We start from the raw sequence: 72,089 nt of genomic DNA, 5'->3' as shown, positions 1-72,089 counted from the left end.
GAAGGGCAATCCCGTCTAGAAAGGAGTCGATGTCAAACTGTTACCACAGGAGTCAGCCGAATCTCGCGAGCGGAACCTCCTATCAATCATCTTAGGAGACTCCGGCCATACGAAGGCTAATGAGGAGGTACCAAGCCAGGATGGGCTTAATCCCATGGCTGTTGATCAAACTCCCTTACCAGTAGTTGTTTGTGAGTCTCACGATGAGGACCTAGGATGAGGACCTTCCAGATGCCAACCACCAGAAGAGGCTCCTTGATGAGAGACACAGCTCAGCCAGCCCTGTGGATCAGAAGGGTGAGAAGCCACAGGGCATCAGACTTGTAGTTTCTCCACGAGAATTAAGGATGTGGCCCATCACGTCGGGGGGAGCAAGGAGAACCGCTTCAATTTCATTAAGGATGCTTACAAAGCATTATCCCATTAGGACTCTAAGGGTCAGGAGGGAGGATGGGCCTGTGGTAGAGGTCTCGATTTTGTCATGGAATCTGAGGGGAATTTGTGATCTGGTGAAACAAAAGAGATGTCTTTCAATTATTCATAAATCTAAGCCCCATATAGTTCTGTTACAAAAATTCAATTGTGATGAGGGAGATTGGTTTTGGGAGTCTTGCACAAGTTTGAAATTTGTGACGTTTGTCAATTGCCCTGAACGCGGGAGAGGAGGTACCACAATCTTAGTTTCTGACAGGCTAGGAACGAGGGAGCTCTTTAGGGATCGTGAGGGTTGGGTTGTGGTAGTTGGTGTAATGCTTGAGGGGATAGAGATTAGTATTGCAAGTGTCTATGCCCGTCAGTGTCCGCAGGATAGGAAGGGATGTTGGGACTTTGTGTGTGATAACATGAATCATAGGTAAACTGCTTCTTCGAGGTGACTGGAACTTCACTAAAGAAGAAGTGGACAGATCCCACATATCCAATGTTGTAGCCAGTCCCAAACTAGAAGCGTGGAATGAGCTCTTCATTACCCACAGTCTCGCCATTACCCACGGTCTTACTAACTGTGCTACCTTGGATGAGGAAGGGCTGGGAGGATTCCTTGGAACAATCGCAAAAAAGGAGCAAAGTTGTTGGCCACTTGGATCGTTTCTACATCTCCGACAAAGGGTGCGCCATGTAGGGGGAATGCATGGCAATCTCCAGCCTCTCCGATCACCCTCCAATCAGATGGAGCTTCAATCTCCCCTAGGTTATAGACTGCTCAAGGGACATTCCCTTTAAGTTTAGTAAACGCTTGTTGTCCTCGGTCCAATTCTGCTCTAAAGTCAAGAAAGCGTGAATGGAGGCGAGAGACAACATCATCGATCTGGCCTCCAGATGGGACAAAGGTACTCACCAGATAGTCCAATTGGCCAAACACTGGGATAGTCAAGTACAAAAGATGGTGGAAGGAGGCGTCATCTGCGCTTGTAGTCGCCAAACAATCTCTCCAAAAGGCTATCGTGATATTCCCCCATGATGCAGTTATTATGATGCTTCTAGTCAAAGCTTAAGTGGCCATGCAAGCAATAGAAATGGAGGAATCAGAGGATGCAAGGATCTGGAGAGCATGCACAATTGTCTTTCCATGGGGGACTGCCCCTCTAAGGTCTTCTTTTGCCAAAGAAAAAAAAATCAGGTCTTGGAAACAATAGACGGGCTTCAGAATGTACAAGGGAAGCTGATCACTAGCTTTTGGCATGTAGCTAACATGTTCCTCAAGGAATTGGGGACCATCGTCAGACAGGCGACAGTATAGGAAGCCGTCTAGATCCAGAGCATGGAAGAAGCGCTGCCAGACATTAATGATAGAGTCTCAGACTACCATAGGAATCAACTGGCAAAAGCCCTTCTCCAAGAAGGAGTTGAAGGAGGAGTTAATGCTTCTGGCCAAAGATAAATCCCCCGGCCCGGATGGCCTGACAGTCAAATTTTATTGGGCTTTCTGGGACATCATATAAGGTGATCTCACTAGTATGGCCAACTATGCTGTTGAGGTGGGGTCCATTTCAGAGGATGTCAATGATGGTCTAATGAAGCTCTTCCCTAAGAGACCTAGCCGTATCAAAGTAGGGGACTGGAGGCCAATTACTATGCTCAACACTTCTTACAAGATAATCACAAAAGCTATGGCTCTCAGGATTAGAGACGTCTGCTCTTGCATAGTCGATTGTGAGAAGAACGGCTTTGTGAAAGGCAGGGACATCTTCAAAAATATTTTAAATGTCTCCACTGCCATCGACTACACACTAGTCTCTTCTTAGAAGGTAACCTTCTTTGGGTTTGACCTCGACAAAGCCTACGATAAGGTTCGCTGGGACTTCCTAACTAAGGTTCTAGAGAAACTCGGGATCGGGCTTCCTTCGTATGGTGACTTGTCTTTTTCGCAATGCATCATCAATTTTATGTCGCAATGGTGGCGCGGTTGGCAACTTCACCCTCAAGAGATCCATAAGGCAAGGATGCCCCCTGGCCCCTCTCCTGTTCGCCATCAACTTAGTCCCTCTTATCTACATGATCAAGTGGGCATCAATGGAGGGCCGCCTCCATGGCCTCCGTCTGCCTGATGATACCTAGTTTACTTCTCAATTGTTCACAGATGACATCCTGGCCTGCTGCTCAGTAGAGGATGAGTCTAGCATCGCCTCCCTCCTAAGTATCCTCAAGACCTTCTATGCCGCCTCAGGGTTAGTCACAAGCTGGAGCAAGACCTTCATGATCTAAGCCAACCACGAGCCTCCTCCTGACTGGTTATCTGATCTAAAGATGCAAATGGTGCCCCATGGCATGGTGATTCAGTATCTGGGAGCTCCGATTGGTATGTGTTATGCAGATATTATATTTGATTTGCAAACTTTTGCACAGTTTTTTCTTTGAGATGGAAGGTTTTATTGGCTCTTAAAGCACAAGCCTGCATTAACATTGAAACAATGCAAGAAAGTCAACCAAGCCATTTGAGAGCAAATTTTAGAGCAAATAAATAGCTTGCATGAGAGATAGATGGAAACCATAATAGAGAGCACCGACGACATTGAGTTATTTCTAGACCAAGGTTATACAAGACACAAAGAGGATGCTAGAACAAGATGCCCAAACCCATGAGCTTGCAAAGCATTGTAAACTAAAGTTATGATGCATTCCTTTATGTTGAATCCCAGATTGGTGACATCCATGCATGATTTAGGCAAACATGTGCTACAAGACTAGGATTTTCCAATGATGTCTGTGCATCACAGAAGGAGCTATGGGATGCATTATGGGCTCTGCATAAAAGTAAGGTCATGCAATCTATTAAGAAGAGCCTTAGAATTGATAGTTGGGAGAAGAAGTCAGTCCTAATATTTGGGATGGTAGAGGAGCGAGCTGAGCAAGAAGAGGAAGGGGGCATGGTAGTCCCGAAAGGAAGGGTGCTTGGAGGTGAAATGCAAAAGATGCAACAATGAGCTAGTCACATAAAGAATGTTACTTTCGTAAGATTTATCATAGAGCAAGAGATATTTCTAGGTGAAAGGTTTGGATTTCGAACATATGGAACTATCCACCGGGTCCTCTCCTAGTTCCTTAAACACATATGGTATGCTGGCAAGCAATACAAGGGTGATGCTGGTGCTTGTATGAAAAACATGAAGAGAAGTGACCATGAAAATGACACATCCTATTCTGATTTGAGTTATTTCTGCTACTCGAGAGAAGCCTCTCTGGACAATCACACTATACTTCAATGGTGGGAGCTTGTCTCAAATTTTCCTCTAATTACCATTTAAAGAAGGATCCTTTAGGTGTTACATTGATACACACTTAAAGGGAGGAGTAGAGAAGAGAGCATAAGCAGAAGGCAATATTGAGGATGCCATTAAAGGCTTTGGATATGTGGTGGAAAGAATTAACTTCTTTTGTACCAATGTGAACCATTTAATCCATGCTTTGCTAGCTGGAGTAGCACACCTACATGAGGCCCAATGTTTCCATACAAACTTTCATAAGACTGTAGGAGGGCCTTCACAAAAACGAAACAGATGCAGGACAAATTTGCCATCGTGATCAACACCATGTTCGAAAATACTGGCTTGCACAAAAGTTACAAGTTTTTGCAAAACAAGGGAGATATAGTCCACAATATGATGTGTTTTCCCTTGGTTGGATTATCAATGAAATGGTGAGGTTTTTCTTTGATGCCGGTAATAAATTTACTATAGGTATTGGCATTCTAATAGTGCACTTTTGCATGCCATCTTGACACATGTTGGTCATAAGATGATGGAAAAAAATTCATCTGAGAGGCTTACACCTCATGAGGCAATGTAAAAACTCAAAGTGTTTGGTGTAATAGAAGGAAAATCCTTGTAATCCATATTTTTTTGTAATGATTTAACAAAATGCAAATCATTTTAAGCCATCTTTTGTTGTAATGATGTAACGTAAGGCAAATTCTTTTAGGCCATCTTTTGTTGAATTGATAGAAGGTGAATCCTTTTAATCCATCTTTTGTCTTAATGTCGTTCAAAACCTATATATATTCCTAAAATCCGCATTCTTTATTCAAAATATATCGTATACCAATTAAATTTGATTTATAGAATCAAAAATTTATCCATTATGGACTTGTAAGATCACTTTTAATCAAAATTTAAAGCTATCATTTTTGTGTTGTTTAGAGCACTAGTTCTTCCTCAGACATTTCTATGTCTAAGGACGTATTAATATCCTATTCTAGTGTTAAGCCTCTTTCTGTAAGAAAACAATACAACGTCTGTGCTCAATAAATAATAGGATCTCATATGCAAGAGAGAAAAGCACATAGTATGGAGAATCAAAAATTTGATTACTATAAAACTGATACAATAGATGGCACTGCCTCCCAGCCGTGCGCTCCTATGAGAGAAGCTTCGATGGCGTGCTGGAAACAGTAGAGGACGGAGGCTGGATGCTAAGGAATCAGGGTTGCTGTAGCTAGTGATGATGATGGGCTTCACGAGCTTGCTCTTATATAGCCACCAGTCGTAGTCGGTTAGACCCAATTGGGTGACCGACCCAGTCCACCCAAAACGGTCGTCTCGAAATAGGCCACCGACCACATGAGAGAACCGTGGTGCAAAATAGAGCAACAGCCATCCGGGATCATCTGAGGCTCCAAACGGGCCCTGTAACCCAAGAGTGGGCTGCCCCAAGAAATGCTCCATCTACCCTCAGTGTGGTCAGTCATGGGATGCCTTATCGCACTTGCATGTAGCCTAGTTGGCAGTGTGCCAACTCTATCTGAAGCCGTCCAGCCATCAGGCCACACATGGCCCCCATCTGGTGTCCAAAGCAGGACCTACAGGATAACCGAGCTACTCAAATGCCTTCTCCTCATATGGGGGGCTTACAAGTAGAGTTAGATGGTTCCAGCGTATTTACATGAGAGTGGAGCATTGATATCTAACACCCCCCCTCAATGTTCACCCGCAAGTGAACTTACTTTTTCAGCCCAATGCCAAGTCGATGAAGATGCCTCTCCAGCAAGTCTCTTCCAAGAGCCTTTGTGAAGATGTCCGCAGCATTCTCTGTAGTCAGACAGTACACCAAGTCAACCTCTCCATCCATGATGAGTTCACGTACAAAGTGATGTTGAATCTCAGTGTGTTTTGTGCGAGCGTGGAACAGAGGGTTCTTTGCAATCGCCATGCAACTCTGATTGTCACATGATAACTGTGTAGGCTTGTTCTGCACTGCACCCATGTCCTTTAAAATCCTCCTCAACCACACTGCCTCACAAGAAAGCAAAACATGCTTATTTGTACTCAACCTTGGTAGAAGAAAGAGCAACTGTAGGTTGCTTCTTGTTGACCCATAACACAACTCCAGATGCAAGTGAGAAACAGTAACCTGTCACTGATCTCCTGCTGTCCACGTCTCCTGCCCAATCCGAGTCACAGAATCCGGTCAAGATGTTGCCCTTGGTATACATGATGCCATAATCAAGTGTGCCTTTGATGTATTTCAGCACTTGCATCCATGCCCTCCAATGGTTCTCCCGGGGCTTATTGGAAAACCTGCTTAGTACACCAGTCACAAAATTGATGTCCCGCTGCGTGTTGCACAAGTAAATCAAACCGCCCACAAGCCTTTTGTACTTCGCTTTGTCCACCAGTGGTGATGAATCATCGTTTGAGAGCTTCACGTCAACCTCCATAGGGGTGCCAACTGTCTTGCACTCAGCCATGCCAAATGCCTTCAGTATCTCTCCAGCATACTTCAGCTGTGAGATGATCTGTTTTGGCTCTTGCCAAACTTCAATCCCCAAACACAAACTCTCTTCCTAGCAAATGCTTTGTCTGCGATATCTTCTCTTCATGGTTCCCTGTTATGACAAGGTCATCCACATAAATGACCACAATCATACACTTGCCTCCTTCTCTGTAGTTATACAAATTTGCATCAGATGGGCTCCTCCTGAACCTGGTTTGCACAAAGTAGGCATCAATTCACTGGTACCACGCTCGTGGGGCCTGTTTCAGCTCATAAAGTGCCTTCTTCAGTTTACAGACTTTACCTTCTGAACCAGGGATCACAAAACCTGGTGGTTGTTCCACGTATACCTCCTCCTTGAGATCTTCATTCAGAAAGGCGGATTTTACATCCATCTGAAACACCGGCCAACTTTCTTGTGCTGCTATAGACAAAACACTGCAAATTGTGGTTAGTCTAGCTGTGGGAGCAAAAGTATCCTGATAATCAAAGCCATGTACTTGTGCGAATCCTTTTGCCACGAGCTGAGCCTTGTACTTATCCAACATGCCGTCGGACTCTTGTGCACCCACTTGGTTCCGATGACCTTGCGTTTTGGTGGTCAATCCACAAGGTCCCAAGTGTTGTTCTTCATTATGGAGCCATACTCCGACTGCATAGCCTCCATCCACCTATCATCACCCTGTGCCTCTTCAAGACACTTGGGTTCTTCAGCATGGATCACCTTTGTCATCAAAGCATAGTTGACCAAGTGTTCCTGCACCCTTCTTTGCTCCTCTAATCTCTTGGACCGGCGGTGTTCAGATGGTTCCTCCTCAATGGCTGGAGGTTCTCTGCCGTCCAAAAGCTGCTTTACCCACTTCAAGAATGGCTGTTGCCATTGTGGTTCTAGAGGCTCTTCTTCATCTTCTTTGTCTTGAATCCTCCCAAGCACCGTTGGGGGAGTTCAGTCTGCTGTTGGTGGCGGTACTGGATAGATATCCTGGTCCTGGTTGTCTGGGAAGGAAGCATCCTCCTCCAATTGATGCGGCTGTTCTGAGAAGACCACATCGTGACTTACTATTACCTTCTTGGTAACAGGATTATAGAGACGGTAACCCTTCACATCTTCACTGTAGCCCAAGAAAATACACTTCTGGCTCTTCGGTTCCCATTTGGTCTTGTTAGCATCAGGGACATGCACAAAACAGTCACATCCAAAAACTCTGAAATGTGCAGCTGAAGGTTTCTTACCAAAAAAGGCCTGCAGTGGAGTCATCCCATTCACAGCCTTCATGTAGCTATGATTCAGAATGTAAACTACCATGTTACATGCTTCAGCCCAGAAAGTCTTTGGCAAATCTTTCCCTTTCATCATACTCCTGCCCATTTCGCAGATGACGTGCATCTTGCATTCTGATACTTCATTTTGCTGTGATGTATGTGGCAGGGGTTTCTGCCTCTTGATCCCGTGACTTTTGTAGTAACTTTCGAATTCACTTGATGTGAACTCTCCACCTCTGTGATCTCAACTTCTTCACCTTCCTCCCCATTTCTTTCTCGACCATTACATGCCATTCTTTGAACTTACTAAAAGCCTCATCTTTAGTCTTCAGGAAGTGTATCCATATCCTTCTACTGTAGTCGTCGATCAGCGTCATAAAGTAGTAGGAACCGCCCAAAGCTTCCATCTCCATCTTTCCGCAAAGGTCCGTGTGAACGAGCTCTAGAGGAGCCTTTGCCCTGCTGGTCTCTTTAGGAAAGGGCTGCCGATGCTGCTTGCCCATCATGCAAGCTTCACATACATCGGGCAGATCTGTAATTTCTGGTAGGTCTGCAATCATTCCACTTTTATGCATCTCCTTTAAAGAACTAAGGTTTAGATGACCAAACCTCTCATGCCATAGCTTAGTGTTGCTCACATCGGCTCGAGCACTAAAAGCTGAGAGTTCATAGATATTGTTGCGTCGTATACCTTTACCAATGACCTTCCCCTGAAGATCCAAAATCTGTGTGCCATTCTTATCGAAGTGAACTTTGAGATCCCGATCCATGAACAGACAACAAGTTTCTCTTGATATCTGGCACATAAAGAACATCGAACAACTGTTTTACAACTCCATCTGACTTGAGAGCAATCATACCTTTTCCTTTTGCTTGATATTTTGCATCATTGCCGACTGCTACCAAGATGTCATTCCCTACCGGATGTAGAGAGGTATACCAATCCTTCTGACTGGTCATGTGGTGCGATGCACCACTGTCAATAATCCAAGGCTCATCTGCAGGTACATGAACTGCCTCCGTGCAAATCTCTCAATTGCTACGAACAGCTCTACTGGTACTGCCTGCGTGCTGTTGGTGGACTCTTTCTTTACTCCGTTCTTCTCATCTGCAATCTTCTTCTGGCACTCATTCTGCTTGTGCCCTGCCTTGTTGCAATAGAAGCACTTGATCTTCTTCTTTCTCTTTTTATCATCAGAAGAAGATGGGTTACCAGAATCCTTACCCTTGCCTTTCTTTGATCCAGCTGAGAAAGCCGAATCTTCTCCAGTCCTCATTTTTTGACGCATCTCCTCCTCCAGAAGCATCGTGCTGAAATCCTCAAAGTTGAGGGGTGGATTTCTGTTCTGCATATTCAACGCTATAACAAGACCATCGTACTTTGGTGGGAGAATTCGTATGCACCTTTGTGCTAAATTCTCACTGGTGATGGTGATGCCAATCGTAGTCATCTGATCACACAGATTCTTTACCCTGGTGATGAACTTCTCTGCCGCTTCAGACTTAGACAGTTTCTTGTTCACGAGTTGAGTCTCCAGATTCTGAATCCGTGTCTGATTCGTGGTCTCGTACTGATTTTTCAAGACCATCCATGCCTCCTCCGCTGTGGTGACATGCTGAATTAACGCCATGACAGAATCCATTACACTGCAGACAATAGAACACAGCACATCTACATTTCTTGTCCACACGAGAATCTCATCCGCAGTTGGTACTATTTGTTGTCCTGCATTGACTGGATCCGCCGGTCTCACAACCGGCTTCACGTCCACCCCAATAGTAGTATCCCAAAGCTCGTATGCACTTAGGATGGTCTTCATCTTGAACTTCTAGAGTGGATAGTTAGTGCGGTCCAACTTTTCGCTTTCGCCGAACGGTGGGATTCGCAGTCTTGCGGGCTAGGCCATCCCTCACAATATGCTTGCAAACAGAAACACACTACCAAATCTTCTTGCTAGAGCCCAAGCTCTGATACCATGTAAGAAAACAATACAACGTCTGTGCTCAACAGATAACAAGATCTTGTATGCAAGAGAGAAAAGCAGATAGTATGGAGAATCAAAAATTTGATTACTATAAAACCGATACAATAGATGGCACTGCCTCCTAGCCGTGCACTCTTGTCAGAGAAGCTTCGATGGTGTGCTGGAAACAGTAGAGGACGGAGGCTGGATGGTAAGGAATAAGGGTTGCTATAGCCAGTGATGATGATGGGCTTCACGGGCTTGCTCTTATATAGCCACCAGTCGTAGTCGGTTAGACCCAATTGGGTGACCGACCCAGTTCGCCCAAAACGGTCGACTGGGGGTTCCCAAAATAGACCACCAACCACACGATAGAACCGTGGTGCAAAATAGAGCAATAGCCATCTGGGATCATCTGGGGCTCCAAACAGGCCTCGCAACCCGAGAGTGGGCTGCCTCGGGAAATGCTCCATCTACCCTCAGTGCGGTCAGTCATGGGATGCCTTCTCGCACTTGAATGTAGCCTAGTTGGCAGTGTGCCAACTCTATCTGAAGCCGTCCAGCCATCAGGCCACACATGACCCCCATCTGGTATCCAAACTAGGACCTACCGGATAACTGAGCTACTCAAATGCCTTCGCCTCATATGGGGGGCTTACAAGTAGAGTTAGCTAGTTCCTGCATAGTTACACGACGAGAGTGGATCATTGATATCTAACACTTTCATCACAGTATCAGATCATAGATTAAGGATTCATGAAATTATGCCACTCGAAATGTTACCACTGTGCTCTTTATCACAATTAACTTTGTGTTCATCGATTGTGTTGGAATATTAGTATATATTGTATTTTGTCTATACTTGATTTTTTCATGCATGTCTTTGTCAGAAGTACTTTCTTGGAAATATGCAAGAATAAAAAAGGAAAAATTGGCTCAAAGTCATTAGACAACATCTTTGTATAGGGATAAGAGAGGTGAGCAAGGAGCAAATAATAACTGCAACTATCAATGCAGTCCGCATAGAGTCTTTCTAGAGCATCATCATAGCAAATACAATGGGAAGATGCCAATCTTGAATGAACTGGACAAATGCGGAGTGTGCCACATGATCAATAATTTCATAGGTAGTATGAAAAAATGTACACAAGACTTGCGAGATGAGCTACCTGCCAATTTGACATGGACAAATTAGATGTTTGGGATTTGAAGTGGACAGAGGAGAAGGCTAGAAGCAAGAGTGGTAAAGACATAGATTCAAATCTCACTATTTCAAAGCGAGTGCAATATGAGCAAGTAAAAACATGCGTGTGCTCCAATTTTTGAGGCATGATTAGCTATGGAGGGTAATCGCAGGGCGGGGATTCTTCTTGCAAAGCACATTCATTTAGAAATGATGATTGTTCAATTGACTTAGCTGTCCCCCACGAGGCAATAGCAGAGGGTGAGAATCTCGGAGTTGGCTCATTTGGAGTATGCTTCAAGGTCACTTTTAATGGTATCTCTTTTTTTCCTTGAAGTATCACTTATGGAGTGAAGCACTACAAATAGGATGTATCTCACATCCTAAAGTCATTTGATAAGGAATATGAAGATCTCATAACGATAAGCTTGTTGTAACGTAGGTGGTGTAGACTAGTATATGCTCCTTTTCTTTTCTTGCAGACATAAATGACTCAACAAAGTGGTGATGCAGATGACTTTTTGTAGCAATCGTTGCTCGGATTACCTTAAAGTAGCAGACAAATTTAAGACTTTTGGGGAAGCACAATTTATTCTTCGCAATGTTGGTTGCGAAAAGAACACACCACCCATAGTGTTGAATACGTTGGACATCACCATCATAACTCCAATAAAAGATTCTAATCTCACTATATCTCTGGCACAAGTCTTCAACACCCACAAAAGATAATCCTAGGCATCAGTTGGCTATTGGCAACGTTTGGATCACATTGAATCATGTCATTATTGTGTATGATTCTTTCTCCACTGCTGATAAGCATATGTTAAGGGAGGGAGATATTAGGGGAGATGACTGCCACCATTGGGATGGAGCTCAAAGGATATGTAGTAGAGACAAATGCAATGGTGTTTGGGAGAAATGGAAAATAATGAAATGCATAGAAGAGAGAGAATCATGTTGGTAACACAGGCTTATCGTGAAATTACGGAGACTAAATCAACATTTTCTTCTCTCCACACTTGAGCCTTGTTGATCGAGTCCATCTTGTGGGAAAGATTTCCTTTTTCTTTCAAATTTGGAGATCTTGGATTGTTCATCATACTCACTAAATATTGACTAGGAACTTCATAACTAACGAGGCTTTCTTAGATGTGCAACTCTCATGCCATTTTGTGGTCATATTAATAAAGTACTTTAGAGAATTTTGTCCAAGCCTTAGGTGCCCTTTATGTCTTATGGGTTCAAATGCAGTTGGAATCTTCTTTAGTATGATTGGAAGCATAATGTGACATTAACGTGCTTACTATTTGATGAATATGCTACATAGTGCTGGTAGTTTAATCAGGCTTGCACAATTTGAATGTAAAAAGGATAGTCCTTTATTTACAAGGGCACACAAGAAGTAAGAACATGTTGGAATTGAATCTCAAAGAAAACATGCAAGAAGCTAATCTAGGAGACTCTAATTGTGTGTCAAACTGATGATAAATCATTGAATATTTGAAGAAAGGGTTGAAAAGTGCTCAAGAAATGTGTGAATGTTTGCATATGAAGTGAAAGGGTGAGGACATGAAGTGGTGGCTAGAACCTTGGGCAAGTAGATTTGTAGATGCATATGCACAAGCATATAATTTTGAAGATGAAGACCAACAAGTAGATGATGTGTCAAAAGTAGAGGACAAAGACAATGATTCCTCCAGACATGTGGTGGATTCTCTCCTAGATGAACAAGAAGCAGTGAGCCCAAGAGTTACCACCGATGGTAATACTCTGTTCAACTCCACATTGGTAAGACACCTTAATGGAAATTCCACACTCTCTAAAGATAGACTTATGAGGGTTTGACAAGGAGTATACTACTCTAAGAAAGAGATACCTCTTTCTACATCAAATGAAAACCTTTTTGGAATAGGTTCTAATTGTTTGGTATACTTTCAAGAAGAGGAAAAAACTAGAATTGAAAAAGGAAGTGCAATCCAAGATCATTGCAAAGAAAGAAGACACAAGATATATGGTACCTTGGACGAATCCAAAAAATGAGGAGAAAGGTTGGTGGGATGTGGAATATAAGAGAGGATTCAATCTCTTAGATAGACCATCTAGAGTAGAAGTCCAACTTGGGTGGTATCAATAGGCAAAAGGCTCAAGATGCTTCACATATGACCTTACAAACCTTAACGTGATAGATATTGAGAGCATTATTGCATTGAAAAACCTCACCTATGTTGCAATACAAACAAGTATACTTTAGATGCGAATGAATGGAATGTATTCAATAAATTTGTAAAGGGGAATTAGTGACACTTGGCATGTGCTTCTTCTTTGTAGTCCTATCTAATAAGAGAAAAACTAAATTTATTACTGTGCGTTGAGTTGAATTTAATTTCTTGATGGATACCCATTTGTAAAATGATTTTGTAGGACTTTGAATCACACAAATGGATGAGTTAAAAATAATTTGGGTAAACTTATTGGTTTCCTCAGTTTTCATGGATATGGCAAAGTAACCGGTATGTTGTTACAACAATATTTTGCATGGATGTGGCATATGGAATCCCAATTTCCATATTCTGATTCTTGAGATCTAACAAGCTCGTGAAATTAACATGACCATATCTCTTGTGCCATTTTGCAGATAGTGGCATTTGTTTCGGTTGATCTAACATGGCATGCAAATTTGGTATTGTAGCTAGCATTCTGTACAAGCATCCTTCCTTGACACCTTTTCCTACTAGATGAAATCTTTTGGATTTGTCTCTGATAGTGCATTCATCTCCATCAAAAATGACTCGGTAGTTGTGTCCTATCATTTGACCTAGTGCCAAGAGGTTCTTGTAGAGCTTCGGAACGTAGAGTACATCTTTCACCAATCCTTTCATACTAGTGAAATTGTTCATAGGGATAATGCCTATCCCTTGAACTGGATTTGGTGTATTATATGCTGTGTAGATGGCATTCTTTTGACCTTCTAATGGTTTCAACTTTGTAAACCATTCTTGATGATTTGTCATGTGAGATGATGCACCGCTGTCGATGTACCAAGGATCTTGTTTTGCTTGGTTGAATTGATAGCTGAAACCCTATTTTGGATTGCAATCAGTGTCTAGGTACACTGTATCATTCTTTTGCATTTCCTCATTTGCAAGAAGTTCATGTGCAAAATGACTGTGACTAGAATGTCCACCATGATGATTTTCTCTATCGTGGAAATTCCCTCGATTACTGCTGGATTGATCGCCTTGGTCGTATTGCTTCTTGCGGCAATCTCTTTCATAGTGTCCAAACTTATGACAGTAGTTGCACTAGATGTTTGACACGTTGGTGGATGCATTCCCTCATCCTTGGAATCTTCATCAATTGGAATGATTTCCTCTTTGATGATTCTGATGTTGCTGAGGATGATGCTGATGTTGATGCTGATGATGACCACTTCTCTTAAATGATCTACCTCTACCTCTGCCTCTGCCTCTGCCTCTGCCTCTGCCTCTGCTTCTATCTGAAGCTGTGAATGCCTGATCATTAGAATATCAAGAACCATATGGAATCCATCTTTGCCACTGGAGCATAAGTCTCATCATAGTCTTGACCATATTGCTGTGCAACTCCTTTTGCAACTAGTCTGGCTTTGTATCTTTGAATACTTCCATCTTAATTGTACTTCACTTTGTATATCCATTTGTTTGCTATGGCATTCTTTCCTGGTGGAAGGTAGCATAATTCCCAAGTATTATTCTTGTACAAAGCATCCATTTCTTTCTTCGTAGCAGTTAGCCATTTTGGCTTGTTAATTGCATCTTCGAAGTACACTGGCTCTTCTGTAGCCATGATGGTAGTCATAAGAGCATAGTTGGTGATTTCAACCTAAATTGCTTTGCCTTTCTAAGCATATGTCAATCTGGCTGGAGGTCGCTTTCCCTAGTAGACCATTTGAGTTGTTGTGGTTCTTCTCGGGGTTCTTCTGGCAATTCTTGCTCTTCTTCATCAATCTTTTCTGTAGATGACTATGAAATCAGTGCGTCTATCTCCTATGTATTTGAGGTTTCCATTCTGATTATCATCGAAGATTACATCTTTGGAGATAATGATGTTGCAGTTGATGGGATCATACAACTTGTATGCTTTGCTTTCTTCACAGTAACCAACCATGATGCATTTGCATGACTTTGCATCCAATTTCCTACGATGATCATCAAGTATGTGGGCATATGCTATGCAACCAATATGCAAAAATGCCCAATGCATGGCTTGTGTCTAGTGCATGCTTCATAAGGTGTCATACCCTAAATTGGTTCAGTCGGAATCCGATTAAGCAAGTAGTTTACAGTGGCTATTGCTTTGGCCCAATACTGATTTGGAAGATGCTTCTCACTAAGCATTGCTCTATCACTGTCTACTAAAGTACCATTCTTCCTTTCAGCTGTTCAACTCCACTAAGGAGTATCTACACAAGTGAATTGTCTTCGAATGCCGTGACTTCTGCAAAAGTTCATGAATGCTGAAGACATGTATTCACATCCTCTATCTGATCTCATGATTTTGATCTTTCTGCCTGTCTGGTTTTCTACCATGGCTTTGAATTCTTGCAATCTAGAAAAGACTTCACATTTCTCTTTTAGAAAGTAGACCCAACAATATTAGCTATAGTCATCTATGAAAGTCAAGTGGTAAAGTGAACCATTGATAACGTGGGTCTAGGCATGACCCCATACATTTGTATGTATCAAATCAAGAATACCTCTTGCTCGAGAGGTGCTTCTGTCAAAGTTGGTTCACTTTTGTTTGCCGAAGCAGCATGCTTCATAAAGTTTTCCAAGAAATTATAGCTTAGGAATCCCAATTGCCATATTCTGATTCCTGAGATCTATCTTGAAATTGGCATGTCCATATCTCTTGTGCCATTTTGCAGAAAGTGGCATCTATTGGGGTTGAGCTGACATGGCATGCAAATTTGGTATTGTAGCTAGCATTCTTACAAGCGTCCTTCCTTGACTCCTTTTCCTACTATAGCTAAAATCCTCTGGATTTGTCTCTCATAGTGAATTCATCTCCATTAAAGATGACTCTGTAGTTGTGTTCCATCATTTGACCTACTGACAAGAGGTTCTTGCTAAGCTTCGAAACATAGAGTACATCTTTCACCAATCCTTTCATATGAGTGAAATTGTTCATAGGGATAATGCATGTCCCTTGAACTAGATTCGGTGTATTATTTGCCGTATAGATGACATTCTTCTGACCTTCTAATGGTTTCATCTCTGTGAACCATTCCTGATGATTTGTCATATGAGATGATGCACTGCTGTCAATGTATCAAGGATCCTGATCTGCTTGGTTGACTTGATAATTGAAATCTTCTTTTGAATTGCAATCAGTGTCTAGATACTGTATCAGTCTTTTGCAAGAAACATATTCCCATGCTCATTTGCATGACGACTCTGACTAGAATGTCCACCACAATGATTTCCTCTTCCATGGAAATTCCCTCGATTGCTGCTAGATTGATTTCCTTGGTCGTATTGCTTCCTGCGGCAATCTCTTTCATAGTGTCCAAACTTATGATAGTAGTTGCACTCGATGTTTGACATATTGGTGGATGCATTCCCTCATCCTTGGAATCTTCCTCGGTTGGAATGATTTCCTCTTTCCTGATTCTGATGTTGTTGAGGATGATGCTGACGCTGATTCTGACTTTGCTGATGACTTTGTTGCTGATGATGACCACTTCTCTAGAATGATCTATCTCTTCCTCTACCTCTGACTTTGCTTCTATCTGAAGTTGTGAATGCTTGATCATTGGAATGACCTTTGCATGTATAAATGGCCTGAGTCCTGAGTTCTTCACCAAGTTGAAATGATTGAAGTTCTTCTAGTGTTGGAATTTACCGTTGAATGGAAATTCTCTCAACTAGATTCTCGTATCCCTCTCCTAGTCCATTTAGGATGACTTGAACCATTTTTGCGGGATTCACGATCTCTCCTACTACTGCTGTGAGTTGATTATTATAATCTTTGATCTTGAGTACGTAAGCATGACCGAAAACTCTGGTTAATTTGGTTTCTCAGTGTGAGAATCCTTGAAGTGTTCTTAGACTCGTAGAGAGCTGTGAACATATTCCATGCTTCTTTTAATGTCTTCATGGTGTTGAGATGTCCTAGCATGAAATCTTGCACATTCTGCCTCATCAAGTGATATGCATACTTGTATTTATTGCCCATTTTGCCTTTGCTTGGGCAATGGTAGGATCTGCTACAGGTGCGAAAACTATTGGTGTAGGTGGAGATCTTGCTGTAGATCCCGCTGCTAGTGTTGTGACAACAGGTGGAATAGAGCTACTGCTGGCTAGATTGTCCAGTGGTCTAGGTGTAGATCCATCGACATACTCCCATTTGTGCTGAAGTATAAGAATGGTCTCCATTCGGTATTTCCATTTGCGGTAATTGGCGTTGTCTAGCTTAGCAAAGGCCTGCAGATTGAGGTTGCTAGTCGTAGACATGGTGTAAGAAATATACTCAAACTATCATGAAAATCGTTGTCTGAATCAATTGCAAAACACTAACTGTGGCAAGTGAAATCTGAACTGTCAGTGAAGGTAGAAAATCCAATCTGAATTACAAGGCTTGTGGCAAATGATGCCAGGAATAGCCAAGAGGCTTTACAAGGTTGGAATAAAGTGCACAATGATGTGCAATAGCCAAAAAGGCTTTACAATGATGGCATGTGTGTGCAAAATCAAATCATGTGCTATGTGCCCACTAATCAATCGGTCAATGCCTCTAAACACTCTAAAGTCTGCTCACTAAACTGATGAACATCAGGTTTTAGGTAATGTGATGATGTGAAACCATATGTGAGCCTAGGAACTGACTCGAGTAGGAACTACTCAGGAATTTTGGGTATGGCTTAGATTAGTAGGTTGGAGAAGTTCAAATCGTCTCCTCTATGGTGATGTAGTCTACTTTCATCTAGATCTATACCAACTATCGATCGATGAAAAGAACAGAAAATAATTTCTTTTTCTTTGGTTCTTTTTATGAGTTGGGTCAGATGCGTCGATGTAGAGGCTGATGAAGTGGATTTATCGCGGCGGCAAGGCTCAAAAGTAAGTGCAACTTGTGCCAAAATGTGCACAAGATGTGACGAGCACGTAGAGCACAAAAAGTCGAGCGATTTTCTTTTTTGGAGTGCTATCAAATTCTTCCTGGATCAAGAGATATGAGTTGATCTAGGTGGAGGGGCAAAAAGGAGTGCAAATGTGCTCAATGATGATGTGGCAGTCAGGGGGTCACATGCAGTGACTATGCCTGTGAAGAGGTGTGCCAGTGGAGCAGTGTGATGATGTGGTAGGCAAGTCCACATGCAGTATGTGCACAGTGTGCTTGGCAAGGGTCCAATGTGCCTGCAGGGGCAGTGCTGACTGGACAGGTGAGGTGGCAATTGATTGACCTAACCCAAAGTCAGATTGATTTAACCAGGGTCAAGTTGACTAACGCAGGGTCAAGTTGACTAATGCACGATCAAGTTGACTAACGCAGGATCAAGCTTACCTAAGCTAAGGTCAAATCGACCTAACCTAGGGTCAAGTTGACCTAATATGGGTTACAGGTCAACCTTGATGATGTGGCCCTATTTACTTGTTGGTAATGATGACATGGCATAGTGCCACGTGTTGATGCTGATGTGGCTCAGTCTACTGACGTGGCACGTGGGGTGTCAACTAACGTGGCAGGTGAGGCTGATGTGGCAGGTGGTTGCCACATGGATGATGACATGGTAGATAGGAATACCGAGGGGCTAACACGTGTTGCCTTGAGGATGGAGATAAGTTTGATCAAAATCTTTAGAGACTACAACCAAATATTTAGTAATGATATCATCGAAGAAAATATTTGTACTATTTGGGTCCAGTTGCTCTAGTTGTTGACGTCGCTTCAATAGCAACATACGTTTTTCCGGTGGACTTGTGTTGATGTATTAAAAGTGTTTAGATGATGTTGAAAGAGGCAGTGATAAAGACAGGTACACGGCTTGTTGGGATCTTCTATGTTGAGTATTTAAAATTGCATTGCCTATTCACTTGATACGTTCGTTGGGTTGAGCATTTGTCGCCATACTTTGTTTCATAGCTGCTTTTGTGATGACGGAGAGGATCTGTGTGAAGAGGACATGGTCTGCGGTTGGGATGGGTAAACACAAATAAAATTAGTATGATTAAACAAATTAATACCAATTACATGCACATGAATAAATGAAAAACATATCAAATTATGCATCCATGCAAGCAAGAGTACAATATGCATTCACATAATTAAGATACATTGTTCAACAAGGTTTAATTTGTACATATAATAACTGTCAAAAAAGAGTTTGCGGTGTATACGGTGTTAGGTGCAGGGTTTAAAAGGGGAACATGGCAAGGAGCATCATCAACGGGGATGTCTCGGTGCCACACACGGAGCTCGCTCCGATGGAAGACGATCATGCAAATCTCCCTACAATGAGGTGCGAGTGGTGCGTGGTGTCAATCGGGACCTCATCCATCTCCACATCGGCATTGCTTGTGCCGCTCCTAACAACCAACCATACCATATTTTTGCAAACGCATGACAGGACTACGTCTAGAAGGAGGAACCCTACCACAGCCACAAATAAGAACTCTTGGTACGTCATTTGTACATGAAAGGGAGGGGTGAAAGGGTTCTAAGATAAAGGGAAAGGCGACAATATGCAAATGCATATGGATACACATATATGAAGCACATGCATCATGAGTGTGATCGACAGGGGAATTAGAGGAAGAGGGCATAAGGGAAGGAAAGAGTGCAACGCATATGCATCTTGCAAATGCATCATGCATATGCAAGGGCATATGCATATGCTTATGCATAATAAGCATTTGCATATGCATATGCTTAGGCAAGGGAAAAGTTGTAAGTTATAGGATAGGGGAATTAGGGAAGATGGCATAAGGGAAGGAAAGAGTGCAAGGCATATGCATCTTGCAAATGCAAGGGCATATGCATATGCTTATGCATAATACTAGCATTTGCATATGCATATGGTTAGGCAAGGGCAAGCTGATAAGTGATTGGATAGGGGAATCAGGGAATAGGGAATAAGGGAAGGCAAGAGGGCAAATAGGGGAGAAGGCATATGCTTAGGAGCGATAGGATAGGGGAAGAGGGCTTATGTTTATATGCATATGCATGAGCATATGAACATATGCTCATGCATAAGCATAAGCATTTGCATACTAAAATGCATATGCTTATGAGTGTGAGAGGGTAGGGGAATTAGGGAAGAGGGCATAAGCAAGGCAAAGAGGGCATAAGAAAATTCTTAGGAGTGATAGGGAGTGATAGGATAGGGAAAGAGAGCTTATGAGTGAAATAAGGGAGAGGAAAGCATATGATTATGCTTATTCTTATATGCATATGCATGAGCATATGCTCATGCATAAGCATAAGCATTTACATACGCAAATGCATATGCTTATGAGTGTTGAGGGTAGGGGAATTAGGGAAGAGGGCATAAGCAAGGCAAAGAGGGCATAAGCAAATGCTTAGGAGTGATAGGATAGGGGAAGAGAGCTTATGAGTGAAATAGGGGAAAGGGAAAGAACATGATTATGCTTATGATTATATGAGCATAAGCATAAGCATTTGCATATGCTCATGCATAAGCATAAGCATAAGCATTTGCATATGCAAATGCATATGCATAATCATAATCATGCTTATATGCATATGCATATAAGCATATGCTCATACGCAAATGCATATGCTTATGAGTGTGAGAGGGTAGGGGAATTAGGGAAGAGGACATAGGCAAGGCAAAGAGGGCATAAACAATGCAAAGAGGGCAAATGCTTAGGAGTGATAGAATAGGGGAAGAGAGCAAGGCAAGCATATGCTTAGGCAATGGCAAGCTTATGAGTGATAGGATAGGGAAAGAGGGCAAGGCAAGGCAAAGGCATCATGTAGATGCATAATAAGCATTTGCATATGCATATGCTTATGAATGTGATAGGGTATGGGAATTAGAAGGAAATCTGAGTGAAATAGGGAAGAGGGCAAATGATTAAGAGTGACTGAATGCTACCTACAACCCCAAATGCCTCATGGAGAATCCCATGGAAAAACAAAATGAAAAAATACAAACGAAAGGGGTGAGATGACTTACTTGAAAGTTAGTCCTACAAAACCAAGGGAAGAGGACAATAAACCATTCTGTGAGAATAAAGGAGAGACAAGGAGAGAAAAGGAGATGCAAAACAACACACAAAGCAAGAAAAGCAAGGGAAAGTAAGAGAAATAGCAAAAAAAGAAGAGGTGAGCCTTCTTTCCTTCACCAATTTGATTGGAGGAAGGTGAGGTTGCCGAAGGTGAGGAAGGAGGAGAGGCTTTGGGTTTTTTCACAATGGATTTGTGAGTGGCGGCGATACGGGGGCTTTAGCATTTTAGTGCTACAACATCGATATATACCGACGTTGTATTGTTTCCAACAAACAGTCGGTATATACCGACTCTGTGTATCCCTGAAAGTCAGTATATAACAACGAACAGAGCATAAAAACTAATAATAAGCTATTTTTTGGAACTTGAGTGGATTGTAATTATTTTGTGTTGTGATTTTGGAGGTGTGCAGATGGAAGGGACGAGTGGAAGCTCGTCAGATGATGCGCCAATGCCTCGGAGCGCAGAGTGGCTTACCGATAGGTTGTATTGTCCTTGCACTCATTGCAAGCAAGAAGTACAACATCAATGCCATATTGTCATGTGCCACTTGCGAATGTATGGGGAGGAGCCCGCCGCACCAGTACTGACCATTTGGTGGTGGTGGATCATCGGTAAGTCAATGCTATTTGAGTTCGTGATTAATATTGCATGCGTACTTTACACGAAACCTTAAGACAGGATCTTGTATTTACACAAAACCTTGAGACAGGATGAGGAGGGTGCGTATACCTTAACACTTTGAGTAGGAGGGTAGTCTCTCGGATGTGCCAAATGATGACGAGGGTATGGTGGACATGATGGATTCTACTTTTAGGGGCACTACATCACATGTGCACATGATGTTCGACTCTAAGGATGTGGTGCGAGAGTTGCAATCAACACGGTTGTACGAGGGTGCTGGGATGTCAAAACTAGAGGCTTGTCTCTCAATCTTGAATCTGCAAGCAAAGTATGGATGGTATGATACAAGTGTCTTGGCCTTAATGAGGCTAGCGCATGATTTTTCTCAATTTGGATCTTGATTTTTTTGAGAATCATCATAGTTTCTCATTATTGGAAGCATATGTATGCTTGAATTGCAATAGGTTGCTCCAGAAGATGTTGCCTACACCAAATACCATGCCCGCATCAAGAGATGAATGTCCAAAGTGTGGGGAACAACAATATAGAGATGACTTGCAGGGTGAATAGATCCTAGTAAATGTCTTGAGACACTTTCCCATCATTGCTAGAATACAACACATGTTCCAATGCAAATCCATAGCGGAGTTGATGACTTGGCATGCTACACATCGGTCCACTAATGACACATTGAGTATTCCTAGAGATTGTGCTACTTGGAAGTACATAGACGATCAGTGGGGCCAGAGTTTGTGAGGGAGCCACACAACTTACATCTTGGGCTTGCCATGGATGGCGTGAACCCTTTTGGGTTATGCTCGACATCTTGGTCGACATGGCCTATAGCCTCGGTGAATTACAATATCCCACCATGGCTAACAATAAACAAGGGACACCTCATGCTTGCACTACTTGTGCCAGGGAAGTACAAGGCCAAAAATATGGACGTGTACATGGCACCTTTGATAGAGGAGTATTTGATATTTCCAGAGCTCCTAGACACACCAATGACATTTTGCTCAGGGGAATCTTGATGTGAACCATGCATGACTACCCAGGATATGGAGAGTGCGCAGGTACGTGGTTCTGTCTTTACATGTATAATGATACTTTTATGACTCTTTCTAGTGCATGTCTTATACTAAATGCAATTGACTGGATTCAGGCTTGGGGGGAGAATGGAGATGAGCCTCCTCCTGGTATGAAGGGCCTATCCATCTTTCACGAGCTTCCTTATTGGGGTTAGTTACAAATCAATCATCTCTTGGATCCCATGCATATGTTCAAGAATGTTGGGGCTACTATTTGGGCACACTTGGTTGGTGACAAAGACTCGAGAGTGTGAGAAGACTTGCAAGCTATGGATAGGATGCCTCATTTGTGCCCCAAGTGCGTGGTTGTAAATTTGTCCTCCCGAAAGTAGCATGGAACCTCTCCAAGAGAGAGGAGGCAGCGGTGGTCAAGGTGGACATTGCCTCTTTTCAAACACCGACAGGGTACATGCGTTGCTTGAAAGGAGCATTTTCAAAGGATAATAAGTCGGTGAATGTTTTTTTCGAATGGTTTATGAGAACTTTGAAGGGATTTGTAAGGCAGAGAGCAAGACAGGAAGCAAGCATGGTAGAGGGATGGCTTGTGCAAGAGTCATTAATATATATCACGAAGTTTCTTGCATCCATGGATCTCGACATGCCGCAGGCTTGGCATAACAAGGATGATGATCGCATCATTAGAGAAAGTTCCCCAAGAAAAATGAATTGAAAGAAAGATGAGCGAAGAGAAAATGGAGAAATTCAATAAGTTTTGTATCCTCAATAGCAAGAAGATGTAGAAGTGAATTGAGAGATATGAAGCGAGCAAAGCAAAAAGAATAAATGCAAGGATGAGATTCAGAGTCATGCATAGGCAAGGGCAACCATATCCATGGGATCTCCCCCTTCTCCCCAAACAGATGTCACTTGATTGGATACAAATGGCTCTACATAAATCCAACCACGATGAAGAGACAATAAACGAGTGCGAGCAAGAGTTTTCATTTGGATGCATGATGCATGTAAGTTTCTTACCTCTTGACATAATTAAGTTATTTGTGGCAATATATACCATAAAATATATGCATCCTCAATGCTCTTTTGCAGTACAAAAAGTATATTATTTTCAACATTTTGTTTAAGGTAGAATGCAAAAGATGAAACTCTTATAGGATTTTGTGACATGAACAGAGAATATCATGAGTGTGTATCTCACAACGTGGCATGCAAAAGCGCATTCCCATTTCCTACACTCTTCATCATCAAAAGCTCTCTATACTTCACTCACCTTCTAGCTTCCTCTTGCTCTTCCACTTCCTTCTTAGCTTCATACCGTGGAGTCCTCCAACTCCCACGCTACTGCTCTGCTTCATACCATGGAGTATTCTGACTCCTACCTGAGTGCCATGCCGATCAAAAAGCATCTATAACAAGCTCCACCTTGCATCCTTCCCCTTCACCCAAGCGATTGGGCCCCCAACAAGTCAAGAGCTACTCTCACAAGCAACATCTTGAGCGAATTTGCACACCTAATGGGATGTATGCAGCGGAACCTCTATTGAGCTATTATCATGACACTAGTATCTTCCTCATGGAAAGACGTTCCTGACAAGCAAGAATTTGATTGAGAAGGTTTTTGAGTTGCCTTCACCAATACGAGCACTCTTTACCCCTTAATCCGAATTCGGTGTGACACATTCGAAATCTTCTTGTCATTGCAAGGCTACCTCATTAGCTGCACTTAAGATGAGTGAGTGTGCCCTTTCTTCCACTTCCTTTTTGAATATATAAGATTGAAGAAAAGCACCGGAAACTTTCCAAGGGCTTTTGCGGCCAAGAAGATCTTAGCTCATGAAGGTGGAGAACGGTGGACTAGAACACCCTCTTCTTCAACAATTTCATCTCCTAGCTCTATTGCAAGCTTGGGAGCACACTTGTGCATTCTATAACAGAAGCTCTCGACAACAAGTGTAGCGCCCTGTCATGCCAAGTCCAGCAACAAGCACTCGTAAGATGCCAAGCCTCCTCTAGTATATTGAGGAGTAGGCCACACCAAGTTACTAAGCTGCTAAGGACCCCCACAAAGCCCCACTAGTCCAAGGGCCACCACAAGAGATCTCATGAGGGGATTGTAGATACTAACTAGATAGGTGAGGGACGGAGCGTGCCATGGGTACATAGGTAGTGACGAAGGGGGAAGTTAAGTTGTAACAATAGATTCTTTTTCTTTGCAAAAGAAACTATATAGTCTTTTGACCACATGCAAAAAGAGTTCTAGAAAGGAGTTTACGTAATGTAAAGTTATACATAAACTTGGCTAACTTGGAAAAGTCGCACTTCGTAGTACGCGCCTTTGAATTCGTCACGCTTCGGATTTCCCGTCACTGAAAACGTCAATGCTTCATCGTTAAAAACGAGCTTCTTAGCCGCCTTCTGTCATCGCTTGCGCTGTTTGTCAATTCGACAGCATCGTTTAGCAGCCGTAACTTCCAATCCCGGTCATATACCTCTCACCGCACACAGCTTCGTAAGGCATCGTCTGCGAGCTTGAAACCTCGTCTCTCTCTCTCTCCCCCCCTCTGACTCTCTCTCGTTGTACCAGAAACCGCCTAGCTTGGTAGCTCAGAGCTCAGTTTCTGTTCCCTATTCTTTCCTAGGACTAATTCCCATCCCAAGAGCCCATGAACACCCTCTCATTCCAGCCTCCCCCTGCTGATGATCTGCAGCCCAGCCCCAGCTACACGCCCACGCCTTTCCGGACCGCTCCTTCAAGCCCAGCCAGGGAGCCAGACCATGTTCCCACAGCGCTGTCTGTCTTTCACACTGAATGGAAGGGATTTGTGTTTGCCACGGAGAATCGAAAGCCGGAGGCGAGATCCGAAGCCCACGGAGCCTCTTTCACTGACTCGGACTTTGAATTTGATGCCGCCGCTTCGGATGTCGAAGGGTTGCCTATATCGCCCACGTTGATGATCTCCTCTGTACCTTGCAGCGATGGAGTACAATTTCCAAGACAAAAGGTACCTGTTCTGCAAAGCCCTCCGAGTCGATTCCCACCTGCACTCTCTGTCAGGCAACTTATGGCTGCAGAATTAAGTGATGAAGCCCGGTCTTGCTCTTCTTCTTCCCCACAAACGCCTCAGTCGACAAGGGGGGGCCAGGAAATCAGCACATGGGGAGAAGCTAGGCTCTTGGACGACGCAGCAGAAAGCAAGTCATCAGATGTGATAAGAAGAAAGCAAAAGAGCGATTCCTGGACGGGCACCACTATAGAGCAAACGAAGAGCACTTCGGACCGGCAAATTTTACAGCTTTCGCCAAGAGTCCACACAAACGACGACCAGGACAAGCACTCATCAGAGAGTTTCGACATATTGTCGAGGGAGTCGTTCTCGGTGGATGAGGAGCCAACAAGCTCGAACGGGAAGCACGGAAAGAAGTGGGTGTTCAAGGATTTGCTGAGGAAGGGCAATCGGTCGAGAGGAAGTGGGTCGTCGTCAAGGACGTCGGATGAAGTGGAAAGGCAGAATGAGAGGGCGATGGAAGGGGGAGGGAGGAGTCCAAGAAGGTCTGTGGAGGGATATGGGAAGCCATGGACGCCGGGGAGGTCTCCAGTGGTGAGATCTGCGAGGCCGATGACGCCTCATGAGGCTCACTACAAGATGCAAAGAGCACAGATGGAAGAGGTGAGGAAGAAGACAACATTGCCATACCGGACCAGTTTGCTAAGTTGCTTGGGAGGGGCTCTTTTCGCTCATCCAAGTCTTCACAACCAAGTTCTATGATCATAAGGGAGGCTCCCCCAACTGAGTTGGTTGTGAGTCCTCTGCCATTGCAGATGAAAGAGGATAGCTTCAGCCCCAACTATGTACATAATTTTAGAGCTCATACAATTTGGAGGTTTTTGAGCTATGCCTCCCCCAAACCTATTGTACCAGCTACTGTGGAGCTGAGTGAAAGCTCTTAAGTACAAGAAGGTGTCATACACCTTGATCCCACAGATGAAGCACCTAATGCTGAGGACCAGAAGCCACAGGAGCAATCACAGAGTGCTGAGGAGGAGCAGACACAGGAGCAAAGACCTGCTGCTGATGTTGAGGAGAAGGTGGAGAAGCAGCAAAGAGAGGCTTCTGGGGCAGTGGAGGAGACAGGATGGAGCACGGACAGGATGGAGCAGCAGAGAGAAGATCCTCCAGAAAATGTAGAGCAGCCTCTGGATGAAACTGTACATAAATAGAAAATGGATGTTAGAAATATGTTCTGCAGATTCAGCTAAACAGTTCTGTACAAAATCTTACTTGATTGAATACAAAACCTTTCTTTATGGAGTCTGTGTTATCTCAATTTTAAAATTTTCTATGTCTTTGCATTTAACTGCGCTCTCTCTTCTTCTGAGTAACTGCAAAAAAGCAATATGAATTAGAGTGGTAAATTAAACTAATAGCAATGCTTAATGAGACTAGGATAAATCAGATGGTGTACCTTTCTGTTGTTGTAGATAAATAAAAAGTCGTTTGAGATAGAACCTTCAGTCTCAAACAGAATGTCACTGCGCAATTGAGCTAGGGAGCAACATTATCTTAATGAGATATTGGCTACCACATCACCATTCTCAACAACATCAATATCAATAAGTTTATTTTCTGCACCAAAAGACTCTTCATCTTGATCCATTGGGACAAGCTTTGTGCCTAGCATTCGACTGCGCTTGTAATAAAAAGAGAAAATAAAATTTTGTGATGCAACCATGTACTTCAGTTGCATAGAAGGTTGGACCACCTCACAAAACACTGAACTACATGTCTTCTTATCCCAACCTTTATCCAAAAATTGTGGCATGCATGCCGAATTTGTTGCTTTAACTGTGAACACTGTTTTTAAAACCTTTACTGGAAAGGTATTAAACAAGTCTACAAAAACTGTGAGAGGCATGCACAAAGAAATTTTTACTATCCTAGTGGCAATATTGGGCCTCAGAGCTTTCTGTACTTCTGTAAAAAGCTTCGCCCTATATGCCTCTGTAACACTAGAATGTGGGTGAGGCCAATCCACCGAATTCCACGCCGGAAGGTCTTGTTTTATTAATACACCATGTGTGTTAGCTTTGTCCAGCAACTGATAAAAATGATCAGTAAAAAATATACCCAATTGAGCTAGCTCTGTTGCACATCGACCTTGGTATTGTTGTTCTCCTATTGATCCATGCAGAACATCTATAAATCCCAGAATACAATCGATGTTTTGCCATGTCTCATATGATGAAGGATATAAATCTGAAATAAAACAACACAAGAATGTCAATAAGCTAAGAGAGAAAGCTTCATCTTAAAAATCCATACACCTCATGAAGGAAAAAACCACAATAGAAAAATATACAATTAGGCCTGTGTTGCGGAAGATTTTTTGGATAGTCTCGCAAGACAAGTTCTTTATGCATGTACACGTGCTGAATCAAAACTTCTTTCACGGATATCTTCCCTTTGGTGATTTTAAAATCTCGTACTCTTCCCTTCCACGATGCCAAGAAAATGTTTTTTGTCTGGGGTCTTTTTCTTTTGCTAGGTTGCATGAGCACCCATGCTCCTTTCGAAACACTAAACCTTTCCCAAGTTCCTTCCGTTTTGACTGTACTTGAATTCTCTACCGATGAAATAGAAGAAGCAGGTCGACGGGGTAAAGATGTTTGGTATAATTCTGCCTTCGTAGCATTATCATCCATAGAGCGTCTTCCACAAGAACGGCCGTGGTTTTGGTTCACCATGGAGATTTTCTGAATCTGTAACAATAGCAAAGTAATGTAACTAAGATAACAATTTGAAGTTTCAAGAAAGAGAAAGTGGGCAAACAGACAGTTGACGAGAAACATCTTACTCTACGCCAAACAGGATCAAGGGAGCAGTTTTGGAAAAGAAAGGCTATTGCACAATGAGGCAATGGTGTAGAATGGTAGACCTTTCGCACGAAAGGCAGCACAACATTTGAAAATTCAAAGGAAGGTGGAAGCAGGAAGAATCTTGTCAGATAAAATGTCAGTTTAGATTCTATCTTCTTGTCCAAAGATCTTCTGAGAATAAAAAACCAATCTCCTCATTAATGTAGCACGCTTGTACTTACATAAAGTATTGTTTCTTTTTTCTATTTTCTCTTATTTTCGTGAATTTTCAACGTTACGTTGGCCTTCTATTGATTGGTTGAGAGCTTATTTTTCCAAACCGTTAAAGGCCCCAAAATGAGCTTCCTTTTTTCCTAATGCCCCTCCCCCCAAAAAAAAGCCTCTAGCCTTGTTATAATTCCTTTATTTTTTCAATTCAAGAACCACCATTATGCCCCCCCTCTCCTTATAAGAGGAGGGTTCAATATGGAAATCCTTCATTTTGAGAGCAAAGAACAAGGGGGCACATTATACCCTTGAAATCTACCCCTTTTCTACCATTCTTTTATTATGTACATTGACTTGAAGCCAAAAAATACTCCTTTCTAATGTCAAAATGTTTCATGTACAAACAAATGTGTTTTTAGAGTTAGACACAACCATTATAATGTTGAGTGTGCCTACATGATAAATGATAAGACGAAAATATGTGGAACAATCCTATATATGTATTGTGTGTGATTCCTAAGGGGTGCATGATATGACATGCCTTTAAGGAGTATTTAAAAACCCTTTATATGTGAAGTCTGTATGGATAAAATGAGCCTTTTCTTATACAAACTTATGATTTCTCCCAATATTCAATTTAAAAAACCCCACATGTAAATACATTTCTATAAATTTACCTTAAATTGTTAAAGTAAAAATCCCTCAGTTTGAGTCCACATGGTATACTTAATATTTTGTGTAAAACCCTACGGATGTGATTATTGATGAGAATGCATACATATGCTGCATACTTTGTCTTACTATATGTGTTCATTTATGAAAGAGTGCATGTATGTGGGCATGCATGGATACACATGTCTAGCTAGAAAGATGCATTAAGAGAACTATTGAGTGTGTAATAGTTCACACTCGATAGTTTTCTTAATTTTTGTAGTTCAACACCCTAAGGGCTCTCTCCTGATTTCTCCATTATTTTGCTCATCTATACTTCCCATCTATGTATCCTAAAGGCCCTTAAGTTATTACATGCACATAACTTAAGCTAAGGGGAAACTTTGGCATAGAGATAGATACCTTAATTCAAAACCTTGGGTTCAATCAAGTGGTCGCACACGTTGCAAGGCCTCCCAAAACTTCTTTTCAAAAGGATGCTTCTGAATCATGAAAGAAGCACCAATAACTTCTCCCACTCCTTGAAAGCACTAACATACTCTAGATTGATCATTCAGATATTTGGGGTAATCCACCAAGTGTCCAACTAATGCCTTGTATTTCAAAACCTTCATGGGATGATTAATCCAAGAACATATGGATTTACTTAAGCAAAAATCCGATGCACACCTACCTCTTTCCAAGAGTTCAAAGCCCTTGTGGGAAAACCAATCTAGAAAATTAACGCCGAACGAAGTAGGAAACTCAGCAAGGCAACAATAGGAAGAGCAAATGTCAGTCAATATTTGGCGATCCTATTGATGATTGACATGTTGAAAGGTTGAGTGGGGAATTGAGTAGATTGACTATAGGAGTTTGTAGAACCAAGTGAAGAGATTCTAAATAGTAGTACATGCTGACTCATGCAAAGCTACAACAATTTATTGATTTGGAGAATAAACTATAATCCTGACATTAGGAGTGAACTGGTTCTACATTTTCATCCAAGACAACCTAGTAACTTTTAGGTTCTAGCAAGAAGTTTCCAAGTAGTCATCTATGGCAAGTTTAGATTCTGAAGGAGCCAATGAGTATGCCCGAGGACTGAGCCATGTGTGTGGATCCCCAAGTAGACGATATGAATATGGTACAGAGATAGGATATGTCTTGAACCCGGAACAACAAAGAAGATCTTTCCATGAATCAGAGATGGAACAAGAAAGCATTCATGATCTTGACCAAGAATCTAGTCATGGACAAGCCGAGCTAGTAAGAGCTTGTACCATAGAGCAAGGTCGAGTCAGGGGACACTTAGCCCTACTAGATCATCAATTCATAGACAGATTAGAGCTAGCAGGACATTGCATGATAGGATAGCATCACGACAAAGGACACCTAGCCCTATTGTGCCATTGCTAAGCAATAGAACACCAAGTCACATACCACCATTAAGAAACAGAACACCCAATCCTCTTGCATAGCTGCCAAGCAACATAATCACGAGTCCTAGACCAATGCCTGAATGTGGTCACTTATGACATCAAAGTTCGAGTCCTGGTTCCAAAGGTTTGAGTGGTTGAAAAATGAGTGTGATGATGACCAACTATTGGGAGAGGTCATCACAAGCATGTCCATAAGGATGGATGCCGACATAAAGATGCATGTCATTTAAAAAAGCATCATGCTAACAAGGAGAGACCCAGGCTTTTTACAAGTTTATCACACCAAAGGAGAGTATTTGAATTATTCTTCCTACACATTGACTAAGGCAGCAAGACACTGGTTTAATAGGCTTCCAATTGGTTGCTTCAAATATTGGCAACCAATGTACAAGGCTATTCTCAAAAGAATTTAGTCAAGAAATTAATGAAGAAGACATTTGCACCAAGCTTAGTGATTTAAAATAGAAGGAGAATGATTCTATTCTCAAGATTTGGTCCCGAGAATGTCAGCATTAAATCTAGCGAATGTAAGCATTAAATCTAGCTCAAAACACTAACAATCATGAGGAGTCCGACTATTGGTGTGCAAAGAAGCAAACTCCAAATGTGAACCAAGTGAAAACTAAGTCCAAATAATGGATGTCTTCCTAAACCTGAGCAAAGCAAGGGTAAAGGTAAGAATGCTAAGAACAAGAACCAAGGTCCTTCCCAGAACCAATAGTATTTCTACAGAGGCAATCACATTGAGGCTGAGTGTGCATTGTGGCAGAGCATGTGAAATTGCTAAGAAGTGACATGGACAGATAGGAAATTGATCCTGGCTACTAAGTCCTATTGGCAAAACTTCCAAACTTGATGGATGCACATTTGTTTGTTGTTAATTTCATTGAAACCGAGTATCATGGCATGTTACACTACCTCTCTTCATGCCAAAAGACAAATGCAAGAGTTGGCCTTAAAGGTTTGGAAATATAGCTTGATTGGTGGTCAATTTTATCGTTAAAAATGTTATGGTATTCTAAGATGATGGGTTATGCCGCATGAACAAGCTGCAATACTTAAGAATGCTCATACAAGCCTTGCAGGAGGTCACTTTCGTGGTGACCTTACTACTCGAAAAGTTTTGCAAGCTAGGTTGTGCTGGACTACTCTTTTCAAGGATGCCCATGCTTATAGTGTTTACTGTGATGTCTTGGATCAAATGGTTCCTCCATATCATATGCCTTTGCAGCACCAAGTGAGCCATGGGAATCTTTTCAATGTTGGGGCCTCAATTTTATGGTTCCATTCAAGCATACAACTAATTAGAATAAGTATATTCTGGTAGCTAAAGGTTATGCTACAAAATGGATAGGAGGCAGAGATTCAAGGGAAAACTCGACTCAGTCTAAAGCCAAGTTCCTTTTTGAAATGTTATCTACAGATATGGATGCCCAATTGAGTTTGTCACTGATCAAGGAGCTCATTTGTGAATGAAAACATTGTATTCAAAAAAATTGGACTTGTATAAAGTCCAATTCCAAAACTGGACTAAATACAATGGTTTTTTTCCCATGTACTTCAAAACAAATATTGCAATATTGGTTGAAACTTTACACACCCACGTATATAGAGCAACCGTTGGCAGTTTTTCTAGTAAACTTTGAAAACCCAAATTTATTAAAATTACCAAATACTAGATAAACTTACAAAAATACCTTCTATGATTAACCAAATAATTACACTTTGGTCAACACCACATAGTTTTGAACCAAAGTCCTAAGTGTATCAAGATGACTTGTTCTCTTGGAGAGATGGTGTACATATACACACCTTCTTAGTGTAAAAATACACCATTTAAGTGTAGTTAATTTTCAATTACAATTGGATGCCTGCTTGTTTCAACCAACTTTATGATGAAGGGTAGCACTTGTCCCCCTATATTGTCACTGGGGAATCCAAGTGGAAGCAAAAAATGCATGTAGAGCAAAGAACTTTTTATTATATATATATACATATATATATACATATATACATACATACATACATACATATATATATATATATATATATGATTTGATATCTATTATAAAAATTTCCAAAAAACAACTCAAAAAATGCAAAATTTTCAAAGTTTCCAATTTTAAAAAATCCCCCAAATTTTTGATTTTTTAATAAAAAATTCTCATAAACATTTTCCTAAAAGTTTTTTTTTATAATGATTTTTAAAAATCAACATAAGTTTAATATATATTCAATTGACCTATATATCATATATAAAATTAACTCAATAGTATACCATATATAAATAATTTTAAATAGATTAAGTGATCAATTAATCTTAATTTAAGTAGATTAAATTAAAAAGGTTAATTTCAAAATAGTAAGTAATTATATAAATTAGAGTAACTTAAATTAAATAGATTAATTTAATTAATAAAAGTAGATTTACTTAGAATAATTATAGATTAATTTAATTAATTTTACTATTTTACTTAAATTGATTATAGATTAATTTAAATATATTTAATTAATTTAAATAAATTGATTTAAGTATATTAACTTAACTAGATTCATTTTATTGATTTACTATTTTTAATTAATTTTAATAATTTTAATAGATTAAATTAATTTCAATAGATTGATTTAAGTAGATTAACTTAAATAGATTGATTTCATTAATTTAAATAAATTAATTTAAAAATAGTAAGTAATTAATTTAAATAGATTAACTAAAATTTATTATAAATTAACCTAAATAATTTTAGATTAATTCAATTAGTTTAAATTAATTTAAAGATATTAAATTCAAAGAAAATAATTTAATTTTAAATAGATTAAAATGGTTTAAATGAAATATATTAAGTTAATTTCATTAGATAAAAATAGATTAAATTATTTAAAATAGGTTAAATTAACTCATCTTAATTTAATATGTAAGTAATCTTTTTTAATCTAATTAGATTTTAAATTTTAATTTAATAAATTATTAATTGCCTTTAATTAATTTAATGTAGATTAACTTAAATTAAATAGATTAATTTAATTAATGTAAATAGATTAACTCAAATTTTTTATAAATTAATTCAATTAGATTAAATTTAAATAAATTAATTTAAAAGATAATATTTAAATATATTAATTTTAAATAAATTAAATTGAATTAATTAGATTAAAATAGTTTAAATGATTCAATAGATTAAATTAATTAATATAGGTTAAATCTACTCATCTTAATTGAATATGTAAGTAATCTTTTTTAAATCTAATAATTTATTAATTGCCTTTAATCAATCAATTAAATTGATTATAGAATTAATTTGTTAATTAACTTTAATTAATTAATTTAACTTAAATGAATTTAACTAAACTAAAGTAAATCTAACTAAATTAGCTAGATTAGTTAATCTTGACTAAGCTAAATTAATGTACTTAATCTAACTAAACTCAATTAAACTAAATCTAACGTACTTAATCTAATTAACATAATTTAAACTAACCGAACGTAACTGGACCGTTAACCTAACGTAAGCACTAACTTAACCTAACCACTAAGCTAAGCGAAGCTAACCTAGCCTGTGACCTAACCCCTAACCTATCCGGGGGGCCAAGATGGGGAACCCCCAACATGTGGCGCGTGCCACATCTTGGGCCTTTCTACCTCCTCCTCCCCCTCCCTCGCCCCCGCTTCGTTTGCCTACCCCCCCTCCCCCTCATCGTCTCTCAGTAGCAATCATCCTCCCTCGATTCTCCCACCGACCTCACACCCTTCTCCGCTTCCTCCCTCTCTCATCATCCCTCCTCGCATCCTTTCGGCCCCATCTTTCCCTCTCAGTTCCACCAATTCGGTGTCTCCTTTTCTTCCTCCAATAACTTAGTACCGGAAATCCTCAAGTATGCCCCTTATAGACGGAGGAACTGGGGGATCAAATGGGCACATAGAGATAGCAAGCTCTATCATGGGGAGAAATTGAAGCAGCCATGGTATGCCAGTAAATCCCCTTCGGTGCGAGACAACCGAAGAGGTTGCCAAGGGAATGTGTGTTGTGTGTGACGGGATTCACAGCCGATTGTGCTACTGTCTGTTGTTGCCCCTTGGCTTTACTTCATTTGTTGGCGCTTACCTTCATCAAGCTTCCCTCCACCGTATCGAAGCGCGGCCAACCAACGATGAATAGATCAACGTGAGCGTGCAGGGACGAAAATTCACGAAATACGATTGCAGAGTTGTGGTCTGCAGCAGTAATGCAACCGACAGTGGACACGGATCTGTTGACGGCTCCATAGATCTACTTCCCACTTACAGCTAATTATTAATTAAGCAAAAAACTAGTTAGTAATAAAAGTAATTAAACAATTAACAAGAAGTAATAAAAATCAATAAGTTAATAATTAATCAAAAAATTTATTTAGTAATAGAATAGGATTAGTAATAAAAATTAATTAATAACTAAGAAATTAATAAAAAAGAATAAAACTTAATAATTAAAGAATTAATTATACATTTTAACAAATAATTAGAAATTAGCTAGTAATAGAAGGCTCAAGCATTAGGTGGGCATGTAAGGATCAAGCCCTATGTGGCCACATATTAAGGGGTGTGTCACATGTTTCCTGTCAGATTCTCTTTCCCACTCACTATACCTACACCTTTGCTTCTAGAGATCATAATTTACAAAGATAGATATATATAGTGTTGCAAAAACACACTTTTTTGAGTCTACTAGGTCAATATCAAGCGGAGTTGATTGGTTTGGGAAAAAGTCCAAAACAAGAGAAAAAGTCCAAAATTTCTGAATACAATGTTTGAAGTGTTTGAGTTATTGATGGAGTTTATGGTTGTACTCTAGGTTGCTATAACATACTACCCCAGGTGTAATGGATAGCCTAGTCGACCAAACAGACTCTAACATTAGTGCTCACAAAGTAGTAAATACATGCCGGAGCAATTGGGATGCAAAGCTTATTGCTATGTTATGAGCCAACTTACAAAGTCACAACCAATTTAACACCATTTCGAATGGCTTTTGGATTAAAGGATGTTGTTCCAATAGAGTTTCCAGTCTAGAGTTTGCATGTTGCTGCCACCCCGTTGATCATCACCTTGGTGAACTAGAAGCAATCAAGAGATGATTGCAGCAGCTAAATAGGATGAATGAGTTGCGCATTTGAGTTACGTGGTCATAGTATGTGATACAAAGGAGAAGAAAATCTGGCACTATCAACATATTGTTCAGGAAAAATAAAAAATGAGAACGTTAGTGATGCTATACAATGCAAAGATTGGACCGTCAATACCCAATCTCAAATTTGGCTAGAATGGGCCATACAAGTTGATTGATTTTCATAACAATGGCATAGTTCAATTGGATGATTTGCAAGGACAAGTGATTCTCAAATTGATTATAGAACTGCCACAGTGAGCTTGGTAATAGTGAGCAGCTCATACATGCCTGGATGAATGCGACATGGCAACAAGCATCTTAGACTCGTTGTAGCTGAGGCTAATCATGAGAATAACAATGAGTTTGTTCTAGCCGAGGTATCACATGGGACACTAAATTTGGCAATGCATCTTGTCCAATGAGAGGCTTGATTGCTTCACAATTTGAAGTCATATTTCCTAGGCTCCTTGCTTCTCCATGTTCATCTTTGCACCTCCAACAACCACTATACTCTTCTTCTTGCTATTACTCCCATCTTCACCTCTGATATGGCTTCTAGTGCTCTTTGACGTGGAGAGAGGCTAGTTAAAAGGCAAAAACTGTCCTTGCAACTATCTAGCCCTTATTTGATCGGGCAACTCCCTACCATAGTGAAGATGCTGAAGAGGTATGCCCTGCACAATATGGCAAATTTCCAATGGCACGGTGTGGATTGCAGAGGTAGCTGAGGAACTACTCCAATCTTATAAGGGAGATATCCATAGCATCAACATCCACAACAAGCGAGTCCATTTGGATAAATGGCTCTCTGTTGAAGTGTTTTGACTCACACCAATGCCGATCGGGTCGTAAAAGTAGAGGATTACCAAAAAGTGAGTAACAAAAAGCGACCAAGCCAAAAAAATTGAGCAATACAAAACAATAAAAGATTTATAAATTCCCTATTTGAGTAGCAAAAACATATACTTTATTCAAAATTACATATGTTTCCTCAATGCCAGAAGGTTAAATATGCATATAACTTTAAAGCCATTAACACTAATTTCGCATCCCCCATAAGAGACTTGGTATGTTTTATTGCCAGGTCATCATTAGTATCAAAGACAAACCCTATTGCAATCAAGTTCTCTCTTCCCACCATAGTAATTGAGATCATCAATGCAACCTTCCACACAAGTGGGGCTTTTCCAAAACAATAAAAGATTTATAAATTCCCTATTTGAGTAGCAAAAACATATACTTTATTCAAAATCGAGCAATACAAAACAATAAAAGATTTATAAATTCCCTATTTGAGTAGCAAAAATATATACTTTATTCAAAATTTCATATGTTTCCTCAATGCTAGAAGGTTAAATATGCATTTAACTTTAAAGCCATTAACACTAATTTCGCATCCCCCATAAGAGACTTGGTATGTTCCATTGCCAGGTCATCATTAGTCTCAAAGACAAACCCTATTGCGATTAAGTTCTCTTCCTACCATAGTAATTGAGATCATCAATGCAACCTTCCACACAAGTGGGGCTTTTCCAAAGACGCTTTGAATGGATAAGTCTACATTCTATGCATATGTAAATGCTAAGCTTTTTTAACTCTATTCACTTTTGGAACAAAACTCATTTTTCTTTGTTTATTGCAAAAATACCCCTCCCCAATGATTCACTTAAAATAGTCCTTAACGTTGGACTACTCAATTTCAAGAAATGTGACAAACCCCCCTTTTGAATACTTTTACTTCAAATAATTATTTGATGGGACACTTAGATTCTTCCTTTACTTGCTTGATTTTCCTACCACTTCAACAAATTCTCGCTCGTTTTTAGCACTTGCTCGCTTTTTCCCACTTGCTCTATCGACTACCTCGTCAAAGTATATACCCCTATATCGGGTGTGACACACTGCAACAATGATGTTTGCGATGGGTTTTTATCACTCACAGGGACTTGATCAGGAAGGACCTCAATGCCAAAATGCAACCCTTATTTTGATTCCGAATGGAATACACCGGCCTAAAGAAGAGCCTTGGCTACATTCCAAGGATGTATGTAGTGAAGTCCCTCTTGGCTTAGAAGACAAAGTAAAACTTGATTGACTTGAAGTCTTCACGAAGAACTTCACCAACACTACAAATATTCAACAACATAAAATCTTGCAATGAAGCTTTCATAAAGAGAAAATGCAAAGCCTGGTACTGAGCAATACAATTATTGTGATAAAGAAACTAACTACATAAATCCATAAAATAATCAAGCATAGTGTCGATATTGGTTGATGTAGCAGGCAATCATGTCACCCACCAAATACCATAAAATAAGAAACATATCAGAGTTGAGATCCAAAGTAATTGAGAAGATATCAAGAAGATTTGCTTTCCGCAATCTAAAATAAAGCCACCCAACTATGACTTTCCTCCAACAAAAGACCAAGTATACAATGAAATGATTGACAAACCTACACATACAAAGACACACTCGAGGTAAGCATGCCTAGATGCCAAGAACACAACAAGAAATAATCGACACATTCTTTAACAAAAAAATAGCCAATGGATCCACATAGCAAGGAGATTCCCATTAAACACAAAATTGATCAGCGACAAACCACATGCAAAAGCATAGTCAATTTGACTAACGAGCCCACCTAAATAGGCACAACAATTCAACTAACCTAGCCAAAAGCATTGCATTGGTAGCAGAGCCCTGGAAAATCATACAATCTCTACTCCTTCAAAAGCTAGCTCATTGGCTTTTAGTAAACCCTTTCAAGCCTCTTTCTTCCCCCTGGCTTTCTCGAAGTAAATCCTTACAAGCCTATTTCTTCCCCCTAGCTTTCAATAGACCTTTTCTCGAACTAGAGAGAAAGGTACATTTGACCAAGCACCCAATTATGCCTATTATATCGCCCTAGAATTGATTTCACACAATAACACTACTATTTTATCAAACCATAAAATAGACAATAGCACTACATGGATTGCCTATTCGACTAATACCTGTCGATGGACATACTAAATGCATCAGCAAATGTGAAACCCTCCTTTTCTTCAATCCATTGGAATCCACGAACGCAAGAGCAGAATGCCGAAGAGAAGGAACAGCACCTGAACATATTTCAAAGACAAACTCTTTTGTTGAGTCAAAGCCACCCATCGAAGACAACACAGCAAGGCAGAAGCACCAAGAAGTAAATAATTGAAGCCACTCCACAAATAATCCTTCCATCAATCCAAGCCAGCCAAATGGAAGAACAAGGCTTCCCTAAAGCATCTTGACCTTGCAACTCTCCAAGAAGATTCTTTTCCTGAATGTAACCATAAATGTCGATTGAGAATACATTACTCATCTTCAACCAAGTACAAATATCTAAGACAACGCAACAACCCAAGCAGCAACAAGCTATATCCACATCAAGCGCTTTAATGCATTGTAGCTTCACTGATGAAACGACCGCGACAAAAGCTCAATGCATCGCACAACTCCCTTGACGCAACCCAACATCAAAGCCACCTAATGAAACGACCATGACAAATGAAGCACAACCCAATACGAGAGCCACAAGTGGCTCCCCCTGCAAGAAGTGTGTTCATGCGGTTGATCTCCATTGCGTCCATGCTCTCTTACACTATTGTGATCTAACATGCCCTTACCCTTCCACTCTTTAATCCCTTGCACTCTCTGACCCCTTGAACTCCCTCCTCCTCCTTCCTCTCTCTTCCTCCCTCCTCCTCATCCTTCTCCTCCATCTTCTCCTCCTCCCTCCTTCTCCTCCTCTTCCTCCCTCCATCTCCTTCCCCTCCCTCCTCCCCCTCTTTTCTCCCTCTTCTCTCCTCCTCCTCCCTCATCCTTCTCCTCCATCTCCTCCTCTTCCCTCCTCATGAACACAATAGTGAGCTTGAACACTGAACCCCGAAGAGTGGGAGCTTCATTCCATTGAGAGAGATTTATACATGTTGGTCTCTCTGCTTTTAGGAGGGACCTTTTGGTTCTCTTCCACTCTTTAATCCCTTGCACTCTCTGACCCGTTGAACTCCCTCCTCCTCCTTCCTCTCTCTTCCTCCCTCCTCCTCATCCTTCTCCTCCATCTTCTCCTCCTCCCTCCTTCTCCTCCTCTTCCTCCCTCCATCTCCTTCCCCTCCCTCCTCCTCCTCTTTTCTCCCTCTTCTCTCCTCCTCCTCCCTCATCCTTCTCCTCCATCTCCTCCTCTTCCCTCCTCATGAACACAATAGTGAGCTTTAACACTGAACCCCGAAGAGTGGGAGCTTCATTCCATTGAGAGAGATTTATACATGTTGGTCTCTCTGCTTTTAGGGGGGACCTTTTGGTTCTCTACACAAAGTGAAGGGACCTCCGAAAGTGTAAGCTTTTCATCGTTCTCTCTCTAGATTTAATCTCTCTCTAAATCTTGATTTTGCAAGTATGATTGGATCTTTTCTAGAGAGGATTTTGGCTATCCTCATCCTTTAAGATTTATCAAACTATCTTTCAGGCCTAAGATATTACAAACGGAGCTTCGCCGCTACTCTATATATACAATGCTCTCATAGTAATTATCCTAGACTACACTTCTAGCCCTTGTTACAACAAGTTAACAATCCACTTGAAGGTGAAAACAAATCCATGAAATGCTTGTTTTCAATAATATTTGTGGAGTACCCTTTTCTGAGAAGATCCTCAAATAGATATCCCATCCTGCACAAGGTGACCTCCCAACCTGCCGAGAGCAAATTCTCCACCATGGTAAGCATGAGACTCGTACTTTTTGTGAGACTTTTGTAGTTGTTTTCTTGATAATGTATGGACTTAGGAATATCTTGCTCTTTTAGCATCAATCACAAAATTTTGAATTCCTTCTTCTGTTCTTTTGTAGAGAGTGATCCGGATTTAGAGCTCCATATATACTACAAGCATCATTAATTCCATATCAAACGCTTTAACCCACCCGCTATACCCACACACACTTGGTACAAACCTTATAGATCATAAAAAACTCCATAACTTCACTTGGTCCTTGACATGCGCAAGCCATTTAAGGCCTCAAAGGTTACTTAAGCTGTTCAACCTTTACAAGCTATTAACTGAAAGTGTCAATGGTAGAGAACCTTAATCCACTAAACACTTCCAATAGAAAGTATTAAATACAAAATGGGATTTCAGTCCACCTATTCAATCTAGCATCAAATGATCATCCAAGAATAAAAAGTTTCTTCATATAGTAGAGTTTCCTTATAACTAGGATGTGTCCTTTCAAGGTGAAGGAAACAATATGGACCACAATAAGCTTTCAAAATATTAAAGCAAACACTAATAGGATATAGCAAGAGAAAGTATCAAGTTTGATAATAATAAAGTGCAAATAAGAGCTCACCTAAGATATTAAGGTAAGGTATAATGGTTTGCCTATAATATTCCCAAGCCATTCTAAGGTAATGAAAACAAAAAAGGTTCATTCATAGTCTTCTAGGTATCTTAGACCCAATATATAAATATTAATTTCCATATCTCAAGCTTGGACATGACCTGATTGATATTTTTGATTACTTCTAAGGGTTTTAAACACTTATAAGACTATGAATGAACTTTGAAGAGTCTAAAACACCTATACACTATCAATTCGTTGCTCTATGAATGAACATTGCTATGAACATCATGATATAACATATATTCTCTCTCAATTCAATTGTTATATCTTTGATAGTGTTGACAAAAAATCAAATTATGTCATGAAAAGCAATTCAAATTGCACTGGTTAAAACCATATATTATTAGAGGAATTGTTTCTGCAGCCCGTTGTAACCCTTTGGATTTCCTACGATCCAATGAGATTACATTTTGCCATTTTTATATGAAAGGTATACTCATTAGAAATTGAAACACTTTATAACTCCTTACATATGATTTTAAAATCAAAGGTATTCAATAGATGACATGCACTTTAAAGACTTCAATTTCCATATTGCACATGACAAAAGGGGATTCCGAATTATATGTGTTGATGCAGCATCATGGTAGCTATTGACAGGTAAAATATGTTTTAGTAGCCAAAGAGGCCTTCAAAAGAGTAACAAAGACTGCAGCAATGAATATTATCTAGGCCAAACATAAATTATTTTGTTTACATGTGAAAAGAACAAAGCAGCAGCTCAAAGAACAAGGGCACCTAATCGGAACACATGAGCTTAGCTGAAAAATAATAAATGCAAGAGATGCATTCAAAAGTAGTGTGTGCTACAAGGATAAAGAAAATAACATAGGAAGGTTTATCAGCCCAAATAAACTTATTGGGCTCTGGGCTGCTGATCTCCCCAGCCCACTCAAAAAGGTTCAACGAGAGGAAAAAACTCAGCCCCAATTACCCTAAGGGCTCACAATTTATCCTAATAAATGAAGGGATAGTCTCCCAAATATTGAGGATCCCTCCTTACATCTGTGTGTGTTCCTGAGGATCCTTCCACCATCATTGAACGACTGAGCATAAGGAAGGCGTTAATATTACGGGAGATGCTGAGAGACAGTTAGGTGTCAGCCTCATAGAACGACACTAAGAGCGATCACTTGAGGTGAACAAAAATTTCCTTTGATCCTCTACAACAATCTCAAAAACCAAGTGCAAATGCGTTGAACCTTGGAGCGATGAAAACATCAAGATTGGAAGCCAAATGAAACCCTCTGATAACAGGACTGACCCATGAAATTTGCCCCAGTGTTGGAGTGTATTAGGAGAGCATCAGCACACATGACAATTTTTTGCAAGAGCCAAAAACACAGCTGAAACATCCTACAAGACCAAAATGCACAAGTTTGATGACAGCAACGGAGCAGAAAAATCATACGACACAATATGCGACCTGATGATGCATTTGGACATCACCAAAAGCTACATTAGGATGGATCTGGCAAGCTAGCTACTCTACATGACACAATTGTTAGTACTCGATGCATGCATAACATACCACCTCATGCCTAGATGCAAATCCCTCAGAGCACATGACCAACAAGCTTCAGTAGTTAACTTCACTCCTTATGATGACACTTTTGTTACAGAATTGAAGCCTAATAAAAGCATCCCACAATAGCTGTTTAGCTAATAAAACGCTTAACATACCACCTCATGCCTAGATGCAATCCCTCAGAGCACACGACCAACAAGCTTTCAGTAGTTAACTTCACTCCTTATGATGACACTTTTGTTACAGAATTGAAGCCTAATAAAAGCATCCCACAATAGCTGTTTAGCTAATAAAACGCATATAGACAACACACCAAAATTTTGCTTTTATTGATTGTTTGGATTCTGACCAACCATAAGCAAATCAGGATGTGTTGCAGACTTGAATGTTCATGCCTTGACACGTAAGTTATATATGAACAAATCATGATCCTTATACCGTCCATTGTGTTGGTTGCCTATGCTACATTTTTAGTCACAAAATCAATTTGCAGATCATCGAAAACTCGCCAATATCGAAGCCAACAATTAAATAAGAACCAAAAAACATACAAAGGATAATCAACTTGGATTAAGCCAAAAAGATAACAACCACTTCATCGTTCCAAAACCTGCAGCTTTCAGCATTTCTGCTTTTAGTACCTCAGACACATTATGCCGTCCCTTGCATCGAGCAAAAGCCTCAGTAGCTCAGACTGTACCTGTTATACAAACAAATTATGCACGTTTTGCTAGCATAACGACGACGTTGAGGACCAGCCCTACATATCTCGAAGTCCTCCAGACCACAAGAGTTAGATATACAAAGACTGCACTAGAATTTCTCAAACATGCAGCCTTCATCAAAGTATCACTCCAGAACACATGAAATCCCTGCAAAAAGGGGGCTTTGACACACCCAAAAAATCCATTTCCTGAGACATGCTAACAGACCCTACACAGTAAAGCTTACACCCACATGGAATGGCTTACAGAAAATACCCAGTTGCCATGGTCCAGGCATGAACACCAATATCCCAAGCAGCATCACAAACGAAAACCTGCTTCAACTTTCCACATCTCAGGCACATCAGCATCAGCAGCAGGTAGAAAAAGTACGGCCCCTTCCAACCTTCAGCACCAAGTGGCCACCACAGCAATCCATAGTTTTTCCACGGCAGCACTAGTCACAGCCCAGGGTATGATGAAGAGTCAGAAATTGAACTTGCTTAACAACATAATATCACCACAACTCTAGTAATGCTTCTCTACCCAAAAGGGTGAGATGCCTAAAAGACAAACTCCTTAGCTGAAAGACTGCTGAAGGCTTTCAGACTAATATAGGCAATACATTTGTTACACCGGTAACCTGTTCATTAAAATCTAAATAGTCATAACCTAAGCTAAAATAATCATGATTTGGTTGGACAAACTGACCGTCCACATACAAGAGAGCAGTGGCGGCTCAATTCAGCTATAAGTTTTCCACTGTTCAAGATCTTGCCAAGCCATCAGGACAAATCGCAATCATTTAAATTCTGCTTCTTACTCCAAGCTCATGAAAATAGGGCAATTGACAGCCATATCCTCGACCCTTCTTCACAGTTGATGACCCTGTGTAATCCAGACAATGATAAGTCATTATCACTGGGGCTTCAAATGCAAAAAAATATCAGTAACCAAAATAAGAACAAGTGCTGGCTCCCTACGAACAGATGAAGTGTTACCTCGGCATCCGAAACTGGGGATAAACTACGAGAGTGGGGCTCTGGTGTTGCACTACGGCTCCGTTCAATAATGCGGCCCCGACTCTGTACCTTAGGAGAAAAGCTACCCCTGACATTTTGAGGTGAATCATCAGCCTGAGGAGAACGGCTACCACGAACTGGGGATAGACTACGCTTTCGTAGAGAAGGAGACTCTCTACAGAACAAATAGCAAAAATCAGGAAATTGCACAACACACACTTGCATGGTAGACAAATGACTATAGCCCCGTGTCAGGTGCCATATATAGAAAAAAAAGGGGCCACGAGGAAAGAAAGAGCAAGAGGGGTATATCCCTGTTCATACCAAATACAGAGGATATGTGCTGATGACATAAAAACTCATGGAACACAGCAATTGCCACCCCTTAGCACGATGGTATCAAGAGAACGTTTTAAGCCCACCTTTGGATATCCAAATCTTATGAGAAGACTGCTGCCACATCTATAGAAACGCCCTCTTGACAAACAATAGGCCTTGCAAAGGGATGACCTGTTCTTAAGAGGTGACAGCCTTCTGTCAGGAGTGCTGCTCCGAGGATGTCTGCGATCATCCTCCCTCCCTCGACTAGGGCTCCGACTTCTGCTGCGGCTCCAGCTCCTACTACGGTTCCTCCGGCGGTATTCCCTGTCACGTTCAGAAAAACGATCCTGCTCATATCGATCACTACTGCGACTTCCGTGGTAGTGTTCCCTTTCCCGATAGCCATCCCTCTCCCGATAATCATCCCTGTATCGGTGACTGCAAGTGGCATAACAGCTGTCCATCAAACTTCTGGCAATCCATCAACCTACACAAATTTGATACTTGCTTTCACCCAGGCAATGTAGCAAAAACCCATTGGATAGAATGGATGACCTTGAAGACCTTGGGCTGCGGCTGCGTGATCTCTTCCACTTTATATTTTCTTCGGTGATCCTTCCCTTTTGACTGCAAAAGAAACAATATAATTTGGCATCTTGTGATGAACATTACAAAAGGCTACACAAAGACTCAACAAATCAAGCATACAAAAGAGTTGCACCGCAAAGTAACCACGCACATAGCAGACAAGTTTTTGTTTCAAAAAGTAACCACTCTGCATGAACACACTAAATCGCTGTAGCTTTGGAAAAAACACATACCAATTTGGAAAGCTCAACCAGAATACCGCAATTTTACATTATTACTGCACAGCAGCTATTTCAAAAAATTTAATGTTGTCATTTATCCGATGGAACGGGTTCCGTCCTTTCTTTAATTTATCTGTCAGCAAGACATTTGGTGTTGTCATTTATCCGATGGAACAGGTTCCGTCCTTTCTTTAATTCATCTGTCAGCTCTTTCCTGACCCTTCTTAGTGTTGCTATTGTGAGACTGCCGTTGGCTTTAAGTCTGAGTCAACCTCCAAGTGACAAGGCAATGGAGTCTACCACTCGGCATATGCTGCCACCACCTGTTCACCCTCCGACCATTCAATCTGCACAGTGTGTTGCTATAGACTTCGCGTATTGGAATTGCCCAAGCTGTCTCTACAGAATAGCCCACCCTTGGTACCCTTTCGCATCCCTCAAGAGTAGGGGAAATACATCAGCACAGCTTCCCTGGTATCGGTTTCTACCTAGCTTTGTATGATATCCCTTTCCTTCTGCTAACGCTGTACTAGTTTCAGCATATGCCGCCGTTCTCAGCTCTCCAATTTCCATCCTAAGCAATAGTACAGCATCTCCCATTCTTATGCATAAACAACCTTCGTGCAAGCATACAGGCTTTATCTTCCTCATATTCCAGACCAAGATATATCCAGCTCTTTTTCCAAACCAAGGATAATATTATCTCAGAATCCTTGAGCTTCCAGCAGCCAAGCCACTTGTTTCTTGATCCCATATTTATGGCACTCAATAAGCCACTTGCTCCACAAGAAATTGTGCAATTGCTTGTTGTACTTACGCTTCTTCAGAAGTAAGCTTTCTGGAGTTCTTTCCATTCCTAAAAGTTAACCCTGTTTTCCATGATTATTGCTTATTGTATTTAGAGGTTCAGGTTCGATGAGGAGAGCAACTAACATGGGGGGCTACCATCTCACATCATATGGGGCTGCCACCTCAAGCCTCATTGAGGAGCCATTCTTCGCTGCCCACGTAGCTGCATGCCTGATGAGGTTCAAATACACGAAACCACTGTTTCGTAGGTAATTTTGCTGGCAAGGTTCTCTTGTCCTCATGCAGGAAATGCTAGTACCCCTGAGCAGCGATGGTCTTAACACAAAGGCTGTTGTGAAGAGACTCAGCCAACAGGCCAACAGAAAAGAGTCACCCCAACAAGCTTCTCTTCAAATGGCTGGCGATCAGGGCTGCAACAGGGTTCCCCTAAAGAGCAGCGGCACACACCACACCTGCACAGCCCCATAGAGGAAAGGTGAAAGGCAACACCTGGGACAATAGCAAGTCCCCTGAGGAGGATGTCGCACCAAACATAGGTGAACGTGTGTGTCGCAAGAGAGAGAGGGGGAGAGAGAGGGAGAGAGAGAGAGAGAGAGGGAGAGCCAGAACACCACTTAAGGCTGCAGTTATGGGCCTGGACTTTTATATAGGCATATCCATGTGCGTGGCTTGAAGCAGGTCAGTTCGGGACAAAGTGCCAGGTCAGCTCATCTAAGCAGCCAGTCAGCCCTAAACAAAAGGCAGGGTGGCTTGGCAGAGGCAGAGGGGGTGCCATTCCCTTTGCACTCTTTCCTAAACCCAATCAAGCTTTTCGAGAGGCACATAGGAGCATAGCAACGGCACTGGCTTCACTTTCCTGCTGAGCTGAGATTTAGACCCAGACTTGACTAGGATTTTGTGTCAGTTCCGTATTTGCAGCCCCACGTTGTCAGCCCTCAAGTTCTTATTAGTTTGCGACCACATTCCTCTTTGTTAAGAATAATCATCTCATCTGTCAGTTAGGGAGAGAGGACTTCTATGTGGGTGTGCCGGCTAGAGCAGTGTGTACGTTTTCAGCCTTTCTCAGTGTATTTCTTTAGGTTAGGAGGGGGTCTAGCCAGGATTAGAGGTTGAGTCACAAGGCCTGTTTTAGACTGGTATAGACCTGGTTCGTGGCCGCAGCTTGGGGCCAGTTACAGGCCAGTTATGGGCTGGGTTGGGACCCTTGCCAGGAGCAGGTCATCCGACCTGACCAGGGTCGGATCAACCGACCCCGGACCAGGGCTGGTTAGCTGTGCAGACAAGGTCAGTTGGGTCGGACAGGTCAGCAGACCTGGTCAGCAACATTAGCAGCTACTTTTCCCTGGTTTTCGCACAGTTGTTGGGCAGTCTTGTGTGCAGTCTCCTGCAGTTCCTGGACAGTTGGGCGCACAGTTTCCAGCCCTGCAGTTGTGCCCAAACTAAGGCGCAGTTCCTTACCTTTGGTTTGGAATGTTCCCAGGTGCAGTTCCAGATTGAAGTTGTACCAGTTTGTTTGTAGGCACACTCCAGCCTACTCCACGTGAGTTCGGAGGTGCAGTCCTGGCTCATTTTGCAGTCCACCAGTGGCACAGTTCTGCCCTCGGGTCGTGATCCTTCTTTGGAGGTTTTCTCAGCAGTACATGCAGAGTTTTACATGTATACTTATGTGAGTCTATTGTTAGCGAGATAATGCTATGCTAACAGAACATATCGAGATGAGTGTTTGCGCACACAGAGTCCCGAAAAGGAAACGCAACAACGAGTCAAGACGAAACGTAACAATAGGTTGGGTCAGAATACTCATACGACCAGCGACAGAACTCCGAGACGAGAAGCAGAAAGAATGAACAAAACTGAACAGATATGAACGGAAATAATAGCCAAAACAAGAATGAGCTGCCAGAGTTTGATAAAGGAATACTACGCTCAATGTCGTATACTACTCAACCCCCGGATCCAAGTGAGCAAGAATACTTCTCATTCAAACTAACCGGTAACCTTTACAATGAAATTTGATGCCCTTTAAAACCTTCTTCGTTTAAGCAAGGAGACGTCCAAAACATCCGCCCTAGGCGTAACTGTATTTAGCTACCTAAATGGTTAGTTAGCGGAGCTATAAAGGCCCTGACACCTGGCTTTGACTAGGAGTCGAACGACTCCGAAGTCCCCAATGTTAACAAGTTGGGCCGGTCGGAGATAGAAGGGTAACCCTTTGGCACCCGCAAGGGAACGCATGACTCATTCGAGAACCTCACAAACCTGACAGAAGTCACAGTGGAGCAAGAACAACTTAGAAAGAAGATATTTATATCTATTTAGGCAAATTGCCCATGCAGTGAACGAACGATGCTAATAAAGAGTCAAAAATGACTCGAACAATGCTCAGCACCAGGTAGTGTGTTCACCAAGAAACCTTCTCAGGTGGGGGGAATCGCTTCTGGGAACCACCTCAAGCCCCTGTGCAACCAAACTGAACCACAAGGGAATATCCTATTGTATGCTGGACCTATGCTAGGAAAGTTACCTAACCATGGCGACACGGACCATCGTCTGTGGACCGATCTTTCTTTGGAGGCAAAGACAGATTGTATCAAACATTGGGGGGCCATCTGTAGTTCTCTCCAACGTCAGCGAAAATCTCATCCATCCACGACTTCTTCCCCATCCTCATCCTAGTTCGTGATGCGGCAACCTGGGCAATGGGGGAAATGATCGATTGGGGTGGAGGCATAAGCTGAGGCAAGGCAGCCAAGTTGCGGGCATGGGTTCATACCAATCTGGATAACTGAGGGTACTACGGAGGTTGTGGTATGTGGGCTTGCGTGACCAATTGCGCAAGGCATTGAATGTCGAGGCAAGCATCTTCAATGATCTCCCATCGCCTCGCGCTGCATCTCAGTGACTTCACACGGAAGGGTGTTACAGGCCCGTTGCAGCTCTTGAGCACCCATGCGTAGGTCTCCTACCTCATTGCATAGCTTGCATTTCTCCTTGGTGACCTGCAGGCACTTCTGCATGGAGGCATTGTTCTGGTCCCGGTACCAAGGATCTAAGGTGGGCAGAGGCGCAACCAGAGCTGATTTGGTCCAAGGCGGGGTGGTTGGCGGCTTCTGAGCGCAAGGCAAAGAAACTCTGAATCAACATCCTGCTGAGTGTTCTGGAGGGATGGCACCTTCCGCTATAGCTCAAGTATCCATTGCTATAGTTCGGCCTGTTTCTCCACGGAGTGCGGGCCGTATCATAAAGTCGGGACCTTATTATCCTGCCGGAGGACCTCCTCCTCAATGTGCTAGGGGTAGTGTTCCATGTACTAAACACACTGCTGAGCAACCTATAAATCTGGCTAGGCTGACATCTGCACTGGGAAGCTCAATGGGGTGCTGTCGACGGGCTGGTTCGGCATGAGAATTATTGCCAGCATGGACTGGGCCTCCGATTCGGAGCATTGGCACTTGGACGTGCCCGATTTCATGGGGTTATCAGCTGGTTGTGCTTCATCATGTCGATGAGGGAGGAGTCAAAGGAAGCTTCGCAGGTTAGCACAGGCAACGACGATCGGGTACCATGCGACGGGCGGGAGCAATATTGAAGTTGGAGAAAAGCTCGTACTCCATCATGGCGGGACTGTGGGAGTACTACGAAGAGCTGCTAGAAGAGAGGAGAGATGCTACAAGAGTGATCAAGATGCGAAAGCGAGAGAGATTGGCAAGGCACAAAGGAGGAGCAAAGGATGAAGATTGTTGTCGAAACAAATGGCTGCGAAGGAGTAGATGCCCTTAAAATAAGGGGGGCAGGCTCTAAAAGTGGCAACTACATGCATGGAGGATATTGATGGCTATTCTTGGAACCCCGCCCCGCACAATCTGCACTAAAGATCACATAATAATAAGAATAAGTGTCCAAGAATGATGACTCAACATCCTGCCAAGTAATTTCTACACGTGCCGAGATGACATCTGGTGTCTCGTCCGACTCATTGGGAAACGGGTACGTTGGAATCGAGCCAAAGTCCTAAGCCTATAGTCATTAACTAGATTTTCGAGCCGCTCGCCTTGCAGCATGCCCAATAAAAACGTACTCACATAATACGGCCCCGCCCATCAAAGTTCCAGTTTGTAGGGTGAAGGCCTTGCTTGGACCTAAAAAGGAGCACAGCATACCTTCTCCTTGAACACCCACATCTTTGTGTGTCGGTCCACCCATTTTCTTTTGCCGGCGCTGCACAACATAGGATCAATGCCACAAAGCTGTCTTCACCAAGCTCTTCAAGCTGGTCCATCCTATGTGTTAGAGACTCTTATGGGCTCAACCACTCTTTGACAGCGATACGTAGACTAGGTACGAGGTACTCCATGGGAGCTACTACTTCCACCCGGCCTTGTAGGCCCATAAGGCAGAATAGAGATTCTGGTCCCAACCAATGCGGTTCTCGTTCACGGTTTTCTTAAAGGCTGTAGTCATGGTCTTATTGATGGGCTCAGATTGCCCATTCACCTGTGCGCAATAGACAGTGGACATCTTATGAACGATCATGTGGCGCTTGGTCATTTTGGACATCACATAATTGATGAAATGGCTCCCCTGCTCACTCACAAGGAATATTACCATGATTGGCTCATAGATAAACTTAGCCATGGAGGCCGCCAAGTTGTCGCGCATGGCACAGGCCTCGACCCCCTTAGTGCAATAATCGATGGCCATGACCACATACCTATTACTGAGAGGGTGGGCTACTAGTTTAAACAGACCAAGAAAGTCTAGCCCCGTTTCTAAAACGATTTGAGGGAAGCACCGGGGTGTGCAGCATCTGATGCTTAAGGTTGGGTTGGCCCAACCACTGGAGTAGGTCACAGTCTAGCAAACTCCATGGCATTTCCTAGAACTGTGAGCCACCATAGGCCGCTCTGAAGCATTATCGATTGATAGTGTCAATGGCAAAATATCCTACAACTACTCCTTGATGAGTCTCACGTGGAATAGCAAATTACTCATGCGGGGCGACACAGCGATGTACTTTGTCAATGCCAAGCTCGTACAAGTTGTCCGCAATGTTTCGAAAAGATCGACTTCGGAGGACGAGATGCACGCCTATCTTGCGACAAGTGTCGACTGGGGATGCCGGTATCAACAAACTAGTACATGTCCTCATACCACGTGGGTACGAAGGCTGGAATGCTTTCTAGCGGTGGCTCGTCCTTTGGTTCTACTACTAATTCTCCAGACACTATTGTTGCGTCTGCGGCCTGCAATCCTACTGCGGCAGTTGGGAACAAGCCGACAACCAGGAAGTTGTCGATGAAGAGGTCCCGTGATTCTCCGATCCCCAGCAGTGATAAATAATCGACGACGACGTGAGGGGTACCCAAAGTGTGCACAATAGAAAAATCAAATCTTATAAGAGCAGCATCCAACGAGGAAGCTTACCTGCTAACACTGGCTTGTTGACGAAGCATAAGAGTGGTCCACATGAAAAGTAAACCGGTTGTTGAGTAGGTAGTGCCGAAACTTGCCACGGAGTAGATCATGCGTAGGGCCTCTTTTTCTATCGTGCAGTAGTTCTTCTCAGCTAGGGCCAACCATCGACTAGCATAGTAGATTGGGCAGTACCATCCCTTCTTCTATTGCTGCATAAGCACGACGCCGATGGCATCGACCAAAAGATGGAACAAAACACTCCAGTCCAGTGGCTAGACAACCAGAGCCTTTGCCAACATAAGCTTGAGAAAATGGAAAGCGTGGTCACAGTCAGTAGTCCATTTCAACGGTATAGTATTTGAGGACGGCATTCAACGGTGTGGCCATGTCCACAAGATACTGGAGCATTCGACTATGCCTTCAAACCTGGTCCAAGAAACGAGCCAACTGCTTGCTAGTCAGGAGACGCGGTACCCTACATACATGCTCTACCTTTGCAGGGTTGAGAGCAATGCCTTTTGAAATGATGTGCCTGAGCAGCATACCACTTGGCACAGCTCAGCACGAGCGAAAGTCGTGATTCTCGACACTTAGTGAAGCACATTTGCAGGCGGGTTAGGTGCTTCGCTTGGCTATTTAAACACTGAAGCCGTCAAGAAAGGTCCACATAAAGGTCGTCGAGGATTTCCTAGGTAAGGCGCCGAAACACCATGGGCGCATTCTTGCGATCGACCGTCATAAAACTAGACACGAAGACACTCCATTCAATAATGAATGCAGTTTTTCCCTCGTCGAGCAAAGAATACATCTTGTGTCTAGCCACGACATCCAGCATGGAATTCATAAACGGTAACGGGAACGGATACGTGACAGTCGTGGTGTGCCAACAATAATCGACGCACATCTACACTTTGTTGTTCTTCTTTGGGACGATGGCAATGGGGGAGATCTAGGTAGCTCAATCGATTGGGTAAATGAAGATGCAACAACTTGTCAATTTCCTCCTTGACCTTGTTGACACAGTTTAGATTTATCTGGTATCGCTATCCCCAAATTGGCTTCGCATCCTCTTTAAGGACTATGTGGTGCTAATAAAATGCAGGTCGATCCCCTTCATGTCGGTGTAGCTCCAGCCAAAAACATCAACAAAAGAGCTCAGAGGTCGCACTAAAATGACGGAGTGAGTCTCGAGCTGATCTTGGGATCGGAGTCAATACCAAGGTTCAAGTGGGCAAGGTCGTCCTCCTTGACAGGTTTGGAATGCTGGAGTTCGCGGTCAAAAGCCTCCTCTGCTTGAATAAGCTCAATAATAATGAGACGGTTGTCCATGTTGATGTCATAATGCACACTAGATTTGGCCTGGTCATCTACATAGTCACTCAGAGGCAGCATTTTCTGGGGGAACTAGTACTTGACTATTATGAACACCAGAAAGGTGATAAGAGTCAAGTTATTTCTGAGATACTTTTCCTCCTCGTCATCATCCATGCCATCGATCATGTTGACAACTTATGCCAGCTATAGATGGAGGTGCATGTTAACCAATCGCGTCGTCGCAACCCACAACTTGACCTTCTTCCCCTTCCGAATGGAGATCCAATCGGAGTGCCAATCCTTCTTTACACACGCCTGCCAAAGCCCCAAGAGCATGGGGGGGCTCCATTGATTCGAAGCTATGACGAATGTGAGGCCTCGCCGAGGAGAAGACCCATCGGTTGCACGTGACAACTAGGCTATGAATGGCAGCAACTGCCAATAACGGTGCCCAGTGCGCATTGTAAAGACATGCATCGGTTGTGTGAGTGGCAATCTAGCAGATAGCGCACCAAGGACGTTGGTTGTATGAGTAGCGATCTAGCAGATAGCAACAGGTAGGCTATGAATGGCGGCAGCCATGCCTAGGTCCCAATGCGCATTGTAGCGACATGCATCAGTTGTGTGAGTGGTGATTTAGCACAAGCGCACCAAGTATGATCGAGTCTGCACTCTTCCGAGCCATGTCCGTTGTTCTGGCATTTTGTGCACAACACAGTGGGTCGGAGACTCAGCAAAGCTGATGTGCCATCTTCGAAAAAATGTGCATTGACCACCATCCTTTCCAAAGCTATTGTGTCCAATTTCGTTACTGCCGGCTTCTTTCCACAACGCCGCTCGGTGTTGTCTCCCTAACTGCTAGACTCCCATTCGAAAGTGAAAGACTCGTCCGAAGACCTTTTGTTTGGATTTCTTACGCTAGAGCATGGCAACCAATGGACTACATTTGTCCGGTTGGGCGAAAGCTATCGACAATGTTTCCAAACATCAGCTACGTAATATCTACGAAAGCCAAATCTTGTCTTAGTTGCTTATTAAGACCATGAACGAAGTAAGAGTTTAGAACTTCAACTGGTGGGCGATTAGCCTAGAATAGTGGGTTCTAGAGCGAGCGGACGTTGGCCACCTATTCATCCAACGACATGTCCTTTTGGTCCATTCGAGAACGTGCACCATGGTCTTTTCGTCATGGCAACAGTTAAGAAACGTCTCTTAGAGGGCAGAAAAGGTTAAGTGGCCTAAGCCATACTGGGCGGCCCAGCTAGCTGCTTGGCTCTTGAGAGTCGGAAGGAACGCCGCAATCTTCGCACGCTGCTGCGATATTCACTTGCCAAGCATGATATGGGTCAAAATCGCGACCCAAAAATCTAGGATACTAAATCGTCTCACGATATTGCGGGACGTACAAAAACATGAGACACAAAACGATAAAAGACTATTGGGGGAGCATACGACAGCGAAATTGGGATCCTGTTCGTAACTCCTTTGGCAAAGCACGGGAAAGCATTAAGTTAGCCTTTGGAAGGCTCCTCGTTTGAGAGGTCGTTGTTACTGACCTCTGCGAAGTCGACGGAGTCAATCGAATCAACAAACCGGCACAACTCACGACAGCAGTACATTTTTCCTGCACTGACATAAACCTCACAGGGTTTTAGCAAATTGTGGTCGTTGATATGTTAGTAGGCTAATGTTACACTATACGCTAGAGTTCGATAAAGGAATACTAAGCTCAATGTCCCTGTGGAGTATACTACTCGACACCCGAATCCAAGTAAGCAAGAAGACTCATCATTCAAACTACTTTGGTAAGCGTGATGTCCTTTACGACGTCCTTCTTGCCAACGGTCATCCACAACATGGGATGCCACTAGGTGTTCAAGCAAAGAGGCATTCAATTCGTGTAACACACACCCACCTTGGACAGAACTGTATTTAATTGCCTAAATGAGTATCGGCGGGGCCATAAAGGCCCTAACAGACGTGCCTCCAACTAGGAGTCAAACAACTTCGGCTAAGATCAGAGTCCCCGGTGTTACCAAGCTAGCCCGATCGAAAATGGGAGGGCTGGATGGGTAACATCTATTCTCTCTCTAGTCGCAATTTGTGTCTAGCTTATCTACTCTCTATCTCTATTCATATATACCGCTGCACTTTCACAGTCTTAAGACCAAAGACTCATAATTTTCAATATTACGTTTCTCCATTCTAAGAAACAATGAGGAAAAGGACAATAAAAACTTACATGGTTTCCATATCTCGACCATACTTCGCAAATTGAACTACTATGTTCCGCCCATCAACATTCTTGCCTACAAAATCCAAGCAAGAATCATGCTTCAACAAGAAGGGAAAACCCAAGAGCTCTTTCCATTACAAAGGACAACCCCATGTCCACACTTATAATTGAACACATAAAGCTTTCGCAAAACCTTAGACCACAAATTTTCTTTATGTTATTATCTTTCTTTTTCAAGTCTCACACTAGACTCATGCTGTATGTATATACATGGCAATTTTGTTGTTCATTAATTTAAGCAAGGAAGTTTTACAATGCAATATTCCCATCTAACTTGTTGCCAGTTGAGGGCAACTAAATTTTCGGCGATGGAGGGAATGTAAGAATGACACTTTCTCACTGCCATATTTTTTTATCATTATTTTTACTTTCTTGAGATCTCATTTTAATGAAATAATACACCCAAAACTAGAACCAGATTAGTCGGACTTGTCTCCAAGATATTGGTATTCGAACCTCACCACGCGTGTGTACCCTTCTATGTGAGTTCTTGTGACAGGACTTCACATCTCGGCCGGTGATCTTTTGCTATCATGTGCACATCTTCATCAGCGGTTCATAGTACTCTCTTTTCATGGCTGATCAACATGCATTGATATCCCTAATATAGCACTTGTCACCTTCAGTGTGACCCTTTCCGCACATCAAAGCTCTTATCGCCTTCAGTGCAGTGCATCGCCTTCAATGCGATCTATCGCCTTCAACGCGACCAGTCACCTTCAATGTGATCTACCGTCTTTTCAGTACGGTCTTGTTTTGCCATCTCCACGACATGGCCTATGTTTACCATCTTCAGTATAGTCTTTTGTTACCGTCTTCAGCACGGTCTCTCTCTTTGCCATCTTCAGCATGGCCATCACAGTCACATCCAATGGCACGATGTCGGAAGCTAGTGCATGGGGTGGACTTCACACCAGTGAAGTTACGAGTCGAATGACTATATTACCAGATCACATCTCCACCTGGTATTAAATTACCAACGTGCCATACGAGACTGATGACGCTTCACACATCTACAAGGGTTCTCCAAACCTAATTGTTCTACTCTTAATACCTTCAATGGCGTTGGGGGTGAGCCTTGGTGTGATATGCTATGATGCTTAGTCAATGAGGACAGATCTAGATCACATAGTCTTGTGAGTTGGAAGTGTAGGAAATATGGGCCTATGTGGTCCTAAACCCCCTCGTGGTACCTTGGAAATAAGAATGTATTAGAGGGGTATTGGAGCCCCGTGATGCGCGGTTGACACGTGGAAGATTAAAAAGGGGGAGAAATCCCATATGCAAAATCGACTCCTGTGGTACTTGGTATATATTGAAGTTGATAGCCCATCTCTCACATCCTACCCGGCTCTTTTTGGTGGATGTGGGAGAGGCTCTACATGGCTATGGGGCAAGGTGTGGGACCCTCGTACCCGGTGCATCCCAGTGGTGACATGTGGCATCCTGCCACATTTTCCTACATGGTATCAAAGCAGGTGACGAGCCTGTGGACTTGATGTAGACACGTGGAAACTGCGGTATCTCTAATTGATAACTGATTGTCTGTTGCAGCGCGCACACTGTGTACTGTGTGCTCTGTGGCCTGGTGGACTGTCCAACTGCGCGTGTGCGGGAATTGGTGCTCCTGTGTGCGCTATGATTGCGATGGAGTGTCTCCTCTAATGGATAGCTGCTACTGCAGAATTTCATAGATGGCGGTTGGCATGGGAATTGATGGCCTACGTCAGCATCAATGAATGGTTCGTGAAAAATTGGGGGCATTTGATTGAGCAGCCGTTGCCATGTGTATCTGACCAGACCCTGTGTGTGGGTGGTCAGAGTTTGAGGCTGATCTGGCCCTGTGTGGGTGGTCAGCAATATTTGGCCAGCCAAGTTCTCTCTCGTGGTGTTAGGCCCATGGCGGGGTGTAGGAAATATGGGCCTATGTGGTCCTAAACCCCCTCGAGGTACCTTGGAAATAAGAATGTATTAGAGGGGTATTGGAGCCCCTTGATGCGCGGTTGACACGTGGAAAATTAAAAAGGGGGAGAAATCCCATATGCAAAATTGACTCCTATGGTACTTGGTATATATTGAAGTTGATAGCCCCTCTCACACATCCTAGCCGCCTCTTTTTGGTGGATGTGGGAGAGGCTCTACATGGCTATGGGGCGGGGTGTGGGACCCTCGTACCCGGTGCATCCCTACAAGAAGTGATCTCAAAACCCAATCCATGAGTATCTAGTTTCTAGGGCTTTTCAAGAGCAGTTTGAGTTGTTTAGAGGTGGATACAAGTAGTTTAAGTTCTAGGGTTAACTGAGTCCTAGGCCATAGATTAATTAATTGTGTGCATGGGTAGAGGGGTCATGGGGTAAATTTTTTAAAAGACCTAATTAAAGTATTCAAATAACTCCTAAAAACTTTTCTAGCATAGAATAACAAATCAAATACTATATTTAGAAACTAAAATATTAGAAACCGTTTTTGCAGCTTTTCACAGCTTTTTCAGCCTGCTTTTGGTGCTTTCTCAGCTTTTTGTAACTTTCTACTTTCACCCAAGGTCTATATAAAGTTTGGGCTCAGTTCAAGCAGTCATAATTGCTCTCTGCAAATTTGCACCCTCTCCCTGCTGCTCTCTTTGCAAATTCGCCCTCTTCCTAGCCACCGTCCTGCTGTCCAACCTGATTGCTAGTATTTCTGCTTCAACCTACTTTTCTTCCTTTCCAGTGCCCAAGATGATGTTGAAAATGGGGAGAGGGTGAGAGACACATGATTGGAGACAAGAGCTGAGGCACAATAGCTGATGTTGATAGTTGGTTGAATCATAGCAAGTACATGGCCTCATTTATAGGCTGGGCAAGCCTTATCTTCCCACACTGATACCTCATAGATGAGGTAACACACAAGAGAATCTAGGTCCTATAATCTAGGGGAGGAATCACACCTACCACATGAGGTGGCACAAGTTGCCTCAAGACTCTTCACACTCACACAACTGTAGGACATGGCCTAGGACTCTAGGACCACACACACTAGGACCACACACACTAGGACTCCGATTCCAACAAACCCCTTCGGAGCTAGGGTGAGAAACTATGACATCATCCAAACTGTGCATCCCAGGCAATCTCAGAGGCTAACAGCTGTGAGCATAATTCAGAGGTTGAACCAAGCACTCTCATGGCTTAGGTGTCAACGTGATCAGAGACTCAAATCTGAGCATGGATGCATGACCAACTCATAGGTCTAGGGAGTACACCAACATCCTGGAACTCGGCCAGGCCTAATAAAGGAAAGACATAACCACCCCCTGTCTCCTAACTGGGTACATGGAAATAAGTGGAGCCTTTTATAGGACAAGGCACACAAAAAATGACAAATTATTACATCATTTTAGGGGGACTACCCAAGGCAGAGTACCTAACACACATGACTCTAGAAAGCCAACTCTTCATCTATCACCTCATGGAGGGATAGACCAGAAATAGCAGCTGCCAGCAGTGCAGGCTTGTTCCTCAGGTCCAAAAGGTGTAGCTTCATCGTCTTCGTCCTCGCTTTGCTCCGCAACCAGATTGGCATGTTCTTTGGCTTGTACCTTTGCCATTTTCTTGAAGCAACCATCCTCTGGATGGCCAAGTTTCTGACATTAATTACATTTAAGAGGTTTTCCGTTCTTCTTGGGCTTATTCTTGAGAAAGAATGCTTTGCCAGATTCGAAGGAAGATTCTGCTTTCTCTGTAAGCCTACCGTCCTCATCAATGAGATGAGCTACCATATCCTTAAAGCTCATATTGCGGCTGACTCTTAGGACAACAAGGATCTCATTGTACTTGGAAATTGTTGGAGAATTGACCCAAGATTGCTCAAGTGTTCATTGAGGGTTTCAGTTTCCTTCATCTTGAGCTTGAAGAGTTTTTGTTTGAGAAATACTTTGGAATTATTGATCTTATTTCCAAACAAATTTTCTAACGTTTCCCAAACGTCGTTTGCTGTCTTATCAAAATCCACATGGTGGATAAGGTTGTCAGCTAAAGCTAGGCCAATGATAGCCATTGCTTTATCATTTTGGTTCTCCCACCAACTGATTCTAGCATTGTCACCTTGGGGTTTTGGCTCCTTGCCATTGGTGATATTCCATATGCCTTCTCGCATAAGAAGAAGCCGGAGTTTTGTCTGCCAAGTTGCGAAATTGCTCCCTGAGAATTTCTCAATGAACGAGGAGTTTTTTATGCTATCCATTGGTGGGAAGGTCTTAGCTGTTATTACAGCCAGTGTCTAAATCCCTTACAATGTTTACTCAGATTTCAAAAAAGGCCCAAATTTTACATGGTAGAAGCTTCATTTATGCCAAAGGAAGACACAAAACAGAAAAGCCCTAAATTTTAGGGTTAGGGTTGCTGCAAAATTAGGGTTTGCAAAAAATTGGGGCTTTTCTAAATTTCTGACAGAAGAGTTCTCGTTCAACGGTTGGGAACCCTCACATCATAAAAACACCCAAAAAATTCGAGAAGTTGAGCATAAATTGTAAAGGGGCGAAAATTAGGGTTTCGGGCAGGAAATTAGTCACGAACAAGACCTGTGTCAGTCAAAATGACGACTGAATTGCTGCAGCATTATCTTCATATGTTGGTGAAGAGGAATCAATTGGAGATCTTCAGAATGGCGAGCTTTAACACAGATAGAGCCGGGTTCAAGTCGGTCTGAATAGAGATAGAGCAGGGCTGCTACTGCATCAAGGCATCCTCAAGAGACAGGGAGGCAGCAAGGAATCAATGAGCCGAATCATGAACAAAAGATCGTGAGGTTTATGGACCCACCACGCTTCCGCTGCGTTGACGTGCGAGTCAATGGCCACGGCCCTCAGGTCGTCAATCGCCGGTACATAGGAGACGCCGCCAAGTCATCGCCTTGTTACAAGACCGGAGCTGTCGCAGGTCTAGCTACGTGGGCGTACGGGCACTCAGCAGGCTCGAGCAGGTAGAAGCTCCGCAAGATGGCGGGCAGAATGGCACAAGTGCGCGTGGGTTCAGACCCCACAGCCAGCACCAGGGAAAATAGCGGAGAGGCGGCAGCAGCAATGGACAAGGAGTGAGCAGATTGCGAGGGAGGCCGACTCAGATCTGGTGGTGCATGCAGCGTAAGTAGAGGCAGCAGAAGAGTGGCGCAGGTGTGGCAGCGAAAGATCGGCAAGACGCTTCCTCCATGACGGGCACTTCCCCTTTGCTTTCGCTCCCCTTCATACGCAGCTATGGAAGGTAGGTGTGCAGTTCCTCGTTGATGACGCTCATCACCTCAAGGAGAGGAGGAAATCACGAGTAGCTACAAGAGGAGCTTACGAGGAGAGGAATGGGTAGGACGCTTCAAGTTGGCTCTGATACCAACTGTTGAAAATGGGGAGAGGGTGAGAGACACATGATTGGAGACAAGAGCTGAGGCACAATAGCTGATGTTGATAGTTGGTTGAATCATAGCAAGTACATGGCCTCATTTATAGGCTGGGCAAGCCTTATCTTCCCACACTGATACATCATAGATGAGGTCACACACAAGAGAATCTGGATCCTATAATCTAGGGGAGGAATCACACCTACCGCATGAGGTGGCACAAGTTGCCTCAAGACTCTTCACACTCACACAACTGTAGGACATGGCCTAGGACTCTAGGACCACACACACTAGGACTCCGATTCCAACAGATGAGTCACGGGGGATAAGCGGGACCAAGACCGATTATGCGGCTTTCTCCACCTAGTACCGGGCCAGTGGCTACTTCCTTGGATGATTCTCAATCATTGTACATCCAAGTCCCACTTTGAAAAGAAAGATCATTGTAATAGTCCTATATTTGAGTCTTGGTCTAGAACTCTGGATTTCCCAGAGGGGGTTTTGTCCAAAGATCTGTACTACCACTGTAGTGAGGCTAAGCATCATTGAATATATAAAAAATACAACTGGGTTTACCCAATTGGGGGAAGCGGCCTCATTCTCACCCAGTAGGGTGCCGGTGTACTTGTCTCTCTCTCTTTTATTTTCCAATTGTTATGTGGTGTGAATGCATTTAAAGTTCTAAAATCCTGAGTTTATTAAGTTATTCGACTGGAAATCACGCTTCTGTGTAAGCACGACTCTATTACAGCTTCTGCTAGCAGTTGAAGGCACTATAGAGCAGCCAATAGAAGATCAAAATATTCAGCCTGCACATGTTTATGGACAGCAGCCTTTGGATGCTCCAGATCAGTCTAGGATCAGCCTATCACGATGTGTAGGAGGTTTTCAGAGAGGAGACGGCTGCTTCAAAGGAAGCTACTAGATGGCTGTTGCAAACTCTGTAGAACAGCAGACTTTCAGCCCCCCTCTACGGGACAAGGGCTGGCTCAAGAGGGACAGGTGGAGCAAAAGTTGATTCAGCTTGAATAACTTCATTGTATACTAAAGAAGAACCAAGCAGCTTTGAGGACGCTCAAGACAATGACAATTGGATGAGGTCCATGTAAATTAGAATTGGATTCTATCATGAAGGACAATACACAGGAGCTGGTGGATTTGCCCATAGGGAAGAATGCTATTGGAACAACGTGAATGTACAAGATCAAAGGAAGATTTGCTGGTACCATTGACACATACCAGGTGAGGTTGGTTGCCAAGAACTATTCTCAACGTGAATGTACAAGATCAAAGGAAGATCTGATGGTACCATTGACACATACAAGGTAAGGTTGGTTGCCAAGTATTCTCAACAGAAGGGGATAGAATATGATGAAACCTTTGCCCCCACTTCCACAATGACCACCATCAGATGTGTGGTTTCGTTGGCTGCTCATTTTGGTTGGAAAGTACATCAGCTGGATATAAAAACACCCTTACTCAATGGGGACTTGCAGGAAGTGTATGTGAGTCTGCCTGTTGTGTTCATATGCCTGGCAGCAAATAAAGTATACAGGCTCCATAAGGCACTTTATGGACTAAACAAACCCCACAGGCTTCATATACAAAAATTCACACATTTTTTACCAATCAAGGTCTAAAGAATAGTCCAACTAAGAGTACTCTTTATGTCGACGGACAAAAAGGATTTGTTGTTTGTCATCCTCTTTATGGTGATAGTGCTGTTCCCATGCACACATGAAGTGAAATTTGCAGAATTCAAGAAAGATCTTAAGGCCTCATTTTAGATATCTCATCTGGGCTTTCACACTATTATTTGGACATCCAGTTTTTATTCAAACAAATGAAGGCATTGTGCTCAAACAGTCGAAATACATTCGACTGTTACAAAAGTTCACTTTTTAGGTATTTCAACTCCCATGGGGCCATAGTTAAGCCTCTCCATACATGATGCAAGTAAGCCTTTTAAATCTCGTAGTTAGGGGAAATGGAAACGGGAAACGGAAACAGAAACGAAAAACGTTTTGAGATTTTAGGGAGGGCTAAAACGGGGAAACGCCACATCAGCAAGGGGTTCTGAAAGAGGGTCGAAAGAGAGGGCTTTGGAGTGGAGGCTGAGCTTTGAAGGAGGACTGACGGGAAGTAGATGATGATGAAGGGCTAAAGCAGCCAGCATGAGTGAAAGGAGTTCAAAGGAGTGAAAGGAGTTCAAAGGAGTGAATGGGGCTCAAGGAGGGTTGGAAAACCCTGAGGATTGAAAGAGTACGAGGCTAAAGGAGTGGAGGGAGTGCAAGGCTGCAATAGGCCATCGAAACGGCAAAATACAACAGGCAGAAACAGGGGGAGGGGGTGAAACACCACGTTTCAGCCAGCTGTTTCAGGACTCTGAAACCTTTCAGACCTGAAACGGCGTTTCAGGTCTGGCACTTCTCTGAAAAGGGGTTTCAGGCAAGGCTGGGCTCTGAAACGTGTTTCAGCGTAACTATGCTTGTATTAGTCCGGCTGTTGGATGCCTTATTTGTAACACATGTCCAGATATTCAATTCAGTGTATCGAAATTGAGCAAGTAAAACATTGGTGTGCTATGAAGCGTGTTTTCAGATATTTGCAAGGTACTTAATCTCCTGGTCTATTCTATGTCATGACTCTGATTTGCATGCTTTTATGAAGATTACTCTGATTCAAATTGGCCTGAAGATTATGATACCAAACATTCCACTAGTGGAAATTGTTTCTTTATTTGCAGTTCATGCATTTCTTGGTTGAGCCCACTGTGGCAACATCATCTTGTAAATACAGCTTGAATGTGTATCGCTCAGGAGATTGATGGCAAAATCCTTGTGGTGGTTTGCAGCCATCTACTCCCATAGAATCAGAGTGCTATGCAGTGGCATGGGATCATGTGTTTCAAGCACGAACAAAACACATTGAGATCCATTATCATTATGTCAAAGAGAGACTTCATGCAGGAGAGATCAGTTTGATCTATTGTCCACATCAGAACTTGTAGATCTTTTCACCAAGGCTCTATCCAGCGAAAAGTTTGAAGCTTTCCGCAAAGCTTCTAGATTTGGTAAGTAAGATCATTCCTCCTACACCAAGACAATGTTACGCAGGGGATTGTTGGAAATATTATAATATTCAACCCAGTGGCCAATGTGTTTTAGTTAGGCGGGTTAGGGGGACTTTTTTCTTCTAAGGTTTTCCCCCACCTAGAATTAGTGGTTGAGTGAGTGTTAACTCAACCTAGGGTTTACCTAGGCTTAGAGTCATGTGATGTTTGCAGCCCCTTTACACTTCATTCTTGCAACTTCAATTCAGGATTGCTTCACATACTTGTTTCCCCTCCATCTCCACTTCTCACAATGTCCCTGCATGCATGACTATGGACATAGAAACTTTTGTGTACATGTACGTATGCAAGCATGCATGTGTATGTACGTGTGTCTATTTACATCTCTCTCTCTCTCTCTCTCTCTCTCTCTCTGTGTGGCGCGCGCAAGTAAGACAGATGTACACAAACAAAGGCATGCACAAAAATATGTATGCACATACATATAAGCAAAGGCCAGCTCTCACCATCAAGTCGTTCCAATGCCTTCTGAGCTTCACTGGCATGCTTGTACCTCACAAAGGCAAATCCTCGAGAATCACCACTTCTGCAAAGCTAAAAACGTGATCTTCAGAAGAAAAAACTCTTGAACAAATTTGACATGAGTTGATATATAAATCAATAGAACACACTCAAGGTCCGGCTGATAGTCATGCCATTGGGAAATGATGTTTAATCCAAATAGTATAAACTTGTGACTCCCGTCAATTTGTCAAGATAACCCCCAAGGGAAGACAACTGATATACATCGAGACAAGCAGCAAAACAACTGACCTTCTGTCTCGTGGGATGAAAATATCCACCACCTTTCCATATCTGTCAAACAGGGGGAACAGGTCATCTGCACTTGTCCCTGTTCAGCAGAAAATTTAATATAATTTCTGAAACAGAGACATACCTGCCGGTAAAGAACCAGATTTTTATACAAAACAGAGAATTCCTATGCTATCAACATGAAAACTGCCTAAAGTACTAGTCAGTCCACAGTCACTTAATGCTTATAGCAGACACTAGTGGCAGGCAACTCAGGATGGACATGCTTCATACACTCATGATATAAGTGGCATCAAGTTTGAGCAACAATAGAAACAGAGGCAAATTCACTGGCTGTATAGTCCCCCCACTTGGCTGTTAGCCCCAGTTCCCGAGATCCCCTAGGCAGTGAGCTGGGCTTCTCTGGAACAGGCCGATTTTTCTTTCAGCCTTTTCCGGTTTTTTCATACTCAGCACCTTTGGGGCTGTTGTCTTGTATGAAATCTTTCAAGCATTAATAGAAGGTTCCTTTCTTTGAAAAAAAAAAAAAAAAAGAAACAGAGGCAAATGATTCTAGTGTTCAGACAAAGAGCCACCTATAATCATGAACCTGCAAGGTGCAGCATAACACCCTCCAAGAGAAGTTCAGTTAGCCACAAACCACAGCTTTGATTACTTATTGAAGATAAAGAAATCCAAAAATACTCATATAATCCTGGTTGATATTGTTAACTCTGTTGAAGAATCAAGACTAAAAGGGAATCTCTCCTATAGTGCCACCAAGTGAGGGAAATAATCTTGTAAATGCATACTAGGAAAGATGATTCGCTAAGCTTTGTGATCCACTCCTTGAGCTCATTAGGATTTCAAGTGTCTTCTTTAAACTTTGTGCATTGTAAGCTTATCTTTGATATCTCTTTGAGCACAATTACGTGCCTAGCCACCTCCATGCCCACACAAATCTGAAAAGGTATCTCCGGCTACACATCATCTCGCAGAGCATCGTATGCCCCACAGAGCATGGCACAGCATGTCAAAATCGGACCCACAATCCACTATAGGACTTATATAGTTCCCTACACTATTTCCCTTTTTCTCCTCTAGGCCTAAACACCTCGAAGCCCAATCTCACTAAATTGGCCCACTTTTGGCCTTTACTACAAACTATCCCTTCTCAAAATAATTTTGTCCTAAAAATTGTAGGTGATGGTTAGACATAAGGCAACTTATTGTAAAAAGGGTATACTCCATCATGCATGTCATTTGGGTCAAAAGAAAAAGTGCTATATTTATTTCCCCAGATGTTGTGGCACCTCCTAGGTCACATGGGTATGATCCATCCTGGCAAGGTCATCATCACCAAGCTGCACAATCACATAGGCCTTCATTGTCCCTACAATTTTCATCTTGCACAACCCTCTATGCTTTTCTATCCACCACTGCATGTGAACAACAAGCACACAAACGGCACACCGTCATCTCTAGAACGTCTTATTACATGCTCTGAAAACATTTTGGTGCTATATCACAATGCCCATGCTCACAATGTCCCATAATAATACACTCTTGTTGCATGCTCTGAAAACATTTTTGTGCTGTATCACAATGCCATTCTCACAAAGTCCAGCAATCATTGAATTCCATAACTAGCAGAGCAGTTCGCACTGAGAACATATCAGATGTCCTGCCACCCCCCTTCTAGGCTGCCACATTTGGACCTAGACTATTACATATAAGTCAAACCCATGATTCAAGATGTCAGAACGTACAAATCTCCCCAAACTTAGTGTTGCTATACTGGAGCATGCTTCAAAATGCAGGCCCATGTTACTTCATCAAGATCTGTGCCCTCATGTTGCATCTTCTTGAAGAATTGGAGGGCCTCCTCATTCTGGCCATGTTCCCCACTATAGACTACCTAAATTAGCATCTCCTATTCTTCATCATCATGCTCCTTAATATCTCGTGATGCATCTTCAATACTAGAATTGTCATGCATTGCTCTTCGTTGCACAACCTACTCTTTGTCATTGTGTGCAAATTTACTTCAGCATCATTTGCTATCACCTCTGCGGTCTTCCAAATTTCCTTTCCATATGGAACCATACAATGCTCAATACTCAACTGTCCTCAAAGTTTGCATACTTGAAGGTTTCAAAGGTGAGTACATCCAAATCCTTACCTTTTTGGTCAACCCTTCCATCCTTATTAAATTTGCTGATCATAGCTTGGCTCATCATCATCTATCTTTTCACCAATTAGACCTACTTTCTTGTCACTCTTATGTAAGAAAGAAAGTGACAAGACTCTATTGGTGCTTCACCTAGTCACTTTGTTTGGGCCCCTCTCCCCCTCCGTGGTCTCAAGGGAGTAGCTCGTTCTTTAGCAACTGCAACCCTCACTTGCCTTCCCAATTGAATGAGTAAGGAGGAGATATCTACAAACCTCACATGTGAGTTAATGATGAACTCCGACAAATCCTCGCAACTTTACCCCTACAATCAAAGAGTTGGTCTCTATGTTATTGGGCCTCATGCAAGAAGATTGCCATGTGTTGTTGATCAAGAGGGTAGAGAGATCTGAGTAGTCTAAATGTGCTTTTGAATACACAGCGGTGCCATCCTCATTCCATAATACATAGGGAATGCAAAGTGCTCCTTTGATTGAAAACACATGCATGTCGCATAAAGTGCAAATGGAGGAAGAAGTCTCCTAGGTGGTCCGGATCTCCTAGGGGAAAGGAGTTTGTGATCATTCTCTTACTGGACTCCAACAAATCCTCCCAATCTCACCTCTACATTCGAAGTAGTCGATCTCTATGTCCCTAGGATGCCCTCTGTGTATCTTGTTCCAACACAAAGAAATTGCCCAATCGAGATCCTCAAGGCATGTGGAAGATGGATCATGTGGAAGATGAATCTCCAAGATCTCTTTGTAGAAGCTGAGCTTTATCAAAGACGGGGGTGCTAAGCAAGTCTTGTACGTGTGGAGCTCTCACCAAGCATGAAGGCTATACTGAAATTGTTGCAGTCTGTCCACATGGAGTACCAAGCATGTGAACCACTTGCATGTCCAAGCGTACCAGCTCCTATGCTTCCCCTCTCCAAGACCTTGGCTGAAGAGAAAAGTAAAGCCACATCAGCTGCATATAGTAGAATCGAGATCAAAGATTTGACAGAGGTTAACCTGATGCCATGATGAATGACTCAAGCTTATCAATGTATAGGCCACACAACCTTGTTTCACGCCAATCATGCTCGTGAACTCCTAAGTCCACCCAATCAACCTCACTCTGCTCGACACCCACTCATAGAGTACCCTAACAGCCCAAATGATGTCCCAGCTGTACCCTATCCCATGGGTAGTGCTAATCCTAGAAAAGCAACGTTGATCCACGAAGGATAGGGCTATTCCGAGAGAAACTTGGCTTTGAGGAAAAACTAGCGACTTGGAGCATGACTTCTATAGTTGGAGTTCAAAGCCAAAGATAGCAGGCCGGCCATGTGGTATGGCACTCATGACTTGACCGTCACTCTGGACTATCATCCCTGTGGTCTAAACCAGAGGCTCGAGGGTGGTTCTAGAATCTATGGCTGGGTGGTGTGCTGCTAGCTCTCCTTCTTATGGTTTGCTTAACAAAACTGCAGGCCCTGGCAAGGCGTGGTTGTTAAGGGCTATGACTATATAAACGGTACTACATGCATTTGAATAAACAGAAACAGTGATAGATGAAGAAAACACATAAATCGAGCGTTGGCAGTTCAAAGATGGGCAGCTCACATGATACATGGATGTTCAGAGTAGACGTTGTCTCCCTATCACGCCGTATGCCTTTATAAGCAGAAGAGTCCCTGTTAACAGCTAGAAAGCACCCCTGAGCTGACAGGTGCTGAGGATTGCCAAGGAAGCGAGCGAGAACTACATCACATTATCTTTCCCGCATAACCGGACAGGCAATACCATAAATGCACCTCTCTTAATAAAGTGCAGAGGAGAAGGTTGTGACTGTGGGAATCCGGATATTTACTGCTGTCCAGCTCATACTTGCAGGAACGCCTCTTTTGAATAGGCTCGAAAATGCAAAGTTGCGCTACTTGCGAAGGCGGAATCGACGTTGCAAGAACTGAACCCCCAAAAACATTAAGACGGCAACGTCCTGCTGTGAGTACAACGCTCCTAAACTCCCTCAGCGTTTCGAGGATTGCCCGCTAAGGATTTCGAGTTCAACGCAATATCAATTCAAAGAGGAAAGCAACCAGATGCGTTCTAAAACCGGGAAGGGACAGCTCGATTCAAGCGCGATCGATATTAAAAAAAAAGCAGGAGCGTGTGAAAAAGAGATGAGGAATGTACGGAAAGTGATGTTGAGGACGAGGAGGGAGTAAGTGTCACGGATGTCGGGGGGGCCAGCGCGACCAAAGTGTGACATGATTAGGGTTCCGCAACAGAGCACAGAGACAGGGAAGAGAGCTCGCAGTGGAGCTTGGCTATGGCGAAAAAGCCAATTTGCCAGAGTCGAAAGGGGAAATATGTCGGTTTCTCAAAGATTGTGCTTACTCACCCTTAATTACTTCTTAATCTCGCTTACTCCAAACCATCACGAACTTCCTATGTAACCGCTTTCGGCACTCCCCCGCCGTCGATCTTCCGTTTCATCCACGGCCCCAGCTTGTCCCTTTTTCTAACATTATCTACAATTTTTCCGTAGTGGATTCTCCTTTGTGAATTCCCACATTTTTATTTTTGCCTTCCCCTTAATTGAAGTTCGAAGTGTGATTATTGGTCTGCCACGTGTAGGCCTAAGTGAAGACACCAGTGAAAATGCTTTTATTTAAAATGATTTTTGCTCGATTTATGTGGCGGGGCTGATTGGCGCATGCAACGTTTGGACGCGTGGAAGAGTCTGTTTGGTGCATGCAAATTTTTGTCACTTAAGTGTCCGGGTCGAATTAGTCACATGCACCAAAGGCTTCTGTCTTTCGACCTCCTCCTCGTCGGCTCCGCCTTAATCCTTCGCTACTTGATGTGCTGGTTTCCAAAGACTTCTACACAGCGTTCCTTGGGAAGTGTCGTCATTTTCCTTCTTTCTTCACTTTGCTTCGGTTTGGATCTAAACCTTGCTCCTACCGCTCCTGCAGTGCTCCCCCATAGCTTTCACTGTCAAACATTTTCGTTCGCTATCCAGCATCGTCGGGAGTTTTGCTAGCTAGCAGTTATGTAACGCGTTCAGATTCGTGGCCCCTCAATAGGAAAATCCATCTAGTACGAGGTCTATTTTGTAATGAACTGATTCGATCTATGTACGTTTGTTGTTAAGAAATATTGCCAGTGCTTCCGAAGAAGAATCGGTGCTTTGTTGATAATAATGTTGGAGTCTGGTGGTGTTCTTGATGCATCTGCCTAAAACTATCTAACACCCTCATTTCAGGTCGACCTCGATTTTCACGTGAACCTGTGCTTTGACCATTGACATTCAGAAGCACGCCTTGTTGGCTACCAAGAGCAAGGATGGTAAGTGCATCCAGCACGTGAACAATTTGGTGCAGGGCTTCAACGCGGAGGTGCTACAGTTGGCGAATGAATCGAATGCTGATCCGCAGCTTGTTGGAGCAACCTTCCTTCATGGCAACATCTCTAATACGTTCTCGAACATTCTCAATAATCCTTGCAATTACGAAAAGTCAGCAAGCAGAAATTCTCCAACACAAGCTTGCGTAGGCATAGATTCTGTGTCTCCGTGTCGAGAAAGGTTTACGTTGCAAATCATAGACATGCCGAGTTTTTACCGCTTCACATGCGCTGCTCCCAGAGAATTTTTAGAATGGAGTAGTATACCACAAAAACTAAGAAAAGCATGGGCACGGAAGATCATATCCCGAACAAGAACCATTCGTTTCTTCTGTATAAGTCTCATTGGATACCTCGTTTTTTCGTGTCTTCTTCTTGCGTATCTCTTTTCCTGTCCGGAATGTTTTGTGAAGAAATCTCACCAAGCACGTTGCAACCAAAGAACGATGTTTGCCAAGATGATTGAGAAAGATCTGGAGATTCGATGGACACTAGTAGTGGGGAATTCGAAAGAGGTCCGATGTTTTTCCAGTTTCCTTTCAAGATTCCGTTCAAAATTCTGACTTCTTTTCCAAGAACTTACGTTTGTGATGGCTCTGTGAAGGTATGATGAATATGGCAAAATCTGGCAACCTTTGCAGAGGGAAAGCACAAGGTTGCAGAGGGTAAGCACACTCGGATCATCGAGGTAAGAATCAGTCTTTGCTTCTATAGCTTCCTCATTGTCGTCTCAATGCACCCGCCATCTTTGCTCTTGGTCCTCCAACAGATGCCACTATCTGCAAAATGGCACAAGAGATATTGTCATGTCAACTTCAAGTTAGATCTCAGCAATTAGAATATGGCAATTGGGATTCTGAAGCTATAGTTTCTTAGAAAAGTTTGTGAAGCATGCTGCTTCAGCAAACAAAAGCGAACGAACTTTGGCAGAAGTACCTCTTGTGCACAAGGTATTCTTGATTTAATTCTTACAAATGTATCGGGTTATGCCCAGACCCGTAGCATCAATGGTTTACTTTACTACTTGACTTTCATCGACGACTACAGCAGATATTGTTGGGTCTACTTTCTAAAAGAGAAATCTGCTTTTTCAAATTTCAAAAATTCAAAGCCATGGTAGAAAACCAGACAGGCAGAAAGATCAAAGTCATGAGATCAGACAAAGGAGGTGAATACATGTCTTTAGCATTCATGAACTTTTGCAGAAATCATGGCATTCGAAGACAATTCACATGTGCAGATACTCCTCAGCAAAATGCAAGAGCTGAAAGGAAGAATGGGACTTTAGCAGACAGTGCTAGAGCAATGCTTAGTGAAAAGCATCTTTCGAATCAGTATTGGGTAGAAGCAATAGCTACAGCAAACTACTTGCTTAATCGGCTTCCTACCAAATCGATACAAGGTATGACTCCTTATGAAGCATTCACTGGACACAAGCCACACATTGGGCATCTTCACATATTTGGTTGCATAGCATATGCCCACATACATGATGATCATTGCAAGAAATGGGCAGTCGGCCTTCCCTTCCTTTCCCACATGGCTGCTGCCTAACCGAACTCGGCACATCCATTCCGTTCCCTTCAACACCACCTCACCAACCTTGCTGGCCCGCTTTCTATCTCTACCCTGTCTCCAGCCCCCATGCTTTAATAAAGCTTAGGGCTTCCCTATCAATATTTATCTCGAGCTTACAATGACGCCAATGCTTGTAAGGCGTATACTGACGAGGAAGGTGTTCTCTCCCGCTACGTAACTTGAATCCTTTCTATGCCAATCTTCAATGAATCGAGATAGGTATCTACTG

General features: G+C 42.5%; 2 protein-coding genes across 7 annotated transcripts; one reads left to right on the top strand and one right to left on the bottom strand.

Annotated features, from left to right (window-relative positions):
- Nucleotides 1-24,923: 24,923 nt before the first annotated feature.
- On the top strand, nt 24,924-26,313 carry LOC147886348 (uncharacterized). 2 transcript variants are annotated; one of them, XM_087395629.1, is made up of 2 exons: nt 24,924-25,525; nt 25,649-26,313. In XM_087395629.1, the coding sequence occupies exons 1-2, from the start codon at nt 25,187-25,189 to the stop codon at nt 26,288-26,290; spliced, it is 981 nt and encodes a 326-aa protein (XP_087251755.1). In that variant the 5' UTR covers nt 24,924-25,186; the 3' UTR covers nt 26,291-26,313. The 2 variants fall into 2 exon arrangements, with proteins under 2 accessions (XP_087251755.1, XP_087251754.1); XM_087395628.1 differs by having other exon boundaries at nt 24,927-25,097; nt 25,132-26,313.
- A 16,131-nt stretch (nt 26,314-42,444) lies between these two features.
- Nucleotides 42,445-69,267, bottom strand: LOC147886347 (uncharacterized). Of its 5 annotated transcripts, none has more exons than XR_015543355.1 (9): nt 69,068-69,267; nt 64,736-64,814; nt 64,429-64,508; nt 55,429-55,495; nt 45,394-45,465; nt 45,028-45,276; nt 44,497-44,692; nt 43,772-44,383; nt 42,445-42,465 (listed from the first exon to the last, which is right to left on the bottom strand). XR_015543355.1 is itself a non-coding variant. In XM_087395978.1 (8 exons), exons 1-8 carry the CDS (start codon nt 69,141-69,143, stop codon nt 44,369-44,371), a joined length of 834 nt encoding a protein of 277 aa, XP_087252104.1. In that variant the 5' UTR covers nt 69,144-69,267; the 3' UTR covers nt 43,344-44,368. The 5 variants fall into 5 exon arrangements, 1 of the variants encoding a protein (XP_087252104.1); XR_015543354.1 differs by lacking the exon at nt 42,445-42,465 and adding an exon at nt 43,344-43,401; XR_015543356.1 differs by lacking the exon at nt 42,445-42,465 and having other exon boundaries at nt 43,344-43,952; nt 44,207-44,383.
- Between the last annotated feature and the right edge of the window lie 2,822 nt (nt 69,268-72,089).

This window comes from Dipteris shenzhenensis, chromosome 24 (assembly GCF_047967505.1).
Source record: "Dipteris shenzhenensis isolate YYH24624 ecotype China chromosome 24, Dip_SZ_1.0, whole genome shotgun sequence".
In the NCBI taxonomy this organism is placed as follows: domain Eukaryota; kingdom Viridiplantae; phylum Streptophyta; class Polypodiopsida; order Gleicheniales; family Dipteridaceae; genus Dipteris; species Dipteris shenzhenensis.
Note: the sequence above shows the minus strand (reverse complement) of the source record. Positions and strands in the feature narration are given on the sequence as shown.

Coding starts and splice junctions, on each gene's coding strand:
- LOC147886348 (XM_087395628.1), top strand. CDS start 25,187: ATGAACACCCTCTCATTCCAGCCTCCCCCTGCTGATGATCTGCAGCCC.
- LOC147886347 (XM_087395978.1), bottom strand. CDS start 69,143: ATGTCACACTTTGGTCGCGCTGGCCCCCCCGACATCCGTGACACTTAC. Junction 55,496..64,428: donor GGCATTGGAACGACTTGATG/GTGAGAGCTGGC, acceptor TGGATTTTGTAG/GCAAGAATGTTGATGGGCGG. Junction 45,277..45,393: donor CGCAGCCCAAGGTCTTCAAG/GTCATCCATTCT, acceptor TGCCACTTGCAG/TCACCGATACAGGGATGATT.